Source organism: Saccostrea cucullata, unplaced genomic scaffold (assembly GCF_032062105.1).
Source record: "Saccostrea cucullata isolate Sc308-1 unplaced genomic scaffold, CSIRO_AGI_Scuc_v1 ctg159, whole genome shotgun sequence".
In the NCBI taxonomy this organism is placed as follows: domain Eukaryota; kingdom Metazoa; phylum Mollusca; class Bivalvia; order Ostreida; family Ostreidae; genus Saccostrea; species Saccostrea cuccullata.
This window is the reverse complement of record NW_026936852.1, coordinates 196,803-257,750: the sequence shown is the minus strand read 5'-3', so window position 1 is coordinate 257,750 and position 60,948 is coordinate 196,803. Positions and strand designations below refer to the sequence as shown.

The 60,948-nt window shown below is 32.7% G+C and overlaps 1 protein-coding gene across 1 annotated transcript; it reads left to right on the top strand.

Moving 5' to 3' along the window:
- Window positions 1-1,577: 1,577 nt before the first annotated feature.
- LOC134246731 (cysteine-rich DPF motif domain-containing protein 1-like) lies at window positions 1,578-32,341 on the top strand. Its single transcript, XM_062729087.1, has 4 exons — window positions 1,578-1,754; window positions 24,491-24,599; window positions 24,793-24,876; window positions 31,768-32,341. The coding sequence occupies exons 1-4, from the start codon at window positions 1,627-1,629 to the stop codon at window positions 31,792-31,794; spliced, it is 348 nt and encodes a 115-aa protein (XP_062585071.1). The 5' UTR covers window positions 1,578-1,626; the 3' UTR covers window positions 31,795-32,341.
- Window positions 32,342-60,948: the final 28,607 nt, after the last annotated feature.

Here is a 60,948-nt window from a genome sequence, read left to right as displayed (position 1 = left end):
ATAAAATATTCATTAAACAGTATTTGTTCTAGAAGAATCAAGAAAAAAATCTGCAGGCAACTAAAGCATTTATATATGATAACTGATTTAAATCCATAATTTTCTGTCACTTTTGCTTCAAATTACCCCCCTTTGGTATAGCTCTCTAACATAGGAGGAATAAACGGTAGTTTGCTTACATTGTTTTCAATAACAAAGTACAGAAGACTAGCAGAAAATTACAAATTTGGAGCAGTCTGAGCCTCAGTTTTGGCGTTTTTATGGGTCTTTATTACGGTGAGTGAGTGAATTTTTTTCAATTTATCATTACAACAGTTACCGAAGAATGTATAGCATAAATTAACCATGCAGTAAAATATGTAACACTTGGCAAGTGTTTTTGCACATTTTAATTGAATTCTGACTGATTATATATGTTAGCTTTATTTTAGTATTTTATAACTAAAAAAAAAGATTACGCATGGCCTGAGGAACCAGCTGGAGGAGGGGGGTATCCCCCCCAATAATATTGCCCACATTAAACTATATAATATTAGCAAATGAAATTAAATCCCCCAACTTGTTTCTGAGGGCCTAACGTGTAAAAGTTGGTCATGATCGGTCACATAACTGTATCCCAAATTATCAAGTTTAATTTGAATTTAGTGTGATTTTAATTTGTTGTATTCACGGTATATGTATGTAACCAAAGTCACTCACCAGCTATAATGATTATAATTGATAGTATGGTAAATAAAAGTATAGTAGATATCTTTATTTACCATTTAAGATAATACCTGCTTTTTACATGAAAAATTATGAATTTATGAAAACCAACACTATTATGAAATATTTGTAAAATGGAATGACCTTTATTATGGCTTCCGTAAAAAATGAAAAAGGGGCAGGTAGTTAACTCTGTACTTAATATTTTTTAGTTTATGAAAGGGGATTACCTTAGAAGTATTGTGATACAGACAACTGTATTATGTAGTGGACTAGTGGTAACTGAATTTTATATATACCACAGTAAAATAATGAATTAAAAAAAAATTTGCTGATGTCATCCAGTGTTTACTAATAAAAGGAAATTCATATTCAGCTAACATTTTCTCCGGTACCACTGAACTAATTTAAGTCAGCTAGGTTCAAATAATAAGCATCATTAGATTTAAAGCACGTAAATTTATAAAATGAATATCTTTACTCCATTTTTTCTTGGGGGGGGGGGGTAATACCGGTAATAATTTAAATATTACAATGTCATGGTCATTTTCATAGTTAATTTACATTTACACAAAATACTGAACGCATTTAGGAGCATAACCTTTGCCTGAGAAATTGAATATCAGTACATGTTTAAAGATTTGGGTTGAAATTCAGTTTTGACATATCAAATTAACTAGAAGTTTAAATGAGAAAACAATGAGCATGGCGGAAGATGATGGAGAGAGATATGAAGATGGCGGAAGATTTGTTGAGAAAACACACTTGAGCCTAAGGAAGTCAATAAAACTGGCGAGTTGATCATCATTTTACATATCCCGATCAAAGATAAAATACCATGTGCAGCATTTATTTCAACATTTCGGGAAAAACAAAGCTATACGTGCGGATTCGTAGTTTATTGAGACTCATGCGGTTCCGATGGCATCAGCTGAAAAACATGGACATGGAGAAGAGAAGAGGAAAGAAGTTTTTGTCTGTCAGAATTGCAGATTCTCAGCTCATTATGATTACTTTGGAAGAAAACCACCATTTACCAAATCGTTTGTGTAAGTACATTTTTGTTCTGTCAGGAATTGTGAGTTGATAATCTTTCACGATGTGATCTGGTGATCGTTGGATTCAAGCAAAGGCCTCTGAATTTCTATCAATAAGCCGTATATGTGATATATACCCCTTCTCTATATAAACGGTATGCAACGACGTTTTAACCCCCTCGCCGATTTGGAGCCAAATTTTTCGGAAAACGAAAGTGTTTAACCTTTAGCGTGCAGAACTGTGCCAAAATTGATTTTCCTTAAATTCCATCGCTTCAAAAGTTTCAAATGCATCGAAATATAGACGCAATCAACCATTATTTTCCACTTTTCAATAATCTCTACCCCTGGCCACCGCCATGCGCTGACGTCACGTAAACAATGGATCTGCACACCAAATGAAAAGCAATTATTTTTCTACTGCAATAACATTTAGCAAGACAAGCCCAAATCAAACTAGTGCTAATTGTAACGGGGACCGTTACAGATGTTCCCCAAACGCTCCCCAACTCCTTTTTGGTGCCATATTCCCTGTAAGCTTCATTAAAGAAGACAAACTCTGTGCATTTTGACTTTAACAACGTTTTCTCAGAAGGATACCAATTATATTCAAATTTTAGCATTGCATCCGTGCGCATGTGAATACATGTGCGTTATGATCATATCATCTTGTCTACACTATCTACATATTTTAATATACAATATATTAAAGCATTCAGTCCAAAAGTATGAAAAATCACTCTTTCAAGTGTATTTTTCATTTCTCTCGTTCCAAATGCACGCACGTGCGTGCACGTGCATGATGACCATACCTTCTTGTAGGAGTCCCTTACATCTATCCATATTCTAAATCCCATCCTGTTTGGTTGAAAAACAAGGGAGTTATAGCCATTTCAAGTTTAAGCCAATCAGATTGCAGCACACGATCATGCGCGTGATTTCATGATTTTTTTTCTATATCATATTGTAGGATATCCTAATGCATGACAATGTTTTAAATTTCAAAGCATTTCGTCAAAAAACAAAGTAGATATTGCCATTTAAAATTTCAGCCAATCAGATTGCAGCACGCGGGCATGCGCATGCTTTCATGAAAATTCTTATATATCTTGCTGTAGATCTTCATAATGTAGGTCTATGTTCAAAATTTCAAAGGATTATGACAAGAAACAAGAAAGATATTGAGACTTTAGTTTCAGCCAATCAGAGAGAAGTGCACGTGCATGCGCGTGAGATCTTACTTTTTTGACCATGTCATTTTGTCTATGCTTCTAATATATACTTATAAAATGAGTTTCAAAGCATTTCATCAATAATTTTAATAGTTACGTCTGTATCAATTATATTGGACATTTCTCGTGATGCACGTGCGAGCTCTTGCAAGCACATGTGCATGCACATGCTTTCATGAAAAATCGTATATTACAGGCTGTAGATCTCCCTAATGTATGACTATGTTCAAAATTTCAAATGATTTTATCAAAAAACAAAAAAGATATCGAGACTTTAGTTTCAGCCAATCAGAGCGAAGCACACGTGCAATGCACGTGCGATCTTGCTATTTTGACCATGTCATCTTGTGCATACTTCTAATATATCCTTACATTATAAGTTTCAAAACATTTCGTCACAAAATAGAGAAGTTACGGTTATATCCATTATATATTGGTCAATTTAAGTTTTGCACGTGCGCGCTCTTGCAAGCACGTGCGCGCAAAATGACCTTGATTCCGCAAATCTACATAACATGCCTACTTACCCTAAAAAGGTTTCACCTAAGTCGGATGTGTAGTTTACAAGATCACTCGCGGACAAAATTTTCCCAGGAAGAAAAATAATAATAAGAACTAGAAACTCTTGTTGCTATAGCAACAAAGAAGGTCTTCCGTTCTCCTCTATTTATGTGTATGAATGAGCTTTTATCTCTGTTAAAAAGGCATATAATATTTTAAATGCTTCCAGGAAAACAAACGACGGGAGGTGTAACTTACCAAGATTCTCGACGTTACTTTTTACAATTATAGTCTTAATAACATTTACAAAAATCATTTTCAATTTTTTTTTCATCACTTTCTGTGACGACCGGAAGTAACGGGGGACGCATTTTACCCTATATCTGTTGCCCAATCTTCATGGTTTATTATTCATATTAGTTTAGTGTCTTGATCTGTTACAGTTAACATGTGAGAGATCTCGTAATATTATCTTCTCTTTTTGAGGAGGAGAAATCACATGATCGTAAGAACATTTTTGAAAAGATATTTGAGGTTATTCTAGACATGTCAATCTGAACAACACGTCCAAAAATCATTTTAAATGCTATTTTTATAAAAAATATTTATGGGATAGTATGATACTAAATTTATGCAGTTTTTCTCTCACAAGCGGAAGTTGTCGTTTCTGTTTCCAGTGGGACTGACATATTTCAACTCTATGAAAAAAGATGCTATAATGTGTTACTTAGAAAGATTCCATAAAGAAAAGCTGAAATTTTCGATTTATTTGATAACTTCCTGTGACAACCGGAAGTGACGGCGGACGATCTTAAACCCAAAGGATATGTCTACTCATCAAGGTCTACAATCCCTATTAATTTGGTGTCTTAATCTCTTACCGTTAACGAGATCTTGCTATGATAACTTCTGATTTTGAAGACAGGAAGTCACGCGACCGGAAGTGAATTTAACTGAGATATTAGACTTTACTGTAGACATTTGCAGTCTGAATAACATTTCAAAAATCATAACAAATACTTTAACTATAAAAGAAGTTTTAAGGGAAAGAAAGATACTCAAATTATGTAGTTTTTTCTCTTTTAACCGGAAGTTGTCATTTTTGGTTCAGTTGGGACTAATACATTTCGAAACTTCAAATAAGATGCTATAATGTGATGCAAAACAAGTTTCAAAAAAGAAAAGTTGATTTTTTCGATCTCTTTGATCACTTCCTATGACGACCGGAAGTGACGGCAGACAATCTTACCCCAAATGGTTTTGCCTACTAATTAAGATCTATTACTCATATAAGTTTGGTGTCTTAACCTTTTACTGTTTACGAGATCTAGCTATGATAACTTCTGATTTTGAGGACAGGAAATCATGCGACCAGAAGTGAATTTTACCGAGATATTATACATTACTGTAGACGTTTGCAGTCTGCATAACATATCCAAAAATCATTACAAATACTTTATATATAAAAAGTATTTATGGGAAAGAAAAATACTCAAATTATGTAGTTTTTCTCTTATAACCGGAAGTTGTCGTTGTTATTACTGGTAAGACTAATATATTTTGAAACTACAAATGCTATAACGTGAAGCTAAAAAAGTTTCATTACAGAAAAGTTGAAATATTCGATTTCTTAGATCACTTCCTGTGACGACCGGAAGTAACTGCTGACGGTCTTATCCCAATTGAATTTGCTTACTTATCAAGATCTACCACTTATTTAAGTTTGGTGTCTTAATCTCTTACCGTTTACGAGATCTAGCTATGATAACTTCTCATTTTGAGGACAAGAAATCACACGACCGGAAGTGAATTTTACAAAGATATTTGACGTTAATGTTGTCATGTGGAGTCTGAATAACATATCCAAAAATCATTACAAATACTTTATAAAAAATATTTATGGGAAAGAAAAATACTGAAAATATGCAGTTTTTCTCTTATAACCGGAAGTTGTCATTTTTTGTTTCCGGTGGGACTGACATATTTCGAAACTACAAATAAGATACTATTTTGTGCTGCAAAACAAGTTTCAAAAAAGAAAAGTTGAAATTTTCGATTTCTTTGATCACTTCCTGTGACAACCGGAAGTGACGGCAAACTGTGTTAACCCAAATGCTTTTGCCTACTTATCAAGATCTATTACTCATTAAAGTTTTGCGTCTCCATCTCTTACCGTTTGCGAGATCTCTTTGTGATAACTTCTCCTATTGATGACAGGAAATCATGCGACCGGAAGTGAATTTTACAAAGATATTTGACGTTACTGTAGACATAAACAGTCTATTTAACATATCTAAAAATCACTACAAATACTCTATGTATAAAAATATTCATGGGAAGGAAAAATACTCAAATTATGTAGTTTTTCCCTTATAACCGGAAGTTGTCGTTTTAGTTTCCAGTGGGACTGATATACTTCAAAAATACAAATAAGATGTTATAATGTGATGCCAAAAATGTTTCATGAAAGAAAAGTTAAAAATTTTAATTTTTTGGATCACTTCCTGTGACGACCGGAAGTGACAGCGGACGATCTTATCCCGACTGATTTTGCTTACTTGTAACGATCTACCATTTATGTAAGTTTGGTGTCTTAATCTCTTACCGTTTATGAGATCTAGCTATGATAACTTTTCATTTTGAGGACAGAAAATCACGCGACCGGAAGTGAATTTTACAAAGATATTTGACGTAACTGTAGTCATTCGTATTCTGAATAACATGTCCAAAAATCATTACAAATACTTTATCTATAAAAAATATTTATGGGAAAGAAAAATACTGAAAATATGCAGTTTTTCTCTCATAACCGGAAGTTGTTTTTGTTTCCGGTGGGACTGATATATTTCAAAACTACAAATAAGATGCTATAATGTGATGCAAAAAAAGTTTCATAAAAGAAAAGTTGAAATTTTTCATTTCTTTGATCACTTCCTGTGACGACCGGAAGTGACGACGGACGATCTTAACCCGATTGGTTTTGCTTACTTATCAAGATCTATTACTCATATAAGTTTGGTGTCTTAATCACTTACCGTTTCTGAGATATGACTCGGACAAAACTTTTTTCGAAAAAACCGGAAATCGGACATATCTGACGACCGGAAGTGAATTTTGAAAAACTGAAAACTGCATTTGAAAGATATTTTAACTGTCTATCATCTCTGAAAATTTCACCTGAATCCGTCCAGTCATCTCTGAGAAATCGTCAAAAACAAAAGGGGAAAAAAAAATAATAATAATAATAACTAGAAACTCTTGTTGCTACAGCAACAAAGAAGGTCTTCCGTTCTCCTCTATTAATCTGCATGGATGAGCTTTTATCTATGTTAAAAAAAGGCACCTAATATTTTAAATGATTTCAGGAAAACAAACGACCGGAGGTGTTACTTACCAAGATTCTCGACCTTACTTTAGACAATTATAGTCTTAATAACATTTACAAAAATCATTTTCAATTTTTTTATCACTTTCTGTGACGACCGGAAGTAACGGCGGACGCATTTTACCCTTTATCTGTTGCACAATCTTCATGGTTTATTATTCATATAAGTTTAGTGTTTTGCTCTGTTACAGTTTAAGAGATCTCGTAATGTTATCTTCTCATTTTGAGGACAAAAAAATCACATGATCGTAAGTAAATTTTTGAAAAGATATTTGAGGTTACTCTAGACATTTCAGTCTGAATAACATGTCCTTAAATTATTTCAAATGCTCTTTTTATAAGAAAAAAAAATTATGGGATAGTATGATAATAAATTTTTGCAGCTTTTCTCTCATAACTGGAAGTTGTCGTTTTTGTTTCCAGTGGGACTGACATATTTCAAAACTACAAATAAGATGCTTTAAAGTATCACTAAGAAAGATTCCATAAGAAAAGTTGAATTTTTTTTTATTTATTTGTTCACTTCCTGTGACAAGCGGAAGTGACGGCGGACAATGTTAACCCAGTGGAATTGTCTACTAATCAAGACATATCACTCCTATAAGTTTGGTTTCTTAATCTCTAACCGTTTACGAGATCTAGCTATGATAACTTCTTATTTTGAGGACAGGAAATCACGCAACCGGAAGTGAAATTTACAAAGATATTTGACGTTACTGCAAACAGTTGCAGTCTGAATAATACATCCAAAAATCATTACAAATACTTTATCTATAAAAAATATTAATGTGAAAGAAAAATACTCAAATTTAGTTTTTCTCTTATAACCGGAAGTTGTCGGTTTGGTTTCCGGTGATACTGACATATTTCAAAACTACAAATAAGATGCTATAATGTGATGCAAAAAACATTTCCATGAAGAAAAGTTGAATTTTTCAATTTCTTTGTCCACTTCCTGTGTCGACCGGAAGTGACGGCGGACGATCTTATCCCATATATATTTGCCTACCCTTCAAGATCTACCACTCCTATAAGTTTGGTGTCTTCTTCTCTTACCGTTTACGAGATCTAGCTATGATAACTTCTCATTTTGAGGACAGAAAATCACGCGACCGGAAGTGAATTTTACAAAGATGTTTGACGTTACTTTAGACTTTTGCAGTCTTAATAACATATCCAAACATCTTTACAAATACTTTATATAAAAAAAAATATTTATGGGAAAGAAAAATACTCAAATTATGCAGTTTTTCTCTTATAACCGGAAGTTGTCGTTTTCATTTCCGGTGGGACTGACATATTTCGAAACTACATATAAGATGCTATTATGTAATGCATAAAAGTTTCAAAAAAGAAAAAGTTCAATTTTTTGATTTATTTGATCACTTCCTGTGACGACCGGAAGTGACGGCGGACAATGTTAACCCAATTGGTTTTGCCTACTTATCAAGATCTATTACTCATATAAGTTTGGTGTCTTAATCTCTTACCGTTTCTGAGATATGACTCGGACAAAACTTTTTTGAAAAAAGCGGAAATCGGACAAATCTGACGACCGGAAGTGAATTTTGAAAAACTGTTAACTGCATTTGAAAGATATTTTTATTCTCTATCATCTCTAAAAATTTCATGAGAATCCGTCCAGTCATCTCTGAGAAATCGTCAAAAAAAGAAAAGGGGGAAAGGGGAAAAAAAAATAATAAGAAACAGTAGAATCACTATAAGGTCTTCCGTCTGAAACGGAAGACCTTAATAATAATAAAAAGAAACAGTAGAATCACTGTAAGGTCTTCCGTCTGAAACGGAAGACCTTAATAATAACTAGAACAATACTCGTTGCGAGCAACGAGAGGTCTTCCGTCCGATTCTGAAATAAAAAACGAAAAATCTAGCAGAAAAAGTGATAAAAAACATCGGACATTCGAGAGAGCGAACCCGGGTCGCCCCTGTGACAAACCAACGCGCTAACCATTCGGCCATTGAAAACACCGCTTCAAATATTTAATTGCAAATATCTCGAGATTGTCTGTTTCGATTCTGAAAGAAATTACAATTTACGCATTTGCAAATGAGTCTCTATTTAATTTAAAAACATCAAAGAAAAATATCAAAAAACAAAAAAATTGAAAAATTGCATTTTTTAAATATGCTTCCGGCAAAAACCGGAAGTGCTGACGACGCACGAAAAGGCGATTCTGCAAACCACAAAGTCATGATCTATCATCTCCAATAAGTCTCCAGTTCATATCCTCAACCATTTTCCATAAAAGTGCGCGACAAAATTGCATTTTAAAATCAGGAAATTGGCCATAAATTGGCACCGGAAGCGAATTTTCAAAAAATCGGAATTTTATATAAAATTCATATAATGATCTTTTATTCCTGAAAATTTCAATGAAAACGGCTGAATAGTTCTCTAGAAATCGCCTGCACAAAATTTTGGTCAAAAGAAAGAATAATAATAAGAAACAGTAGAATCACTATAAGGTCTTCCGTGAAGACGGAAGACCTTAATAATAAGAAACAGAGTAAAAACAATATGTTCTCCAACTTCGTTTGGGGAACATAACTAGCTGTACTGTGGGCAATGAGCTCACTAAATGATACCCCCGCCTCCCATATGAATATAATGGCAGTGTGCATGTTTTGTTGTGGGAAAACAAAAATAAAGTAAAATAGGAGATGCACAATGGCAGTATGTAATAAAGATTCTCTGAAATTTTCATAAAATCCCATTCAGTGGTATGAGAGGAGTTGTGGATAAGAGATAAAAAAAAGTAAAATAGGAGATGCAGAATGGCAATATGTAATAAAGATTCTGTGAAATTTTCATAAAATTCAATTCAGTGGTATGAGAGGAGCTGCGGATAAGAGATGGGTACCCCACAGCTAGACCGACGGGCAGACGGACATACCAATTTCTATACCCTCCCGCTTTTCAAGTGGGGGGTATAATAAAATCAAAGTACTGAAAGTACTCATGGGAGTTGAACATTGTTTTCTGAAAGATCTCACGGGAAGTATATAGTCCATGTGAGCCAGGCAATGAATTTTTCGGTATCGGTACCATCCCGGGTGAATAATATTCATAGTTATTTTTTTAAGGACATGCATCTCTACCTTCAGAAAATGTATGATAGCATCCAATTATTTGTGGCTTTAATGATGTATCAACCATTTATATACACCCTCAAATATTGTTCGTTCTCTTAGCTGTGTCTATGAGAGGAGAAGGTGGTTTTTTTCAATACGCAATTTCTATCTTATTTCGAATGACATTTTCTAGAAAATTCTTTTATATGCAGACCATGCTATTACCTTTTTCAATAATTATTCAATATTGGCTCTTTAATGAGCCCTTTAAATTATATATGAATATAATTATACCCATGACATAAAAAGTGGAATATACAGTTTTGATATTTTAATCAGCTGAAAGAAATTACAATTGTGAAAATTTTCGCATCAAAAACATCTAAAGAATTTTATTCACTTATTAGCATTTAAAAACCTTATTTCAGTAACAAATTTATATCACTTGATTTCATATTAAATTTTATTCCTACCGTAAAAATAAAAATTAAAGAAAAATTCTCTTGATTTACTCTGAGCGCATATTCTTTACTTAAAATAGATATAACACTATTATAGCATTTTGATAAAAAAAAATAAATTTGGGTATTTATGAAAAAGGATGTGTGAAACAGACCCTTCACGTCAATATGGCATAAGATCAAGGCCATAAGGTCAAAAAGACATAACGTTTTCTAAACATTATCCTGATTATCTCCGTATCATTTTTGGTCTCCTTCGTGCGTCACGTAAAGGAAATTGGAACCTGCATCTCTACGCTGTACTGTATGCAATCTTATCCCCTGGTGTTTCGAATATGATAAACTTATGTGAATTAGAATCTGTCCCCATATTTTGCTCAGATGACAAATCTAAGGGAAAGTCATCATTGTGTGTATGAAGCCTTCCCAAGTGGACAATTTACAGTGCAAATTTCTGCTAGTAAACCTTTTAGACGAATTCCTGTGGATCAGACCACAGAGATCACCATAAGTAAAGACACACAGACACCTTGTGGAACAGCCAGCTCGCTTTGGTTTGAAAGCAGCAGCTGTTAAACACTACAATATAACTGCAGAGTATCGAAGTTCCTTTCTAGGACTTCGACGACACATGGATGGAGAAAAATTATCAGGTGTATCTCATACAGCATTGCAACCTCCAAGAATTCAGAGGGAGGACTAGGCTGTGTCAGCAATTGTCGATAAAGGAATGGGTCAACTTTTTAGCAGGGAAGAGGGATCTTGTTAGCATATCAACTGCCAGGGTTGTACTGAGAGAAATAACAACACACTTGTTGCATTGCTTATCAGATTGATGAAGAGTCTTATATGAACTTCAGAAATGAAAGACTGGGAGCAGATCCACCAGATATAAAGTTCCATGACCCGATTTAGACGCAAAGACTTAAACATTCAGCAATTGGAGTCAAAAGCAGGAGGTGGGATCAAGTGGATGCGTAGCAATCTTGAAAGCTGTCAGAAACTTGTTTGGTCGGATAATTGTGATGACACAAAGTCGTAACATACAAATGGAAGATATTATTTCGTACCCACTAGGACCGTTGTCGTAAGCTCTATCCACACCAGATTGGATGCTACGAAAGACAAGCAAAGCTGCATTTGCAGCAGCGTTTCAGAAGAATGTTTCTGAAGCTAAACAACTGTTACAAAATTCTGCGTCCTGATTGACGGGATGAGTTTAGTTCAGAAGGTGAAAGGTGATCAAATTATATTCGGGGATATTGCACACACGGTGTTTTCAAGGTGGTACTAAGGACCGGAGTGAACAGTGACAAGATAGAAGTTGTTCCTGACACGTACATAGAAAACTCATCAAGAACAGCGAGAGATGAGTTCGAAAGAGAGAAGATGGTCATCAACTTCAGAACATTACCTGCACTCAAGTCGTCAGTAGCAGAAGTAATAGTAGACTAGAGCAGTTTCTTGAGCACGATTAACAACAAAAATAGCATCATCAAGTTTTGTTTGTGAATGAATGCATATGGATGAAGCCAGGTTTTAAAGAAAGGCTGCATGGAAAGGTTCTCTATGCAAACTTGATAGAAAAATGTTATAGAATAACATATCAAGTCCACGAGAAGATAGCTGATCTCCAGAGCCTGCAAGAAGAGGTAGATGGACGCCTACTTCTTCATGCAGCAAGGCAGGGCTATAGTGTCATAAAAATCTTTCTTGAGAACTCTGATGTTTTCATCATGGCATTGGCATTCAGTGACAAGGTTGAAGTTCCGATGTTCATGAAATTTGGGAGTAAAACTCACACTAGACTGGTTGGCATAAACAAAGTTGCCACCAGCATCAGAACTGAAGCATGTCGGGCACTAGTGGGTTTGCACTCCTTCACTGGATGTGATACTGTAAATGCATTTTCTGGGAAAGGAAAAGCAAGTGCATTGAAACTGATGACTGGTAGATATACAAGAAATGTTCCAAGAGCTAGGGAAGGGATGGTACGTCTCTGAAGATTTGATGACCAAGTTAGAAGCATTTACTTCCATCTATATGCTCCAAAGGCATCAACCAGAACGGTGAATGAACTAAGATACTAATATTTTGTGCTAAAAAGGGGTAGATAGAGAGCCTCCAGCTTGGACCCTGCTTAGACTGTTTGAAGAACTGCCTGAGAGAAAATTACCAGGCATCAATATGGTGTCTTTGGCAGGATCCTGAAGTACCTTCTAGTCCAGTTGGAAGAGGATGGAAGATGGAAGATGGAAAAGGCAGGGGGTGTACATCATGTAGTAGTGTATATATTGGATGGACCTTCAGTCAGCTCCTGAGGCAGTATTTGATTTGTTAGCCTGTAACTGTATAAAAATGTGCATTGCCGAAATGTGAGTGTATATGATAAATGGACTTACGCACGTATAACTGCACTGATATGTTTAATCTTGCTTAATGTGAAAATCGAGAATCACCTCACAAATCAGACCATGAACTGAAAGAGAATGAAAACAGAGGACATTGCTAATGAAAATGATTCGTAATGATGATAATGATATATTGTGAGTATGTCAGGTCTTAAGTAGAGCCTTTATGTAAAGTGTTTAATCTCAAGCTAAACCTGCATGGTGATAATGGACACTTGTATGCTCTCCTATAAGTAATGCTGTTAATTTGTTTAACATTTTTCACATCAAAACTTAAGCAACACATGTGCACAATCATTTGTCTTAATATATATGTGCTTTGGAACTTATCTTGTTCGTTATACAGAATTATGAGGTAATTGTTGAATAAAAGTTGCAAAAATATACAAGTTTTGTTAGAATCACGGCCAGTAACTCAGTTTATGCTCTTTTAACGTAGTCATCCTCATATCTCTGACTTATTGCACATTCTAGTAGAACTTTCTATCACGGTTGGTGACTGTGTGACAAATACTATGCAGGTTGCAAATATATTCAGCTCAAGATACAAAATTTGAACAAATTAAGGGCAATAATTCTGTCTCCAGCATTGAAGCCACAACGGATTTGATGCTATCATAGATTTTCTTACTAGTTAGGGGTATACCTTACCAAATATCACAATAAAGTTTATTCACCCAAAATGGTACCAACCACCCCCAGTGGCTCATGGACTAATAGGAACAGTTTCATGCTTTCAGATTCAAGTCAGCTAGAACTGATTTGTTAGAGATACAACATGAAACATTAAAAAAAATTCTATTGCATTTGAATAGCCAAGATCATGGGACTGCTCTTAAATTAGGTGCAGAACTGTAGCTGTCCGAAAAAAGATTTTGACAGACCGGAGAGCTACAGTGCCATCCATTGAAAAAACTGTATATTTATTGCGCACGAACAGTTAAGTTTTAAATTAGTTCTGGATTTATTCTTTCTAATTCTTACCTCAACAATTTGACCAAACCAAACAAACAACCCCCACCACCAAAAAAATTTTTTTCCAAACTCGAAAATACTATTTTGTGGGTAGGTTTCAAACTTCTTTCAGTACCATTTCTTACTCAAACTCAAACACAACCCTTATATTTCTGAAGCATTTGAATCAAACGCCCCTACTCTCTTTAGAATGTGTACAAGATATTTGGTCCCAAGAAACAAACAAACAAACAAACAAATGCTCTTTATTTATGATGTTACCATCACCATGCAGACACTAGATTGTCATTTTTCTTCCTCTGATTAAAATAAGTATTTGCTATTCTCTTTTGGTATGAATGATTCTTTTCGGACATAATAATTAATTTTTATAAAACTCCGTGCTTATATATTTTATCAAATGTATCTATCTTTATAACTTAATCATCAAGTTTTGTTATTCCATAATTTTAAATTTCATTTCAAGTAATTTCTATATAGAAGTAAGTATCTGAATACTTTACATTTTGTTTGTTTTGCGTTCGATAATTTTTCAATTATATTGAGAAACTACCACTTGTCGATGGAGCTAGCTACATGTAAGTCTACAAATTTTTACCCATACATGGCACTCAAAACCATTGAGTAGTGAGGGATCGTTTTATGCAAGCACATACTGCGACATAGGATTTCAGTTTATATGGTCTCATCAAAAGAGTTTATCTCCAAATATTTACATTTCCAATGTCTTTGTCCGAGATAAAATTACCAATTGTAAATGTAATTGATTTCCTCATGAATGTTTTGGCGCGGTTCCAAAAAAAAACCACGTGCAAGGCGGGACAACACCTAGAGAGAAACAGGCTTGGAGCCCGTGGATTGGCGGAATCAAAGCATGTAAATATAAGGAATAACTGTCAGATTTTTCGAATTCATGAAGATGATCAATGGATTGGCTTGTGTGATGATTTTATGCATAAACGCCTTCGGCGTTTATGCAAATTATCACACAAGCCAATCCATTGATCACTTCATGAATCTGAAAAATAAGACAGTTATTCCTTAAATGCATCCCACAGGATTCGAACCTACGACGTAAGGATCAATTAACACCTTACTTTGAATCTCTAGAGCAAACTCTTTTAACAACTGCGCCACGCGAGTGACACTTAAAGTTTGTGATTTTGATTTGATTCAAATGTAATTAAAAATCAGACATAGTTTAACGAGCTACTACAAGAAAAAAAACAGTTGTAATCATGAGGAACGATCTTTCTCACAGATCGATCATTGGGATTATTATACCATTGTGTCCGTGCATACGCATTTATTCATTAATTTTAACTGTTTTAATTATATAATAAAATCAAATGATACATTTTATAAGGTAATACTGCAATGCAAGTACATACACATTTTTCAAGTTCAGATTTGGTGTTGTACACGTGACCAATTGAATGCTGATAAACTCATGAAATAAAGGATGTAAATTTAATGTCTTTTGAAATTGTGAGATTCGAATATCAACAAACTTTAATGCTATTATTTTTTTCCCTTTACCCACGTAAAAAATGAGATGTATCTGGTCTGACAAACATTTTCCAGTCTAACAGATCATTTTACTTGTCAGAGCAAATAAATGTCTGACAGTGATATTTTCCATAGTATTTTTTTTTTTAAAAAGTAACGTTGTTCTGTCTCTTTATTGCTGAAACAAATTGAAAGAAGTTCGGTTAAACGTTCCTTTGACCTTACGTCTTTGTTTACATCTCTATATTTAGACAATCGCGTCATTGTCAAACCAGTTAGACCAGTTGTTGCTCCTTTGATGACCTCGCACTTTTTGTTATGCAGCGTACAGGAGTCAGCCGAGGATTGCCGAATGATAAATGACGGGACTTTTTTTTCATACGGAAATCAAAATTTACGAGTTATTTCTCAAGAGAGATGACAAAAATATGCTTTTCAAATTAAGTTAAATAAAATTCTTTTTCATTTACTTTCAAATCATTTATGAAAATTAGATTAATTCAGAAAAATGAGATGGACTATTTTTATTGCGGAAGCTTCTTCGAGTTTATATAGACTGGTGCGAGTTTGTATTGAATATCACAGGGGAGTAAATTGGGCGACACAGAAACAGCACGACAGCCGCGATATAATTCATTGTAAAATTACTGCGCTAGAAACTGCGTGACAGCCTAGGGAGTCTGAACATAGTTCAACTCCCAAAAATTCAAATGTCATAGTTTTGTTAAATATTATTGTGGTAGGAAAATGATTACTTTTAATTTACTGTGATTTTGTGATACTGAATGAAATATGCCAGGGGTCTAACAGCAACATGTTGACTCAGGACCCCTGACTTGCGAGATGGAGCTGACAGGCTATATAGAGATATCGATAATATCCATTGTATGTGACTCACTAGGATGATATTCATATGCCAGGATACTTTTGAAGAAATATCAAAACATCACCTAAAAAATTCCAACTTATGTTTTCTTTGTTTACTTAAAACTTTGGGTTTAATATACAAAATAAATACATGTATATGCTAAATATAAATTTGAAACCCTAAATAATTAAGGTTTCATGTGCAGAATAATTTTATTTTACAACAAACACACAATTTTGAATAAGTTATTCTTATTTGTGAAGATATGTTATGTTAATATCAATACAAAAAAAGATTTAATTATCTGTATCTGTATCTGTATTGTTACATCACAGTAACCCCGTTGGGCTTTGATGTGACGGCAGAGTTTCCGAAAACTATCGGTCCTACCGGCAAAACCGATAGAAAATCGAAATGTCCGATGAAATTCACTATAGTATCGGTCCGTGTGACCGATTGTCAGATTGTGGTGAGGGCTTGTCCTGATTAATTTATTGTACTCTGATCTATTGCAATGCCTTCATAAATGAAAATTTTCAATGCAGCAAGCTCCTAATCTTTGTAAATATCCATAATCTTATCCATTTTGCAGTTCTACTTGACTTATTTACTTCCAAAAACGATCGTTTTTTTCCTAATCCGAATTTCCTCCATTCCTCTGTTTATGGTAAACACATGCAGTATATAGGTCATGAAGTGCAGTGCCCACTGAGAAAACGTAAAGATAATTTTAAATTTATTTCTATTTTGAATTTCTATCACAACTGCTATTTATATATAATTCAATTTTACAAGTGAGAATTGAACTTTAAATTTTAAAAAGAATTCTAGAAAGTAGAAACCTTAATAAAATTTTCTTTTTCAAGAATTAACTTTTTTAAAAATAATTAGTTGTTTCTTTTCCCCAACATTTACTTGGGGCTGATAAGCTGCCACAAACCTGGTGTGGGCTGGTGCCATGCTTGAATTATAAAAATTTATAAGTTGCATAACCTTGGTATCCCAATCAGTGTTGGTGAGCCATGGAAATTTTTACATATTCAATGCCAATTTTTAAAAATTACATGTGATAATTAAGAAATTTACACTGTATATTCTAAAACTTATTCGGACTGATAGAATATGCTTCGGACCGGTAGAACGCATTAAGTCATCAGTCCGAATGACTGATAGAAATATTTGGTTTTCGGAAACTCTGGACGGATAGAGGGCGCTTTAGTCGCGAAGATGTTCTATCGCCGACTTAAAGCTTTCTAGCTTTGGGGCGTGGACCGCTTTCTCTTCCAGGTGGTTCCAGTCTACAGCTGTGCGTACAAAGAGTGAATTCTTCAGTTGGTCTGTCTTTGTATCAAGTATCTCAACTGCACGGCTGTTATTCCTGATCCTATTACTTATAATATTTGTCACTTGATAGTCCTCGTACACTTTCGGTCTGATGTTTCTTTTCGGTTTTTGGAATTTTATATATTGGTCTGATTTAATAGCTGGTATCTGCCCCTCAACCACTTTGTAAAAAAAGATTAGACGTTGTTGTTGGCGTCTGGTTTGTAATAAGGGAAGGTCGAGATCTTTAAGCATCTTTGTCATTGTACCCTCTTCCCTTGATTTATAGTCTTTGGTTATGAATCTTGCGCCTCTTCTTTGGATGGATTCTAATTTTTGTCCCCCGCTTGAAAAGTGGGGGATATTAATTTGGGTTTGTCCGTCCGTCCGTCCGTCTTTTTGTCTGTGTGTAACGCTTTCGTTTCCACACGATATCTCGAGAACCCTTTGAGCTTTTGCAATGAAATTTAGCATAGCAACTCCCTGTGGACTAAAGAAGACCCCTATTGATTTTGAGGTCAAAAGGTCAAAGGTCAAGGTCATAAATAAGCAAATTCTGTCTGTTAAAACACTTTCGTTTCCACACGATATCTCTAGAACCATTTGAGCTATTGCAATGAAATTTTACATAACAACTCCCTGTGGCCTAATGAAGACCCCTATTGATTTTGAGGTCAAAAGGTCAAAGTTCAAGGTCGTAAATTTATACATTCTGTCTGTGTGTAATACTATTATTTCCGGGCGATATTTCAAGAAGATTTTGAGCTTATGCAATGTAATTTTATATCAGAACTCCCTAAGACGTCTCTTGCCCCTCTCAAAGTGCCCCGCCCCGTTTGTTTTATTAGTATTTATAGTTTTACATATCGCTATTTTTAGCGCAGGGGCATGAAGGAGAGTTATTGCGTATAAAACAGGTTCTCGGCGGACTTTATGTTCTTATTACATCTATTAGAACTGTTTAATAAAGGCTAAATAAATCAAACACCATGGATTGTGTAAAATTTTGAGAATACCGAACATGAAAACATGAATATATACATGTATGTGACTTCACTTCTGCATATACTTCCCTGAATATACAGCGATTCCGTGGTCTAGTGGTTATGTCTCTCGCTTCAAGTGTGAGAGGTCCCGGGATCGAATCACGGTCGAACCTTTCCTTTTTTTTTTAAATACTTTTTTTTCTGTTTTTTTTACTAAATGATAGTATTCAGCATGTGAAATGAAAAATTTATGAGGTTATAAAATCATCATTACAGTGTGATAAAAATTCCATTTAAAAAAATCTTCTATACACATAATGAAAAATAAGCAATCAAATCTTTATATGCATATTGACATACATGTATTTTATTTGCTTCAGTATACATGTATACATTTAATAATTCTACAAATTCAGTCAGGGGGAGCCGACTTTTTCCCTAAGCGGGGGACACGAATTCTCTGAATTAGCTTGTGTTGATTCTTGTTTGGTGTATGGATCCCAGATGACAGCTCCATACTCCATTATGGATCTCACTAGTGCTATATATGCAATCTTTCTACATTCCCTTGGACAGTGTTGTAAGTTCCTTCTTAGGAAGCCTAGGGTGGAGTTGGCTTTATTTGAGATGTTGTTTATATGTTCTTTCCATTTCAGGTCTTCTTGTATTTGTAGTCCTAAGTAGGGATTTGATGCCACTTGTTCCAAGGTGTGGTTCTCAAGGGTGTATTGGCTGTTTATTTTTCTACGTATGCTTAGTATATAGCATTTTTTTGCGTTAAATCTCATACCCCAGTCAGATGCCCACTGTTCCAGTTTTTGGAGGTTGTTTTGTAGTAGGTTTTGATCTTTGGGTGATTTAATTTCCCTGTACAAAAGGCAGTCGTCGGCAAAAAGCCTAACTGAAGATTTTACTGCGTCAGGGAGATCATTTATATGGCAGAGAAAAAGTATGGGTCCAAGTACTGTTCCCTGTGGTACCCCGGATTCCACGCTAGTGTCGTCCGAGTATTCTCCATCTAACTGGACTCTCATTGTCCTTTTTGTTAGGAAGTTTGTTAACCAGTCATGGATTTCTCCTCTTATTCCGTATTGATTGAGTTTGTGTAGGAGTCTATCATGGGGAACAGTGTCGAATGCTTTCGAGAAATCCAGGATTGCTACGTCTACTTGATGACCCTTGTCGTAGGATAGTAACATGTCGTGTATGGTTACAGCGAGTTGGGTTTCGCAGGAATATCCGGACCTGAAGCCGTGGTTCAAGGATGTTAATATTTTGTTGCATTCCAAATGTTTCATCATTTGTCGACATATGATATGCTCTAGTAGCTTGCAGGGTACTGATGTTAAGGAGACTGGTCTGTAGTTTTCAGCTGCGTGTCTATCCCCTTTTTTGAAGATACACGATATGTTTGCGCTGAGCCAGTCTTTTGGTAATTCCCCTGTATCTAGTGATTTTTGGTATATAATCGACAATATTGGTGCTATTTGGTCTGCACATTGTTTCAGGACTCTATTTGGGATGTTATCGGGTCCGGCTGCTTTTGATGGATTGATGTTTTTAAGCAGTTTTGCCACACCTTCTTCTCTGATGATGATTCTTTTTATTCCTGTTTTTAGGTTGATGTTTGTCAAGGGCATTGTTTTTACTTTCCCCTTTGTGAAGACTGATGAAAATTGTCTTAGAAGGATCTTTGCTTTTTCTTTGCTGTCATTGATTAAATGCCCTTTATCTTTTAGGGGTGCTACTCCGATGTTATCTTGTTTGCGAGATTTAACATATTTCCAGAATGGTTTCGAGTTGTTCTTATCCATGCCTTCCAGGATTGCTGTATTTATGTAGTTCCATTCTGCTTTCCTGATTTGTCTTTTGCATTCTTTTTGGTGGTGTTTATAGTTTGTCCATGACCCTGTTCTTTTTGCTTGGTTGTACAGGTTTTGTTTCTTCTTGATCATCTTTTTGATTTTGTGGTTGATCCATGGGAGCCTATTGTTGGATTTTATCATTTTTGTTGGTACGTTATATTTTAGGCTGTTGAATGGGATGGTTTTGAATGTTTGCCACATATTCTCGACGTCTTTGTTGTTCGTATCCAGATCAATCAGTAGGTCTTTTGTTTCTCCAAGGTCTTTGTTTAGTCCTTTTATTAGGCCATAATAAAAATATTCCTAGATTCTCATCCCCGCCCGCCCCGATTTTATACCCCCGCCTCGATTTTTTTTATTTCTGTTTTTCTTTATCTTAATTCTGATCGGGATCGGTATTCATCTACCATTCTACTTTCGTTTTAAATCCCGCGAAAGTTGACATGATTTTGACAGCTGAAAAGATGTTAATTGCTGTAATACATGCGAAATTATTTTAAACAAGGGTCATTGGTTGAAAAAGATTGGTGATGATGTGAAGTAAGAGATAATTGAAACTTTACTATGACTTTTATTCGGGTATTGTAGATAAAATTACACCGATTGACCAGGTCAATAAAAAATCTGCAAAATTGAAAAAATATAAAATATAAAATAAAAGCCGCCCGCCCGCCTCGATTTTTAAAAAAAATCGGATGAGAATCTAGCAGTTTATTTATTATGGCCTTACCAGTATAATATATCTTGATACATATTTTTTCTTTGCTCAAATATTTTGATACATTTAAGAAGTGAAGCTTTTTAGCTCACCTGAGCCGAAGGCTCAAGTGAGCTTTTCTGATCACATTTTGTCCGTCGTCCGTCCGTCTGTCTGTCTGTCCGTCCGTCTGTCTGTCCGTCTGTAAACTTTTCACATTTTCGACTTCTTCTCAAGAACCACTGGGCCAATTTTGACCAAACTTGGTACAAAGCATTCTTGGGTGAAGGGGAATTTAAATTGTTAAAATGAAGGGACATATCCCCTCGCAAGGGGAGATAATCAAGAAAAGACAAAAATAGGGTTCGGTCATTAAAAAATCTTCTTCTCAAGAACCACTGGGCCATTAAAGCTGAAACTTATGTGGAAGCATCCTGGGGTAGTGTAGATTCTAAATTGTACAAATCATGAACCCCGGGGGAAGGGTGGGGCCACAATGGGGAATCAAAGTTTTATATAGAAATATATAGGAAAAATCTTTGAAAATCTTCTTCTCAAGAACCACTGGGCCAGAAAAGCTGAAACTTATGTGGAAGCATCCTGGTATAGTGCAGATTCTAAATTGTTCACATCATGACCCCCGGGGGAAGGGGGGGGGCACAATGGGGAATCAAAGTTTTACATAGAAATATATAGGAAAAACCTTTTAAAATCTTCTTCTCACGAACCACTGGGCCAGAAAAGCTGAAACTTATGTGGAAGCATCCTGGTATAGTGTAGATTCTAAATTGTTCACATCATGACCCCCGGGGGAAGGGTGGGGCCACAATGGGGAATCAAAGTTTTATATAGAAATATATAGGAAAAATCTTTGAAAATCTTCTTCTCAGGAACCATTGGGCAAAAAAAGCTATGTGCCCATGGAAGGATCATGGGGTAGTGTAGATTTCAAAATGTCTAAATTATGATCAGTGGGGTAGGGTGGGGATGCATTATGTATGACGAGGGGGAAATCTGGTAAAGAACAGAATGGTCAAAGCTTCTCAGGTGAGCGATGTGGCCCATGGGCCTCTTGTTTAGGTCACCTGAGCAAATTAACATGACCTATTTCTATATGTTTTCATCTGTCATCGTCTGTCGCACGTCGTTTGTTGTCAGTCGGTCGTAAACTTTTGAACATTTTCAGCTTCTTCTCTGGAACAATTGCATATAGCATCTATAGGTGAAAGGGAACAAAAATTGTGAAATTCATGGCCCCTGCCCCCCTGGGGCCTGAGGGTTGTGGCCAAAACCACTAAAATTAATGCAATCTGTAAAAATCTTCTTCTTTACTCCTGGACATCAAGCAGTCAAACTGTTGGCATTATTGTGATCAGTATTGAGTCCTCTACCAAAATTGTGAAATTCATGGCCCCAGGGTCAGGGGTTCTAGTGCTAGGGCGGGGCTATATAGATTATATATTGAAAATGCATTATTTCTTTGAAAATCCTCTGCTCATGGATATTAAACAAACTAACTGAGTACAAAGTTATGATAACCAAGAGTGCCTCCTCCAAAATTGTGAATTTTATGGCCCCAGGTTCAGGGGTTGTGGTGTTAGGATGAGGCTCTATTGATTATAAAGTGAAAATGCATAAATTCTTTGAAAATCTTCTTCTCTGCTTCTGGGTATTAAATAAAGTAACCAAGTACAAAGTTATGATGAACAAGAATTTCTCTTTAAAAATTGTGAATATCCTGGCCCCTGGGTTGGGGGTTCTTGTGTTAGGGTGGGGCTCTATTGATAATATAGTGAAAATACATTTATTCTTTAAAAATCTTCTTCTCTGCTCCTGGGTATTAAATAAACTTACTAAGTACATGATTATTTTGAACCAAGAGTGTCTCTTTAAAAATTGTGAATTTTATGGAACCTGGGGTTTTGGTGTTAGGGCCAGACTGTATTGATTATGTATTGAAAATACATAAATTCTTTAAAAATCTTCTCTGCTCCTGGGTATTAAAACAATGAACTATGTACATAGTTATGATGAGGAAGGATGCTTCTTCCCAATTTGTGAATTTCAGGGCCCCTGGATCAGGGGTTCTGGTGTTAAGGCAGGGCTCTTATGTCAGTGAAAATGCATGAACAGGTGAAAATCTTTTCCTTTGCTCCTTGGTATTTATGCCAATGATCTTAGTACATATTTATGATGAAGGAACATGCCTCTTCCAAAATAATTAATTTCAGAGCCCATGGGTCAGGGGTACCAGGGGGAGGGGGGTACTTAGTCTAAAAATAATTTAATGCTTTGAAATCTGCTCTTTGGTTTTAATCAACCTTTTATGATGAAATAAAATTTATGATAAAATTTCCAAAATTTTGAAGTATATGGCCCAGGGTCGGTGGTTCCTGTGGGAACTGGTGGTTATTACATGATACTCAGGTGACCTATAAGGCCTGTGGGCTTCTTGTTTAACCTATGTTATATGTTATAATATAAATTGGTGTAGTTTACTTTTATTAATTGCAAAACGGTTTATAAAAAAGTGTAAACTGAAAAAAAAATTATGTTGTATTGTGGATTGACAGGAAAAGAATTTGTGATATATATTTTAGATATAGATTAATTGATAGAGAACATATTTGTGATAAACATTTTATATAAATATTGACACAGAACACATTTGTGATATACATTTTATATATAGATTGATAAAGATGACTTTTGTGATATACATTTTATACATAGATTGATAGAGAAACATTTGTGATATACATTTTATATAGAGATTAATAGAGGAATCATTTGTGATATACATTTTATTTATAGATTGATAGAGATGACTTTTGTGATATACATTTTATATATAGATTGATAGAGATGACTTTTGTGATATACATTTTATATATTATACTAAGATTGATAGAGAACACATTTGTGATATTTAATTTTTATACAAAGATTGACAGAGAAACATTTGTGATATACATTTTATACAGAGATTGATAGAGGAAAAAGTTAGTGATATACATTTTATACAGAGATTGATATAGAAATATTTGTGATATACATTTTATACATACATTGATAGAGTAAACATTTGTGATAAACATTTTATACAAATATTGATAGAGAACAAAATTTGTGATAAACATTTTATATATAGATTGATAGAGGGAACATTTGTCATATACATAGTCATTTTATATATAGATTGATATAAATATTTGTGATACTGTAAAATCACATATTTTCGTGGGGTCAAATTTTCGTTGTTTGAGGAAAAACTCTTGGTTCGTTAGGATTTGAATTCGTGGATTAAAAAAGGTTGACTACATAACATGCAAAATTTTACATTTCGTGGTGGACATGAATTCGTGGGTCTTTTCATACCTCGAAAACAAAACTATATCCCCCACGAAAATTAGTGATTTCACAGTATACATTTTATACATAGATTGATGGAGGAAGCATTTGTTGTTAAGGATCCTTTCAGTGCAGATGGAGGAATGATTACATTGGGGTCTAGCTGTTGTATTTGTGGAGCCAGAGTATGTCTGTCACAGGTACTCGTAGATATAATTAATAATAATATCTTACATGTCAAATTAAAAATATCAAACCTGTAAGTTTAAAAAGAGCGATATCACTAAATGGCCACATTTCACCGAAAAAAAGATCAATTTAGCAGTTGGAAATAAATCAAACTACAATGTACAGAAAATTCCCTGAGTGCATGTTACTTGTTTTGTTTTTCAGGGTTGCAGTTTATTTTACACTAAACGCTTTTGCCTAACTTGTGTAAAAAGAAACATGAAAGAATTCCCAAAGGAGATAATTGAGGTGAGATTTAACTTTTTTGTGTAATCGTCTTTCAGTTGAATATTTTTTTTCTTTTTATTTTCTAGAATTGTAAAAAAATCTCTTCAACATGTATTTTCAATAAGGGTTATCTATCTTTCCACAGTGTATGTAAAGGCAATATCAAGCTGAAGAGAATTTGAAATGAATATAATGTAATGAAATTTTAATGTAAGAAGGATAAGAAACATTGCCGATTTTTTTTCCAAGAATTTTTTCTCCCGACTTAGATAATAGATAATATACGCAATTTTCATCCACTATACATGTTTATATTTGCATTAAACAATTTTGAAGACCCATTTTTATTCCAAGGGGTAACAGTTATTTCATGTCATGTCAAAAGATAACCATCTCTTTGTTTCTAATAAATTTCTGTAGTAATATTGACTGTCAAAAAATTTGCATTTTTGAAGGAAAAGATATTAAGATTACCTGTTACAAAAGCCTTTTAAATATTTTAACTCCTGCCTGAAAATGACCCATTACTAGTAAAATATAATCTTTCTCAGCCAATATACTGATCATCAGTGTTATCTTTAATTAAAAATAAGCATTATTGTGGCAACGGACTTTGAAAAAATTACACACTTTGGAAAAAAATTTCAAAGTGCGTTAAAATTGGGACTAAATCAAGGCACTTTGAAAAACAATTTCAAAATATGTTGATTTTGGGACTAAACCAACGCTCTTAGGAAAAAAAAATCAAAGTGCGTTAAGAGTGTACATCAATTATTAAATCATTGAGACACTGAACGCACTTCGAAAAAAAAAATTGTATAAAATTCAAAAAATGGACTGAGATTTTAGTAATACATGTAGACTGTATTATTTTGTTTTGTTTTTTTTAAATATTTCTTTCGAAAAGGTGGTGAATTGGTTTACCCCCATCGAGAACAAGATGAAGACAGGTTGAAGACCCCAACTCTTTATCTTTCCTACTCAAATATATGTATTTACAAAACTGGTATGACATTAGGTAACTATAAAAGATTAAATATTGAGATAGTATTTCCTGGAAAAAATGCACCCTTGATATTACGGAAAATAGACCAAGGGACCGTATCACTGATTTAAGCAACAATTGCCAACTAACAATATGTTGGCCAAAGTACCTTTATAAAATCAAGTACAATACAAAACAAAATTGTATAAGGTGCATAAATAATTATTTTTTCATACTTCTTAATACAAATCAATAATGATAAGAAAGACCAATCGTAATTTTCAGAAATATTTTTCATGTCAATAAAATAACTATAAAAGATCATCATTTTATCAAGGAAAATTATTTTTTTATGAGCGTACAAACTGTGACCCCATTTTGTCGCATTTCTCGTACATGTAGCTTAAAATTGATATTAAAAAACCCCGTAAAATTCTAAATGCAGTAAAAAGTGTAATGAAGTCCTTAGTGCATTGAATTTTGGTTCTTTGAAAATTGAAAATCCATTTATGTTCAATGCCATCACCATCAGACCTACATAATTCGTCGGAGACGGGGATGGGGTGGCGTGGTGCTAGGGTGTTTAGCCCCCAAACTTTCTTTTGTAAAGACGAACATCATATATTTGCTGGAATATTGACCAATTCATCACATTTTTTTCAAAATGCGTTAATATGGTCAATATTAATGCACTTTGAAAAGAAATATTTTTTTTAAAAGTGCGTTACCTATGTCCCAAATTTAACACACTTTGAAAATTGTTTCGAAGTGCGTTGTAACAAGGGCTTGTGTATTTAGACGTTAACTCGGCATTTTGGGCCACTGAACAATGAAGACTTGTGTGCCACTGTTTTTAAAGTCTCGCCCGAAAGATGTGACACTTTTCACTTCAAAGTGCTAATGAACCGTTGCTAGCTATTTTTTTTTATTTTTTTTTATATATTTTATGAAGACACGATTGAGCTTCAAACCCACCATCCCCCGATCACGCAGCGAACTAAACCGAAGCATATTTGATAATCAAAGTCAATCGATGTTTAGATTTATAGCATTTTTTTGTCTTTCAAATTCTAATTCCTAAAATGTAAGCAGTAGTTATATAGGAATGCCATTTCTATAATTAGAGTGATAAATGAGATTTTCTTGGTATAAATCGCAGTATTAACTATCCCGGTGGCATTCAGGAACTTTTTTGACAATTAAATACAAATTTGGAAATATACAAGGTCAGAAAAAATGCTTTATTACATTAATGAATATCACATGTTTTGTGGTTTATAGTTAAGAATGATAATGATTTTATATATTAAAATTAAATATTTTCAAGATGCTCATGAAAGAAACTTTTAATCTCCATGCTTAATATTTATGTTCAATAGTTGTGAAGTCATTAAAAAAGAAAAGGGTTAAGATAACGTACAACGATCAATTCCATTAAAAAATAAATAGGAGATATTTGAGTCAGGACAATAATATTTTACTCATTAACAAATTAATAATAATAAAAATAAAACTGAATTATAAAACTAATAATAAAAAAAAAAGTTCGAGTTATCTCGCTTTGCTCAATAACATTTTTGAAGTAATAAATTAAACAACTGATGATTTTTAAGAAACTTGGTCTGACGTATGAATCATTGACAGATGTCAGCAAATTGTCAGAGTCCTGTCACGTGGTCTTCTGTGATAAATGACTCTCAAGCATGATGCAGAGCCCGGCTTATCGCGGACCGTAATGAAAGCGCAAGCGTTTTTAAGTAGTTAAATATAACTAACCTTGGTCGCAAATAAAAAATAGTTTTTCATTGACTTGCTTTGTGAATCTTGCAAGGAAAAGACATTTAAACATATCACTGATTTTTTGACGTGACACATTACACGTTAAACCGTTTGCGAATGAATGTTGAAATACATCCTTTGTTTATTCTGTTAAAAAGCAAATTAAGTAAACTATTTAAATTATTATTAAAAATGGAATAGTTAAATATGTTAGCTTTGATTATTGTAAGTTAAATATTGTACTTCTAACCCTTATGATAAATCTGGAATGCCTCTAAGTAAGTACAATAAATTTGCTATGAGGAAACAGTGAGATAGAAGTCAAATCAAAGATCAACAACCAATTGCATTTAAGATATAAGTAAGACTGTAATGTCATCAAGCATTGATACAATTAGTACATATCAGCAGAATGCATTAAAATTAACGCTTGATTGCATTTATAGTTTTCATACCCTCTATGAATGAAAACTTGCACATTTCATTTTGATCTCATCAGTACTAATATACACATTTGCATTTATATTTACAGAAAAAATGAAACACCTTTTAAAGAAGGGCTTTTATAAATTAAATTTTAGAACTTTAAAGTAAATCAAAACACAAGCATGCTCTCTGGTTTAAGTCATTTTTTACGAAGGATCTTTTGTTTAGCTTGCTGCATCATTCCAACCTTCTGTAAAGCAAAACGGAAAATAAAGTTTAATTGCCATAATTATGTTGATTAATGTTAGAACATAAGGGCGTATAAAACAAGAAAATGCTTTATATAATTAAAACAAAATTCCAATCACCGTGACTTGCAAACCATATAAAAGTACAGAAATCTTTTAAAATCATGATATAGGAGGAATCACAGAATTTCAATTTTTGATAACTTTGGGAATCCTGGGAGTTTTCATTAAGGTTCCAATGCTTCTATTGTTTGCACATTTATTTAACATTTTCCCAATTTGGAATCAATTAAATCACGCACCCACCTCAACAAACCACGAAAACCAAAATTTATTCAGATCTGTATCACAAATCTACTTTTGATAGCTGATCAATGAACTTCTGTATGTAATATTTGCAAAGAAAAATGGTAACTTCACCAAGGTCTACTTTCAATTATGTTTTGCAGATTGATGGATTATATTTTAATGTTTTTCAGACTGAAATTTTTGACGAAGTGTTCTTTAAAAGCCTTAATGTGGGCGATATTGGTTGTTAGAATCAAGTTTGACGGGCTTATAGAAGTTTTTTTTCTTTTTTCATTTACATACTTGAAGGAAACACGTTCTACAGGTGTAGAAGGTGTTTTATTCATAGATGGTTGGAAAACATAAACGATGACACGGAAAACTATCTTCCCCCTCAAAAAATAACACAATTTGACCTAAAAATGATTTTTTTCCAATGATCTATCTTGCTTGTAAAACCCCTTTTGTGCATTTTGGTAATTTTGAAGTTCTAAAACATAAACACTATAGAAAAGAAAAGAATAAAAAGATAGAAAGAAACGTGTAAGAAGTGCAGTTTGAATTATGTATTCATATGTTCTCTAACAATGAGAGATCTACGTTTGGCTTTTTATATCATGGTATTTTTTCTGTCATTTTCATAAATATGGTTGCTGGAATCTGCTAGAATCGATGTTCTTATTATCTATCATTAAATGTTGCATTTGGATTATTCTTCACTTTCCTTTCTAGATATCATCTATTTTGCTGACAGGTTGGGTGTTCACAGTCCTTCTTCAGTTTTCTACATGTAATAGTTCATATTCATATTTAAGGATAATACGACACAGTTATGCAATGAGTGATTTTTTTTCTCATTCTAAAGAATGATATTTCCGTTACCAATTTTCATAGGGGTAACTCTCGTTAGGCCATGTGGATATTACTAGTAGAATGTGTTGTGAATTAATATTTATCTGTTTTATTTATTTGTTTGGTCAATAAATGTTGGATTTTCTTTTCAGTGTAAAAAAAAAGTAAATGAATTTTGCATAATACTTTTGTATTTAAACAACAGTGATTTGTTTGTAGACGTTTTGTATACAAAATATTTATATCTTTTTTTTCTTCATTTTTTAAAAATCGACTAAAACGAGGAAAGAGTCATTGCAAAGACATAACGAACTTTTTGTTAAATTGTTATGATTTGTTGGTTAAAAAAAATCAATTTATATTTTTTTACAAAATAAAATAAAAGTGAATTCACTTTTATGATTTTATATATTTTTAAAATATTCTTTATTTTTGTTAAATAATGTGGGCATATGAATTACAAGATTTAAAACTGAAAAATAAAAGAAAAAAATGAAAGGTTGTATTTTCCATATTATTTACTGTTACTCAAGAGAGAAACCTAAAGTCCTGGGAATTTTATTTAAGGCATTTAGCCCGTTAGCTTGATTATTATAGTAATCTTTTATACTTTACATCTATATATCTTTTATTGATTTGATATCTCTTTTATTTGATTTAATTATTACGAATGATAATACAAAATGTATAAATAACTGGATTTTAGTGTCTTAACATTGCCTTTTGATAATGTGTTTTTAGATTCTGCAATATCCGTGTGTCGATGTCCTTTTTTCTTGTTTGTTTTCTCATATATAAAAGTCAACTTTCAATTCTCAGCTAATAAAACTTTCATTAAGATGTATTTATTGTTTTGGTAACGTGGAATGAAGGGTTGTGAAATGAACTATCAAAATAAAATGAAATTTTTACATAACGTTCCGTATAATGGAAGAGGTGTCTGTGTGACAGGCTTTTATAGCATTTGTTCTTTGTTAACGACTTGCGATCATAACAAATAAATATTAAATCTTTATATATTTTGAATATGCAATATCAAAGAGAAGTTGATCGTTTATTACAACATCGACCTATTTTATGCAAATGTAATTTTTAAAAATGCATTTAAAAAAAACAACAACAAATAAACATGAAAAAACTGGTTTTCCATTGTCAAGTTTGCATTTTTACCTCAATGAGATATTTAAAAACAAATCGAAGATACATTGTATTTTACTGATTGGATCGCAGAAAATGCTAATGTAGAGAGTAAAAGAATAATTGATTAAACATTTTATAACTTGTCAAAATTAAAAAAAATAACAAAATTGACTGATTTGCGGTGTTGAAAGTTGCTTGGTTTCTCACAATCAGAATTCACATGGCAAACACCTTTCAAAAAAGCCATCAAGGCTTTTTGTCCTGCGACGTGGTTGCTTTTTCATTTTTCTTGCCAAATTAGAGGTTGATCTTACTTTGATCTGAGATTAAAAGCCCAAAGTTTAATTTGGATTCCAAAAAATACATACACGGCCTGATTATCCCCCCTTTTCATCTACAGTCGCTTATTACTGTATTGTCAATAATCCCTACTCGTCTAACGGGTTTGGCGATTCCTTGGCGCGGCTTTTATGAAAGGATATTGACTTTGGTTTTCTGACGATTTGTATCGCTGATGGAATTCTGATTTTGTCAATCAAAATTAAAATGTAAGACTGAAATCATTTTCGATTTCTTCTTTTCATTTGACCTTGATTGACAGTTGACTGGCGACGATCTTTTTAAATATTTTTATTTAGTGAGATAATAGCCTTTGAAATGAGAAATCATTAGTAATTAGGGGGTTTGAACGATTTCTGTTCGTCATCTTCTCAAGTTTCTTGTGGAAATAGAATCGTCACAATGATATAGGTGTCATTATCAAAATTTCTCAAATTCCTTTGATTTTCATTTGTAACAAATTGCAGCGGGAGTTTTCCAATTGTAAATAATTCTCAGTATGTACAAAGCTCATCAGTGGCTTATGTAATTATTAACTAACATTACTCAACGTTTAACTTTTTAGAAAATCTTTTCTTTATCAAATTGGAGAGAAATCTGAGATTTTAACTATATATTTGCAGAGATTAAGACTTGCGGTGGTATGTTTACTTTTGATTTTTCTCTATCAGTTTAATCATTTAGACCTTTTTTGGAACACGGCGAGAGACATAATGATTCGGTTTGATAAGTAGACTAAGGACCTATACTAACGGATAAATGTTCAAAAGCCACTCTTCAGCATATTTATTGCAGGATTTCCCCTCAATTTTTTCTTAAAAGAATATTTTTAATTTCTTTGTTTTTTTTAAATAGGAACTTGCAAAGAAGAGAAAGGAGTGATTTGTAAAGCAGATATTGAATAGTGTCCTGTTGGTATAATATTTCTACATCTACATCGCACCCAATTGTAGCTGAGACACGTACCGTAAACGGAATAGAATCAATGGAATGCGGTTTTCATGCAATAACATTGACATTCACCGTAAAACAAATTAAAAAGTACAGATTGCAAACTTTGACCGTGTCTGGAATTTTATCTCTGATGTTTTTGTCATGTAAGACCTTGATTGGATATTATCCGCAGATGATTCAATTATGGAGTTTTACTGGCTTTAACATCTGATGCATATTCTGATATCTTGCAAGATCAAGCTGATATCATAAAAAAAGACAATGATAAAATTCTTTTATCAGACCTGTTGATGTTGGAACATAATTGTGTGTCTATAGGGCTTTACAGGAAGAAAGAAGAAAAAGCTTTATCAAACTTTATTCCGCATTTATTATATTTTTTTCTCAGTGAAGTTCACATTTAGTATGTTACATGCACCCAAAAATAAGCATGTAGGGCTCTGCAAACATTAAAAGTTCTGTTTCAGAAACATAATTTCGACCATGTTCTTTTGTTGATCTTAAACACATTTATACTTATTTTTATATGTAAAACGTTTTGAATTAACAATGAATACTTCTTTCAAATTATGAACTAATATTCTATATGAGCAGATAATTGAACCTGTATTTAAACTGGGTAAATATTTTCATAAATTAGATGTCTTCGAATATATTATCTATTAAAAGTTGTCACTTGAACATTGAGAAATTATTTCGAAGAAGGGAGGGCATATTGCTTTGCTGCTGTCTGTCGGTCTGTCGGTCCACTTAGTTTTCCGTTCACTTTCTTCGCAACCGTTGCACATACTGAAATGAAATTTGGTATACAGGTATATCACAGAATATCTAGGTCAAGTTCTGTTTTGGGTACGATCGCACCATATTTGACAGAGTTATGCCCCGTGGACTTAGAAAAAATTCAATTATTCGCAGTTTCCGTTCATTTTCTTTGCAACCGTTGCACATACTGAAATGAATTTTAGCGTACAGATTTATCAGAGGAATATCTAGGTCAAGATCTGTTTTGGGTACGATCGCACCATTTCTGACAGAGTTATGTCCCTTGGACTTAGAAAAATTCCAATTATTAGCAGTTTCCGTTCATTTTCTTTGCAGAGGTTGCACGTAATGAGATGAAATTTGGTATACAGATTTATCAGATAAATATCTTGATCAAGTTCTGTTTTGGGCACAATCGCGCCATTTTTGACAGAGTTATGCCCTTTTGGACCTAGAAAATTCCAATTTAGGGGGAGGGGGCATAAGTGTTTTACAAACATCTCTTGTTTACTTAAGGAGTATTGAATGAAAATACTTGTATAGTGTATTTTGTCATTTTATACCCTTAAAAATACTGAAAGTCCTTGTACAATGAACTAAGAGTTGTGTTATTGGCGAGAAAATCGAAATAAATAAGACGATTGATCAGATCCAGAAGGCATATTACAAAAGGAGATAACTGATGTATTCCAAAACTTAAGAGATCCAAACAACTTGACATGAACTAGCGAAAAATGAAAGAGATTGAATGCCTACTTGTAGTATTAGTCGAATAATTATTATTTATGCCGAGTAAAAATAGCAGAAGAACGTTATAATACGAGCACTCGAGATGGATTCATAGGAAGGTCGGCTTTGATCATAGGTCGACTCGTTGGGCTATCTTTCTATATCCCTACTCTCGGGGGATTTGTTATTGACACTACAAAGTTTATCGACATATCAATTGATAAATCTTATGGAGAAGAGGTATCTTTTACTAATTAATAACAAAAATATCTATACATTAATTGTTGTAAACTTATCGAGGCACGCCCGGAAGAGGTTAGAAATTGAAAATAGGAAATGTTTTAATGGTGAAATTGTTGCCGATATATGTTTATTATATTCGTAATGGAATTGCTACAAGAGTATAATTAACGAATCAGGACATTATTGTTCATGTTAAGCAGAACGTGAAATGCCAAATTATAGCTGCAGAATTATGCAAACAAATTGCAGAACATTCGGCCTTTATAATTATTGTTCTTATAGTATTCCATTCAAAATGCTGTATAAAGGTAATTTATAACCCTTTCAATGTTTCTGAATGTATTCTAAATCTTTGAGAAAGAGTAGAAATGGAAAGGTAAAAAGTGTCTTCATTTGATATTAAAGCGGATAGTTTTATGCTCTCCCCTGAAGAAGGAAGGTCATATTGCTTAGTGCTGTCGGTCTGTCTGTCGGTCCTTCAACAGTTTCCGTTCTTCGCAGGGGTTGCACATACTGAAGAAGAAATTTGGTATATATATTTATCATAAGAATACTAAGGTAATGTTTTGTTTTGGGATCGAGCAATTTTTGACACAGTTATTCCCCTTGGACTTAAAAAGATCCAATTATTTGCAGTTTCCATTCATTTTTTTTCCTGTATGTATGTTTAGGGGCGGGGAATAAGTGTTTCATAAACATTTCTTGTTTTCTTAGTAATGCTTTGTAAGAAACCGTATATCATTAATCCACAGATCACTCTAAGAATCAAATAAATGAAAGTTATGAAATTCAGTAAGGTAGAGAAGGGAAGGGCGTCTTCCATATATCTTAAGCCAGTGAATTCAAAGGATTTATAACCATGCAAAGAAGAGATTTAATGTAACGTCTTCAATATCAGAACCTCGAAAAGAATCCGTAACAGTAAGGGGCTTATAGAATACATTTCCTAGTTACATATGGTAATGATTAAATGTAAGGAAAGATGGGCCTGCTTAATATATTGGTTGATTATTCCATAGATGATAGTAAATTAAATGTTATGAAAACTGAAACGCAGATAGTTGATAAAAAAATAAGAGCGGTCGTTTAAAGTGTATCCGCAGCACGTCCTGAAGATTTAAGGATTAATTACCGGAGTTAGAATACCTGGAAATGGTTCACCGTTACCAAGTGATCTCTAAGGGTTGAGGCAAAGGTATCAGAAAGTAAGGGGTAAAAAAACGCCCATGGTACACTATTGATTTGATTTGAAAATTTTCTATCCAATCAGATACGTATATTTTCTTATCAGATACATGCTATGCTCGTCATTCTACGCCTGAGGTCTTGAGTGTGATCTATAACTCACAAGGAAACCTCCCATAAAACATCTCCTAGTGCTGCTGTACTCTTCAGTTTTGTTTTCCTGTTTGTAAATCAGTTCAAAATGGTTTGATTGAAAATCAATATATAGGGCTTCTACAACAGCCAATGAGACAATCTAAAGAGAATAGGAATTGGGATCAAAATTATTTTCTTTGTACGAAATCGGAAAAAAAGATATTATATTACGTCCTTTGTAAAATAGACTGCACAATTATTAAAAAAAATATAGATATACATTAATTTAAATTGTTCGTCTGGGCTTCACAAAGGAGTAAGTAATAGGAGCAACCAATGAGGAATTTGCACATAAATTTTTTTGTGTGTTTTAAAATACAGCATTTTCTTAGAAGTTCAAGGCGAATATAAATATAAGGAAATAAACTAGTTTAGGCCTAAATATATACTGTAAATTGTCAAGGAACTAAAATCATTCAATGAATTTGCGTATCGTAAATTTTACTATATAATTTTGCAGACATTAAAACTTATTGTATATAAATAAGCTATTTTTCTATATTTTATAACAATGCCATGTGTTTCCATACTACTTTTGTAATCTTAAATATAAATCAATTTAGTGAAAGAGGAGACATTAAATGTACCATTACCAAAACGAATTCTAACCTTAGGGAGAGTTCAGTGTGAAAAAATAATTTTTCTTGTAAAAGATGGCCCTGCTTAAAGTATATAATAACAATATACCAAAAGTGCAGAAAAGGTGCGACTATAAAAGTGCATTTTGAAAGTGTTCTTCGGATCCTCGACTACGTTGATGAATGACCCATTGGTTTATATATGGAATAGAAATTTAAGTTTCTGTCTGTCCAAATACTTTCTATCGAGGGATGATATACGGCATGGTGTAAAGAAAAGGTCCGTCTTTTTTGTTGTCGACATATGGCCTTCAAAATCGTGTTCGTTTCCTTGTATATGTCATTTAATGGGACCATCCTGCATTTGAATGTACGTGTTTCTGACCTAAATTATTTTTTTGGCTAGAAAAAAAGCACATTTATCAAAATTTGGCACTTTGCAGCGTTGGCGAGGTTTAGTTATTTTAATTTTGGCATACAGTTTTATAGAACAATAGGACGGAGAGGCAAAACGCATCTTTTTTTATGAATTTTATAAATGGATATTTCATTGCAAGGAAAAACCTTGGCGACTCTTTGTAATAAATAAAATACAATTAGTAAGCAATATGCAAATAAGGATATAAATTATATGTTGTTATGTCTGTAATTGCTACTTTATGAAATGCTAATAAGACACATGTTAGATACGAAACAGTTTAATGCTGTTAAAACCTGGCGCTCTTTATTTCCAATAAATTGCTATAATTCCATTCCATATATGGATTTCCCTAGGGCATTCCAGTAATTCTGGTTTACCAGCAAAATACTCCAAAAAAATTCCCAAGTTTAAAAATATAACGTTCTGTCTCGTGCAACTGACATTGCTACATCAGTTTTGAGAAATGTTTCCTGTGTTTTAACTGTTAGACTTCTATGAAATATGATGGGCAATTAATGACTAAGATTTTCCATGCATAATTTGGCATTGAAAGTGTAGCTCTCCTCCTTAAAAGTACGTACCAGTCGCCGTCTTTTATACTGGTACATAACGAACACGTTGTCTGTATTAAACGTTTAAATGCTTTCCAACGTGGCCAAGTTGTATGTGTATGGGTAACTGGACATTTTGTATAAGTAATTTGACGAGATTTATTCGACGAAAATGCTTTAAAAATTAGAATTAATCGTCTAATGTAATCTATCATAAATAGGGCAGCTCAGGGTACATTCCCGAATACTTGAACCTTGCAGACATTGCAAAGAAAAACGTTGGCCACGAACTCAGTGAAAAAGAAAAGCGAACTATTTCTACTATCAGTAACATGTTGGCAGTGGTTCTAAAGTTCAAAATCATTTCACCTTCCATGCTGTTGTGAATAAAATAAATGCACATTTCTGAAAGAAGTAACTATATTGCTGCTAAACTGAGACCAAGGAAATATTTTATTTGTAGTACTGAGGTCCTCTAAGCTGGAATGTTAGCATGGTATTTGACAGGCTATGCGTTAAGTTTTCAGAGAACAATTACGGAATTTAAGAAACATTCTCGCTTGATTGCCTTCCATATTTTTATTCTGGATTATTTTGAGCTAGGATCGACCTTCTTCATCCGACCATGCATATTTCACGTAGATTAAAATTAAGACTGTTTCTCATCAACTTTGCATTGTGAATGAAACTTTCTATAAAGTCTTCTGCATTATTGGACTAGGCATAGTGTTGTAAAAATATTGTGAAAAATTCTTAGTAAACAAATATGGAAGTAATTTAAAAACCTTCTTTTGTTGAAAAGTGTAGAAAACGATCAGAATCGACATCATTTATATAGTTCCTTAGAACGCTTAGAAACGGCTTTGGTATTCATTTCCAATATGAATAATAATGATTGTATAAGATGCCTTCGACAAAATGAACATTAAACGTTGAATAAAGATATTCAAAACGGGCATGTCAAATACTAAAAGCACTCTAGCAGAATGGCTAAATTCCTAAAATTTACGATGCTTACTTCTGTATTGTATCTGATCCCACCTCTGATGTTTTAGGAGTCAATCTTTGCTCTGCTCTTGATGAGTATGGTTTAAATGGACTTCTGAACATGATCACCTTTCGTTATTTTCATATTTCATTTTTTTTTTTAAATGACAAAAATACTCTTCCCATAATAAAGTTGCATTGATTGTGATTTTTGCTCAAATGGTTGGCAACTAAGTACTACAGAGTAAATTACGAAAGAGGAATGTAAAAACACAATAAATGTCACACTCGTCATATCTTTTGATTGTGGTTCATTTTGAAGAATTACACTTTTTTCTGAGAATTGTGCATCCAATCTGTTCACAAAAGCATATTATGATAAAAAAAGTGATTAGCTGTTTATGCATAAACACTAAAAAGAACATGCATATGAATATTAAGTACATCATTATCTATTTAGTTTTGCGATATTATCTAGTGAAGTTTATACGGTTGATATTGATTGAGTAACCGACTAGTTTGATAAAACATTGATGTATCCTTTTCTGTGTTTTGTGACCTACTTATAACAACATTATACGACGTTTTTCTACCTATGGCCAGTCGGGCAACGTTGTGGTAAAAGTTCGATGACATTTTGGATAACATCAACCATGAAGGAGAGCGACCCTGACCGAAAGCTTCAGGGTGATCTGCTCAGCCCTGCTGATATACAACACTATTCCCGCGTACTCAGATATACCAAGTAGCTTCCTGATTTTCATCAAGGAGGGTACATTCAGTTAAATCTGATAGGAAGGCGGAGAACCGCTTAGATAAAACGCCTTGGGTCCAGGAATTATTTTCCAGAGTACCTATCCGGTGGCCTCGCCCAGCCTGATTTCCGGTTACACGTGTTTTCACCGTGTTAATTATACAATTACATGAGAACCAAGGACAAGGCTGCCTCTGGCTTTGCTTCCTCTATAAGTCTACAGAATATTTCCTTCATGAAAGTAAACAAAGTTTGATATATGTGTGTCTTGGCTATTAAACAACATATTTCTTCTTTTACTCATATTTGTACTACAACATATCAACGTAATGTAGTGGAAGGGTGCATGAGATAAGTGTTTAAGTTTGGCAATCAAAGCCTATGAAAATCATTCGGGCTTTCTGCATAAAAATGGTATTCAATGGTACTCAAAATTATCTTTTCCTGTTTTCAAGTTGCAATTGTTCTAAAAGGAACATCGACATGCAAAATAAGAAACCATAAGAAAGTAAACCCCCATAGGTTTTATTGATGGTGGTCTAAGCACAGAGATAATTTCAAAAAAGTATTCTATTTCTACAACACATTCATTACAACAGAAACTAAAATTTTGGTCTTTTTAAGATTTACTAGGTAAATTTCTGAAATACATTTTCGGAATCATTTTTAATGAATCAAAAAATATATCGTCAATTTAAAGTATGTATATTTTTTAAGTTAACAGGAAACGAAACTAAGTGCCATTTTCAGTTCCTTTTTTTCTTTTTTTTTTTTTTTTTTTTTTTTTTTTTTTTTTATATACAAATAAACTATAAATCCTGACTTTTCCCACCTTTTTAAATAGCAGTGTTGATACTTTGTAGAATATGAAATCTTTCGATTTTATGGCTATTATTAAATGTAAGGATGTAAGGCCATCAAAAGTTTGACATTCGAGATATAAAGCCTCGTAAAGAAATAGTTTTGTTTGTCGGCTAATAGCATGCAAGAGAATCAGTAATCAACTAAACAACGTTAATCAGTGCCTTTAGGTAAATAAAATCGATGATCAAGTTTTTTTGAATATATTGCACTGTTTGATAACATCTATTTTAAACATTATGGGAAGTATATCAATGTTCTAGCTATTTATTTTCATTGCATTTGATTTGTTGTAGAAGAGGTTTACTGATTTTATAGAAATGATTATTTCTATGCAGAATTGGTAGTGAGCTACCTGTGTATTTGTAATTCCACATGCGTTTATACTAAAGATGAGCCCTTGGAAAGTAGTGACGTCTCAATTTGAGTAAAAAATTCTCGAAGGAAGTTCATTCAATAATCAATAAAACAAAACAAAGGAACGAGCAATTTCTTAATTGAAACAAGCTCTGAACAAACAAGTTGATAAAACAAGGATGTTAACAGTTTGTTTAAGGTCTCCTGTTACAAATTTTATGGATGAAACAATGATCCTGTCAGACAATTCAATCTATTATAAATCAACTGATTTTTTCTTCGTAGGGCCATTGTTTACACACTGAATTTTCTTAGATTTTTCCCGTTTGACTGATCTTGACAAGGAGCAGTTGGCGGGTATGACCGGTTGACAGGGGCTGTGTACTCCGCCACGGCTTTTTATCACAATTCTGATGTTGTAGAGCTCCAATTTTGCTTTTGGTATTGTTTGGGATTTTTAAAAAAAAAAAAAATTTAAGAAGTTTTTAAATTTCAACTTTCACATGTATATCAAATAAGTATACAAAGTATATTCACACATATATTTTCACTTAAGTACCTTTTATAAATATCATATACAGGTATCAAACCTGCATAAAGACACACACATAAACATATACACATTTAAACACATGTGAATTTTTTTTATCTTGATTACTGTTCGGTATCTCCATATTTCATTCAACATTTAATTCGTTAAGTTGATTTAATAGGATGACTTAATTTACTTAAACATTATGTAATGAGGGTAATCGTACATTATCATGTAACAAACAATTCCATTAAATACCCTCTAAATTCTTAAGGTGTTCTCATTTCCTAATACTTGATAGTATTTTAATGTAATAGGATGACATTAGGATAATACACAATAACATTTCTCAATCATATATCTTATGTGACTTAAATGAATTGATTGAGACGTTTAGTCTTCTAACATAAGGTACTTTGATTATAACCAGTCATTTGCTCAATATCCCAAAAGGCGTTGTAATTATCTAACGACATGTGTCAAGATAATAAAATAATAATTGCAACAGACATCTCAAACTAGGTGATTTATTGTCATATAATGCAATACAATAGTAAACTATAGTATATATTTTGATCCTTTGATTTACTATGAAACGTTGCCTTAGAAAATATTTGAAGATTAAGAGCCTTTTTTAATATACAATACCAAAGATGTAATTTTGTAAAAATTACGTAAATATACAATATATATATTGTAGAAATTAAAAATATATACATACATATATATCATCTGAAATTCAAAGTATAAAATACTTTCAATTACTAATAAACATTTTGCACTTTTAGTAAACTATAGTCTAGTCAACTTTAGTACTCTTTTTTAGGGTAGAAACATCACTTGTACATTCAAAACGGGGCGAATTCAAAGAATACGTATAATTTCTAAAAAAAAACTTTGACTGGGCGAATTTAAATAGGGGCAAAATTGTTTGCAAGTGTGAAAGAGTGAAAGTAACACTGGGGCGAAAATAACCCTGTAAATAGAAGTCAATTTAAACAATAGTAATTAGGAGTAGATCAAACATTTAGATTCTTGACGTACAGTTCTGCAATATACATATATTCAACACATATGTTTTCCGCCAAATTGACATCATTTGAATGGGAATCAATACTTTAAAGATGTTTAATGTGCAAACTCAGATGTTCAGTAAAAATATGTTGTACAATGGCACCTGATCAAACCTCTGAAGTTTTGGAGTCCATGTCTTCTTTCCCCCAAATTTGTATTGCTTTGTTGGACTTTTGAGACTGAATAATGTCTGTTAAGTCTATATTTCATTTCTAAAAGAGACATTTTCAACAAACAGTACGATCACGTATACTATTACATTCATACAGTTCATAAAGATTATTGTTTTAATTTACAGAATGAGAATGTACTTATTTTGATAATTTTGAAAATAATTCAAGTATATTTTTTTTATAATGTAAGAAAATGAAAGTCAGCTTTACCACTACAAAGTTAATTTCCTGAGGTAATATGAGAATTTTAACATTTATTTCTCTTCCGTAGCACTCGAGATTCCTTTCTTTAGCTTGAGACCTAAAGTCTAATACCGGATGGAGGTCGATCATCGAAAAATTGAAAAACAGATTATATGATACCATGGCATAAATAAAGGTGACATAATTAGTTTAAAAATATATTTGTTAAGATATTAAATATTACCAACGAACCGGATTTCTTAAGGGAAAGTCAATTCAGGTTAGTTTATTTCATGACAATAAACACCGGACAGCCTGAGACAGACGACTTACTCGGTTGATAATATATATATTAAAGTTATTTCGGTGTGAATTATAGCAATATTTAACACACTTTATAATTCAAGGTTAGAACTGTCCTCAATGATTTATACCAAGAAATCCACGCATAAACCTTTCCCTTTGTCTTTGGTTGTCAATATAGCCTTTTGAAATTCTGACGAACTTGAATTGACGAAGATGATAAGCGTACCAAAAAGTAAGCAGTACCTTTGTACCTTTGTAATAAATCAACTTTGCTCCACTAAAGAGTTATTTCAGTTTTGACAGGTAAAACATCACTTGATTCTGCATCTTGACTGGATGAAATAATATCAACAGGTAAATATAAGGTGATCAGCTGGTGTCTTGTTCTTCTTTTAAAATGGCGGACTGGTCATGTTAATGGTCATCCTTTTAGTTCATTTATATACGGACATAAGATTAAAATTGTTAAAATCTAGATGATTGCATTTTAATATTATTGCTGGAACCCATAAATTTTTCCTTAATTAAAAAATAAGGTCTGAAATAAACCCAATTGTATACTTTTGGGTCTCTCAGTTTGGTAATTTATTGACACTGCATTCTCTTAGAACATAAGGAAAATGGTTTATATAGACTTGTACATGTTGTTCGATTTCTAGTAATTCTTAAGATGAAAATTTATGAAAAATGAAAGTTTTGTACCTATTTTCTATGCACATCTTTATTTTCCCCGCTTGGAAAATTAAAAAGAAAATATTCGTTTTGAGATTTATCAAAATATTTTTGAAGATAATAATATTCTTAATGGATTAATCATTTATTTAAAAGACGCGTATTTGTATATTAATTTTGATAATCACATACCATCTCTTGAATTTTCCTCATCATTTGACCTATAGATTTAAAATCAAATGTAGTTATTCTCAAAAATGGTATCTGATTCAAACCTTTATATTTTTTAAATTGAAATTTACACGGGAAATCACAAAAAAGAGAAATGTTTTTATTTTTTCCTATTTTGATATGTTAACCTGAATAAATAAAGTATTGAAAGAACTGGAAGCCAGGCTTTAATTGCTCGAGTATATTGTCTGATCCGAAATTAGTACCTATTTAATTTTTTTCCTTTTGGCCATTGAGTTTTAACAGGTAGAGTTTGTATGATTATGATTTAAAACAATATTCCATATATCAGTAATCAAAATTAACAGTACAGACCCCAAGATATGTTACGATTTTAAAATTTAATAAATCATATTTCCAAGAAATTCTTCAACAATTTCAACATTTTGAAAAGCCCGCGCTATTGAAAATAGTTCGTTTAGAATTCAGCAGCATATGTGCACAATTGTTATATCACGATTATCCTATAAAGCAAATATCTAATTTCTTTTTAGTTAAATTCTCAAGCAAAAATATCGATCAATACCTTTTCCAACGAGTGGGATGTTAAAAATATTTGTTTGAATATCGTCTCGCAATGGGACTATTTTGTTTATTGGAAGCGTCTGCTTTGACGCTGTTTGGCTTTTTGTTTACTGTGCTATTTATAGTAAGACAGTCGATCATGATGCCTATAGCAAGGACTTTGCTTTCAGCAAAGCCCGGCTAAAAATAGAATGCAGTTGTTTTAGAATACAACATTAAAAAATTAATAAATGTTTTATTAGCTCACCTGAGCTGAAAGCTCAAGTGAGCTTTTCTGATCACCCGGTGTCCGTCGTCCGTCCGTCTGTCTGTCTGTCCGTCCGTCCGTCCGTCTGTAAACTTTTCACATTTTCAACTTCTTCTCAAGAACCACTGGGCCAATTTTAACCAAAGTTGGTACAAAGCATCCTTGGGTAAAGGGGAATTTAAATTGTTAAAATCAAGGGCCAAGACCCCTTCCAAGGGGAGATAATCAAGAAAATACGAAAATAGGGTGGGGTCATTAAAAAATCTTCTTCTCAAGAACCACTGGGCCAGAAAAGCTGAAATTTATGTGGTAGCATCCTGGGGTAGGGTAGATATTAAATTGTTAAAATCATGACCCCCGGGGGTAGGGCGGGGCCACAATAGGGAATCCAAGTTTTACATAGAAATATATAGAACAAATCTAAAAAAATCTTCTTTTCAAGAACCACTGGACCAGAAAAGCTGATACTTATGTGGAAGCATCCTTGAGTAGTGTAGATATTAAATTGTAAAAACCATGACCCCCGGGGATAGGGCGGGGCCACAATAGGGAATCCAAGTTTTACATAGAAATATATAGAACAAATCGTTAAAAAATTTCTTCTCAAGAACCACTGGGCCAGGAAAGCTGAAACTTATGTGGGAGCATCCTTGGGTAGTGTAGATATTAAATTGTTAAAATCATGACCCCCGGGGGTAGGGCGGGGCCACAATAGGGAATTCAAGTTTTACATAGAAATATATAGAACGAATCTTTAAAAATCTTCTTCTCAAGAACCACTGGGCCAGGAGAGCTGAAACATATGTGGGAGCATCCTTTGGTAGTGTAGATATTGAATTGTTAAAATCATGACCCCCGGGGGTAGGGCGGGGCAATAGGGAATCCAAGTTTTACATAGAAATATATAGAACAAATCTTTAAAAATCTTCTTCTCAAGAACCACTGGGCCAGGAAAGCTGAAATTTATGTGGAAGCATCCTTGGGTAGTGTAGATATTAAACTGTAAAAATTATGACCCCCGAGGGTAGGGCGGGGCCACAATAGGGAATCCAAATTTTACATAGAAATATATAGAACATCTTTTAAAATCTTCTTTTCAAGAACCACTGGGCCAGGAAAGCTGAAACTTATGTGGAAGCATCCTTAAGTAGTGTAAATATTAAATTGTAAAGATCATGACCCCCGGGGGTAGGGCGGGGCCACAATAGGGAATCCAAGTTTTACATAGAAATATATAGAACAAATCTTTGAAAATCTTCTTCTCAAGAACCACTGGGCCAGGAAAGCTGAAACTAATGTGGGAGCATCCTTGGGTAGTGTAGATATTAAATTGTTAAAATCATGACCCTCGGGCGTAACAATGGGGAATCCAAGTTTTACATAGAAATATATATATAGAACAAATCTTTTAAAAAGATCTGCATCACCCAAGTTACTCAGGTGAGCGATGTGGCCCATGGGCCTCTTGTAAATTCTAAGATTAACTCTTACTTCAAACAGTGAATATGCCACCTAATCAGCGAATCTACATATTAAAGCGTATAACAATGAATGTTGATGAATTGTATGGAGATAACAAACAGTTTTCAAGCTCAAAAGTACATTAAACACGGACCTCTAAAACATCACAGGTGGAATCGGGTGTCATTGACGAGAGAGAGCATTCCCTGCCGACCGGTCACACCCGCCGTGTGCTCCTTGTCATGATCCAGAAATAATCCGTCGACAATTCAATGTGTAAATGTGTAAATAATGTCTTAACAGTTAGTATGAAACGTCAGTCAGCATTTGACTCAATGATAAATTGCATTTGCTGGCAAGGTCATTGTAATGACCTCCATGACAACTTTAAAGGAGACCGCTGATATTCTTGTTTCTTTCATTTGTTTTTCAATAACTTACTTCGATTTAAAAAAATTGTTAATACGTAAAGCATCCTCGTGCGTATTGATTAAACTGCGAGATATTAACCCCGTATGCATATGATAAAAGTATTTTGCTGCATAAGTGAGGGATGTTGACGATTGAAAAGTAAAGGTTATCACGGTTATCATTATTTAGCTTGATTGTTAAATTTCCATCTTAGATTATTTACTTTTCTAGTAAAATATCCAAATATGAAAAATATGAAACAGATTGTCAGGCTCATCGGAATATATCATTTCGACATCCGAGTATGACAATGCGTCGTGGATATATCTAAATGTCAAGTTGAAGGCCACAACTAGTGTTTTTTTCTTCTTTTCGGGTATAAGATTTTGAACAAATTCTGATTCTGATTCATATGAATACAAAAATTGGTCTGCTTTTAACGGGGCGCAAGCATTTTAGAATACCTGTGTGTGTACAATCAAATGTTGTTTTTTTTTAAAATATGCAAATGACCTATGACAAGGTGATTAAATTTACGAGTTCCAGCAGCTGCCAATGATATAAGCCTGGACTTTAATTTTTTGTAGGGATGAACCTTCTCATAACAAATCCACTAGTTATGAAATAAAGTTTTAAGGGAGCATACTGTTTTTTTAAATAGAAATAAAAGGAAATAATTTTATTTTTTTCATGAGGCATAGGAATATGTATTTTTAACGATGACTGATATTACATTTTCAACACTCTATAAAACATTTTTCATGATGCACCATTTTCTCATAAATTTGTTATTTTTGACAATGTATGACCAATTTTTTCAATCTGTTCCAAGGCCGAATTAAACTGACTAACAAAATTCCATTCCAGGGCGATATCATCTGGTTGTTTATGACGAGGTCCAAATTTCGTCTGTTGGGTATATTTCAAAAGCTTTATTTTTGGAAAATAATAATCATTTTCGATAGAGAAAATATAAATCACTTATGTAAATTATAAGCCACACACATTTAGTGAGTAGAAAATTGCGACCATAAAGAAATGTCATTTTTAATTAAAGAATGTGCACGTATTAATCTTTTTTTATAATCTGATCTACTTTTGGGCACTTCAATTTTTAAAAGTAAAGGGTCATGGGCATATTAGGTTGTTCACTTATTAGTAAATTGTTGAAATACTTAATTCTAAAAAAATATATTTTTTGCATTTAATATTTCTTTGTTGTGTAAGATAATTGAACAGTAATTACCCGATAATGTGGCTATTTCAATTAATGGGGAAAAACAAAGCGATCCTGTGTTTATCTTTTATTATTATGAATAAATATGTGAAAACATATGGATAAGATTTGGTTATCACCAGAATGCCTTGCTCATAAATCTGCATTGTAAGCTTTGAAATAAAGATCTGTAATTACAGAGATATTACAGTGGATATTTGGAAATGATACATTGGATTTAATTCTGGTTATTATACGTTTCAATAATTTGACCCAAAAATAAGTACAGATAACTGCAAATTGTTATTGTAGTTAGAATAAAAAAAAGAAAGAAAGAATCAGGAGTAAGTTTTGAATGAAACGATAAAATAATGAAAAGTAAGTTTCCATTTTTTCTGCTTTTTCATCAAATTATTTGAATACAAGGAGGAGCATTCCTTCGCTAAGAAAACAATGATCCCAATGTTAATTATTGCTTTTGAAATAATTCACTTACCCCCCCCCCCCAAAAAAAATAAATATAAAACCATACTTTCATGCGAGGTAATAAAATTTTTGCGGATACTTAATATGAGACTGATTACTTTGCCTCAAAGTATCCCATAAATAATCAAGAGTAAGTGGTTCCGCATCTTCAGAAATATATCAAATCGTAAAGATTAAATTGTAATGTTGGTTATGCATATACAAACTTTTGAATAAATCCACGTGTATTGTCCCTGACAATTTAACACTTTATGTGCCATATCAATTATTAACACAGGTGTGGCAGAAACTTTAACCTCTCAGGTCATGTTTTGTCATTTCAGACAATCCTGCTACAAGTCATTCGAAATAACAATGACATATCTGTATCTAAATATAGCGTGACCTTGGAAAGATTGGCGGAGTGGTCTACATCAAGGTCTTTATTTCATTATTGTAGATATAGCATTATTCACCTGCAATGAAACATTGATTAAAAGCTTTTTTGTCGGTAATAACATTAATTAAAAGATATGAAAAAAGCGTTGAAAAAAGCAAATTATATTCATTTACAGGGTGTTTCCTAATATATAATTTATTTGAAAGACTCAGTATCTTTCTTATCTCTAACTATACCTTTAATATATAAGTCATGCATCGAATCCCAAAATTTTTATTTCTATGCGAAGAAGTTATAATTTGTCAAAAAATAGCTTCAAACAATAGAACTGTTTTATCAATGCCAAACCCTAAAATCTATTCAGAAGTTGATGAAGGAAAAAATTCTATTGAAAGAAAGCTTTCTAGGATGCTTATCAGCAGGCTAAATTACAATGTTTGAAAAGACATTGTTTCAGCAATGTCGTAATCCAGGAAGACATGCAAGGGGTCCCTAAAAACCGATTTCAGATTTCCTTGTGAAGAAGTGGATCTAAATAATTTAGCAAACTCCTTAGTAAAGTATCAGAAAAATGTTTTAAGAAATTCATGCTTGCAACATCAGAATTTCCAACTTATATTGAACTTTGAATGATGTTAAGAAGTTAACATTTAAATTGTCAATATGTTACAAAAGATGTAACCCTTACATTTGCCGATGATATATATGGAGATGACAAAAAGTACTCAAGTTAAACAGTCCATTCTAAACAAATCATAACAGAAGCAGAGCAAACACTGACCTTTAAAACATCAGAAGTGGGATAATACGTATAAGTTATGTTCTTCGTCACAAAAGGGTCCAGTTTTGTATTCCACCATACATCTACAATTATATATTTACTGTTGCTTTCAAACTTTTCAATTACAAGAAAACCTTACAGGTACTGGATATCGATTATCTGAAACATAATCCTCCATCGTTTTCATGTTCTTTTTCATCCTATAACTATAGTCCTGCTTGACACGTCATTACTGGTGATGTAAATATAGTTAATAATGAGGACATTAGATCACTAACTTTAAAAATTCTAAATATACATTGTAAGGACCCCCCTCCCGATCCTTCAGCTGGTGTCGGGATTTCATAAATTTCATGGATTCTGTAGAAGATTACGCCAGGTGATGGGCCAGACATGAAAAAGAAGACCTTGACACTTTGTCACAATGCATTAAATGTATCAGATGTATGTTAAAAGTGCTCATTAAAACATTGAGGGGTAATATGAAAACCATCTTTCTTCTGTATTCAATAATCCAGAAGAGAAAAAAAAATTATGTAGATTACATGATCAGTACGTACGAACTGGTCCCTACTGAAAAAAGAGGTAACATCATTGTCTTTGTAAGGCTTATTATATAAAATATTGTATTTCAGAGGAACTTAGATTTACTTTTATAAGTGATAATCCAACTTATACTCATAGTTCCCTTTCTAAGGAAAGAATTCTTCAAAGTCATATGTCTGACAGTTTTGAATATTTTTAATATTCCAAATAATCAAAATTAATTTGATTTACCATATTTGAATTGAATTCCGAAACTTCATAAAAATTCTTACAAAGATACACGTAAATGTTCAACCAATTTTAAGCTTCTTTATCCTCACTAAAATATTAACAGAGGTGAATGAGAAACTTCAAGAGTAGCGTGCAACACTATATTTGAGAAGCGATGTAAATTAGGTGTGGATATTTAAAAATTTCAAGGAACTTTCAAAAATCTGAAATCACAAGACTTTACCAAAATCAACAACTTAAAAACATACGACTTTTCAACTTTATATACAACCATTCCCCACAATAAATTAAAGTCCAGGCTTTTTGATTTCACTGACATGACAGCTGCTTTTCAATAAAAATGGACCTAGTAAATTTACTTACCTTGTCTTTGATCACTTGCCATATCATTTTGTTAAAAACATTCTGATTGTACACACACTCTGAAGTTGACATTAAAAAGATGCTTGAGATTCTGACCGAAAATATCTATGTTGCTTTTGGAGACCAGACCTTTCAACAAACTATTGGAATCCCCATGGGTATCAAATGCGCCCCGTTATCAACAGACCTATTTTTGTATTCACATGAAGCAGAATTTGTCCAAAATCTTATACTTAAAAAGAAGAAAACACGTGCTGTGGCCTTAAACTGGACATTTAGATATATCGATGACGTATTGTCAATTAACAATGGTTAACTCCATTCTAATGTCGAAACGATATACTGAGTATACCGGTGAGCTTGAGATAAATATACCACAGAAGTTGACACATCTCTTTCATATCTGGATATTTTACTTGAAAAAGACGTTTACGGTAAGTTAACAATTAAGCTTTATGATAAACGTGATGACACTAACTTTTCAATCGTCAATTTCTCTTACTTATGCAGTAATATACCTTCATCACCTGCATACGGGGTTTATACATGTATAAGTTGATTCGATACGCAAGAGCATGCTCTTCGTATGTATAATTTGTAAAAAGAGTTAAATTATTGACAAAAAGTTAAGGAAACAAGGATATCAGCAGTCTCGTTTAAAGTCATTATTTCGCAATTAAGTTCAATGCTCTATACAATGACCTTGTCAGCAAATACAATTTTAATGGAGTCAAATGGTGACTGACGTTTTCCATACTATTCATTAGACCATTATTTACACACTGAATTGTCGACGAATATTCCCGTTACTTCCTGATCATGACAAGGTGCACACGGCGGATGAGACCAGTTGACAGGGGATACTCACCACTCCATAGCACTTGACTCCATTTGTGATGTTTTTCAGATCCGTTTTGCTTTGCTCCTATTTTGTATTGGTTTTTGGACTTACAAGCTTGAATACTGTTCGTTTTCTCCAAATATTTTCATCAGGTGCCATTGAGTGAGCATCCCATGCCGACCGTAAACACCCGCAGCAATTTCATATTTTTTACCTTAATTTTGCGGGGGTTCCTTAAATACAGGGTCTGCAGTATCAGATTAAAGATTATAAATGAATTAAAAAGTGACAGTTTTTTCAGCAAATTTACACATTCTTATGTAGTTAAATTAATTAGAAATCATTGGAACGTGGTGTGAGCTTTTGACGTCGTAAAATTGAAGCAGTTTAGAGATTTTTCAAATTTTCATTTATGCTTGATATTTCGCCCAGTAATTAATATTTTTGTTGATATTTGTTTTTAATTAAATCAATGGAAAACATTACATTAAAAATGTAACATACATCGTGAAACACAATACATTATATCTAACATGACACTGTGTTATAAAACATGGTCTTGAGGTACCACGATACTTAAACTAATTTAACTTAACATTTTATTTTGTATCTAAAAGCAATATACGAGGGTTGATCCAAAAGTTCGTGGAATTTCTTTCTAAAATATAACCGTGATTTGACGAAAGCCAACAGCAGGCATATTTATAATATAGAGTCATAATGAAACAATATTGCAAAATTTCGCCACTTTCCAATCACCAATAATGTCACACCAGCTTTCTGAAAATGGATTGTTATGAAACCCGGGGGAGACTTTGACGTTACGTCAAGTTTGATATGTCACGCCACGTTATAAAAGCATCTCACCCTAATGTTCCATTCGAAAACGCAATTCTGCAAAATACTGCCCTTTTTCTCCATTTTTTTTCTCAAGAAAAGCCTGGGTGTCCTCTTGCACCAATTTATCTTCATTTTTAACTCATATTTCAAAATACTCCTAATCTTTCCACATGATTTTCCAATTTCAGTAGCAAATGTCAAAAGCAGTACGTTAGCCGACAACGTCCATTAACGTTTTTAATTTGTCTAGGGGGATAAACACTTAAAACAGAGCCTCCAAAAGGCCGCCACACCTTTAATCAATGTCCTAGGACGTTCTATTTTTCTTAAATTTCTTATGCTGCTGGAAAACTAGTAACTATATACATTTTTCCCCAGCCTATGTCAATAATATATGCGTTCAAGATAAGGTGATCCCGGTATTTTCACAAATATTATGATTTGCCTGAAATTTGGCGTTTTCTAACAACTTAAAGATGAACAATAAGTCATCAACTATTAAATTAAATATCCAATAAAATCAGTAAAACCCTCACACAAACGTTTATAAAAGATCAAGCAATTGTAATAATGACATAATTTTCGTTTTATATACCACATAGGGCTGTTTTATTCTAATATCACGTATTAAGAATTCAAATGAAAATAAACGCGTTAATGTCTCCCCCGCATTTCCAAACAACCGTTTCTATGGCAACTGCCATAGAGCTGCTTTCATAAATATTTAAAATGTTTTTTAATTTAAAATATTCAACAATTGTCTATATTCTCATTTGTAATTTTCAAACAATTTCACTTAAAAATGAATAAAATATAAAGAAATTCCACGAACTTTTGGATCAACCCTCGTATATACATATAAAAGATAAATTTAAGATATCAGAAACGCATGTCAACTGAGGCAGATATTCCCTCCTATCCCTCTATTAAAACGAATCCCGAATATCCTGTTTGATGAATTTGGACGCGGAATGAACACACAGGGAAAGCAATTAAAATATGTATTTAATTAGCTCCAAGGAACTCAAATTTTAAATATCAGCTACAAAGAAGACTCTACTTTTCATGCCTTTAAATTTTTTTTTTCCAGTAAATTATCAATTTACAAGACTGAACCAGTAAAAACGATACATTAATGTAACAGAGGGAAACTAAAGTTGTCGATTTCTTTGTATTTGATATAATGTATATCCGTAAAATTATGCACCAGTGAGTAGAAATGAAATTAAAAGTTTTTCAAGACAACGTCAGTGTGAATTGTTTTACTTACCCAAAATATATTTATCATTAAAATTCATAAACCATCTTTATTAACAATTTAAAAGTAATTTAAGATTTCTTTGTAATTCGCATCTATTTAAACTTGTTAAGTTTTACCTCTTTACACTGGAAAAATCTACGAAAAGAAATGCATAAAATATATAATTCAGAATAAAGCAAAGACATGATGATCATCAAGAAATGATACATAACATTTGTATATATAGGGTGAATTCACCATGCATCGGACACATACCTTGCTTCGGACAACTTTAGACAATAAATATATATATTTGTTTTTGTCTAGAAGCTGAAGATTTAAACTTTTTAATGATACCGATTGTTATTATCATGTTGTGATAAAAATATCCCGAGAATGGCCTTGAAGTTACGTCATATTTTACATCATCAAAGGGGAATAACCAGAAATTTTTGATTTTTCGATTTTTAGAGTTATCGTTCTTAAAATTCGACTTCAGCGGAACGAGTCAGAATTTGGTAAATAAAGTCAAAGATTGGTAATTTTACATAAGTTTTAAAGAAATTTCACTTCAATGATCGTATAATTCTTTATAGAACTGGTTTTCATTAGTATGTTCATTTCTCCGTACATTACACAAATTAACCATGCACACACTTTTGCAATGGTAAGTACTACCATTTTCATACAGAACCCATCTGATAGCTGTTTTTTGCGGAGAAAATAAAAACTCTATATTTTCAGTCAAAATACAAGTTATCGATATATGACGTCTGGAATTTGACTCAATTTATTTCTACAAACCAGAGTATGATAAACCATGAAAAAATGGCGCGAATTACCGCATTATAAGCATTTTAAAGCATTTCTAAAGCAGACTAAAGAATCGTTCAACATTTGTGCAAATATAAGGTATTTCTAATAAAAGATAAAAATATATCCATATCAAGCATTTTAAGGCACTTTGATAAAGGTATGATATTTTTCTGGTCAAAATACCGTCTGTCCGATGCATGGTAAACAATGTCCGATCCATGGTGAATTTTGAGTTATCACTAAAAACTCGATTTTTGAGGATATAATCTCAATAAAGGGCATTTAATTGTGTCCCAAATTGGTATTTTAATCACAAACTAAATGTTAAACTACATTTTGATAATTTTCCGTCGGTAGCAATATCGCTAGAACTTGCAGAAGTACAAGGGTATCCGATGCATGGTGAATTCACCCTATATGTATAACATCGTATTTATATAATGTAATATATTTGCCTAGGCCTGGGTGTATGTTTAGTAGTGTAAATTATGACATTTTAGTTAATAGTTATCTGGTGCATGTGTAATGGATAAAGAAATCACGTGTAAGATCTCTAATAGCTATAATAACTTAAGAACAATATATGAATTATATTTTACAAATTACAATACTTAGCAAATAAAATAAGATATACTAAAATGTAGTTCAAATAAGTTTGTCATGCAGTATTGTATAAATTTTGTATTTTATAGTTTATATTGAACAAACTTATTCGATATTGAAAATTTATTTAAAACTATTTCAATCAGAATATAGAGTCAAGATCCTTTAACCAGAATAGATAAGAAAACAGATTAAAAAAAAAACTTATTCGTCCTTTTACCATATTTTACTTTTCATATTACCTTACTAGGTTTAATTTTACTCGACGTACATCTCAAAAAAAGTTTCTTGAAAGATAAAGAAATCAATGAAGAAATATATATCTTCATTTTCTTTGGGTGAAAAGATCATATATCCATATATACATGGTATAAAAGAAGAGAAAAAGTCTTAAACATCAAATCAGCTTGGAAAAATGAATATCATTCTTTCAAGTTTTAAGTCCACATAAATCGTCAAATATTTAGTCGATACAGTTTCCTTAACTTGTCCGCAAATACAACGTATCATTGATTCGAATGCTAAACGACGTAACGTGTATTATACAATTGTTTATACGTTTTATACAAATCGGTAAACCGTTATTTACACACTGATTTATCTACTTTTTTGTTTGCCCGATTCCGACAAGGAGCAATAGCGTGTTTGAAAGGGGATGTTTCCTTTTCCATGGCACCTAATTCCATATTTTATGTTTGTCAAGGTCCGTGTTTGCTCTGCTCCAAAGTGATATTATATCAATGGACTTTTGAGGTCTAATGTCATCTGTTTGCTTAAATGGTATATCATAAGGAAGTTATCGAGGGTCATTTTGTAATTTCATTCAAATAGGTCTTACATCAATATTGTTTACATTTGTTGTGATTTTCTGTGAAGTCATCTGTGAAATTGATTTCAAATTTTCATTCGAATGACGTGGGACATTAAACTCTAATTCGGGGTATTTTCCAAAAAAGGGTCACTATTTATTGACATTTTACGTTTTTCTACTTGATTTTACTTGGTCTGGTCAGACGTGCACGTGACTATTGAAAACCGTGGCGAGGAGCATCGAATCAATGCCTTGAACCCGAAACCAAACATTTTTTTCTTATCACCATAAAACTTCGTAAGCACACGAGGAATTTAGAAGACAGATTGGTTCATCAATTTTTTTTCCTTGGTTCACATCTGCAAAATTGTTCATGTAAAATCATTATCGGCAACGCAGAACTTCATTTAATGAGTTAAAAGAAAACTCCATTGGTCGTGACTTTCGAATCACGTGTACATACTTTAGCAAGGTTCCTGAAAAAAATATTGACGATATGATTCCTTAACCTAATTGCTGTGCTTAAATGATTTCTTGAACTGCCAAAATTGACATAACCTACCAGAAGGAAAATTGCTTTAGAACGTAACTTGTATAAGGAATTGATATGCCTTTTAACTTATTGCAATGTTTAACCTTGCAGATGGCAGCATTTTAATGTAACTTTTGAACCTTTGTCATAAATATCAAAGGTGTTTGATAGATGCATTCCTTATACCACCTGCCATGCTTGACAGATCAGCATACTATGCATGCATATAATAGCTTTATAGTAGACACATTCAGCTTTGATTTTTAAAATAAATTTCTAAGAAGATTCATGAAGATGATAATTTGTATGAATTAATAATGAGGTCATAACAGGTTTTGAAATCTTTGATCATTTTGACCGAGTTCTTAAATATATTAACTAAAAATTATTTAATTAAAAAATTGGTGTAATTTCGAAAATTGTGATGTCTCTTATACTTTTCGAAAGCAAGGATTTTATACATTTAGAGCTTACATATTTATATAATTTTTTTAATTGAAGTTTAATTATTGATAATTATATCTACTTGAAGTTTAGATTCAGAATCTACATTTTTTAGCCATAGACAGAAGTCTTAATTATGCTACATAATCTGATCACAATAGTAATGTTTTTGGAGTCAGCAAAAGTTTATAATTGACATTATACAGGTGATCAAAGAAGAAATACAAGGTAAACAATGATTTATTGAACAGTTGTGAAAGAGCTCAATGAATAACACATAAGCCAGTCTTTAACCATTTCTTTTTAAGATTTTTATGAATTCAAGGGTTAGCGATAGCTGTCATCTGCAGCTAATAAGAGTTTAACATGACGCATAGTGTATATTTAGTTGTCAATTTTATAATGACCTAATGACTTTTACTGATTATTTTGTGTATGACTACTTGGAAAGTGACATATAATTCAAACCAGGTTTTCTGTAGAGTGATCTGCACTTCACAATTGCGCAATCACTCAATATAAGCATATTTATTGGCGTATCTTTGACTTAATCAGTCATTTTAATTCAGCTTAAATTAAAAATGTGTTGCCTGAAATGAAACACTTAAAAAAAACCAAATGACAGCTAGATTGTATATATATATATATATATATATATATATATATATATATATATATATATATATATATATATATATATATATATATATATATATATATATATATATATATATATATATATATATATATATATATATATATATATATATATATATATATATATATATATATATATATATATATATATATAATATATAGCCCTTTGATGAGGTCGATCTATAGATATATCGGCTTCACAGAAATGCATATCGCCGAGCACGGAGTGCGAGGTATATGCATTTTTGTGAAGTCGATATATCTATGGATTGACCGAATAACTAGAGGTGAAACAAAATCTGTTTAATGTTATGTGTATTATTCTTTGTACCGATGGAGTAATTTAGGGGATTTCCTTTTTTAAACTTGAGGCTAACTTGTTTAATTAAGTTTTGTATAGATTTTTGAAAAACATATCTATTATGTTCTAACATAAAGTAGATTCTTCTTCAAGGCATCGTATGTCTTACTAATTAGTTATTACAGAACATCACAATTATAAATAAGAGTTGAAGTACAACTTTCTTTTTAGAATATCAAGTCATTCTTTGTCTTAGCTGTGAAGAATTCAGCACAAAAGTTGTTTTATATATATATATTGCATTTATATATATATATATATATATATATATATATATATATATATATATATATATATATATATATATATATATATATATATATATATATATAAATAGAAATAAAAATTCTTGCGTTTGGATGAATGCTGTATGTGAGATAATGTATACTTGAAGGTTAGTACCGTAAGAATCCTGTAGATAAATAATTAAACTGAATCTGTCATTGTGTTTTTGCTACAGGCTGCCCACAATTTTTTCTTTCATAATCACCAATTTCTAGTTCGGGAAAAAATTTCATGGCATGAAAACTTTGACTTTTGATACAAAAAAGGGAAATGTTTTGATAGAACGTCATTGCTTGAGATTGAAATTTTTTTGGGACATAATGAATTTACTTCCAAAATTTCAATGTTTAAAAATATATATAACAAAGCCCATGTCAATTAAACGCATTTTCACAAGATTTATCAAAATAATCCTTATTTCTATTCTCAAAGACATTGGTTTTTCATCCATCTTCAATGGCGTGAACTTTTGTTAGCACATTTGCATATTGAAAAATTGACAAAGAATGCATTCAATTAAATGTAAAAATGCATTATCTTGTCAAATTCTGCACGAAAAAAGGTAGTAAAAAATGTATGATTTAAATAAACTGCACTTGTCAATGGAGCATTTGCAAGGTGTATTTTCAATGGCGAATTGCATGTTGTATGATGATTAACAAATGACGAAATCTTTAAACTTGTAAAATCACATACACATCCTCTCTCACACACACACGCATAGACACCCTCTAACACACATACACACGCACCTTCACACTCATGTGTGCTGAGAGAGAACTAGAGAGTAGGAGAACGAGGTAAAGACAGAGATTTAGAGGGAATGAGAGTCAGAGAGCGCACATGTGATCTCCACGTTCCATGTGGAGACATGCGCAGGAAACCACGAGAAAGTTAAAAATAGGCACTGTCATTCTTAAAAACAGTAAATGACTGAAAAACACCATATACCTTTGATCTTGAGTACATGGACAGTAATTAACATGAATGTCTGAATGTGTAACTCTAATATGCTAGAAAAGTAAACAACACATTATTAATTCATAAATGTACACTTAAAAACATTTCCTGATGTCACTAAGTACCATTCCCAATTTGAATTCTTTTAATAGTTTAAAATCTATTTTGTTGTAAACACCATATTAAAAAGTAATGTAGACCACAATGGCAATGTTTTAAAATAGTTCTCTGTACAGATTAGTGGTTCGAATTCTGACAAAGAAATAAAAAAAATACGAGGGATGCCTCAGAAAAAAAACATTTTTAATATCATTTGTTTCAATAGTATAAAATATGAATGCATTAAAATCAACATTTTAAAAATGATTCATAGAAATTTAAGTACATCATAAATTTTCTATTAATAACATTTTTCTCCTAGGTAAACGAATCATTTAAAATAACTGCCAGCGCAACATTGATGACGTCAAGGATAACTCGCAGAGTTTTAAAAAATTTTCAGGAATCTTGTGTCTTTAAAAATTCGTTTGAAGCATAAATTCAAAACAAAACTTTTATTTTCATTTTGATACTGAGTTATCCATTCAACATGAACGACAGTTATAAAAAAAAAAATCAAGGAATAAATTCTTTAAATAGAGAATTTCCCAACCCCGATCATAAACCTGACTGCTTGAATACTTAAGATTCATAAACCCTCTGCTCACTCATATAAAATTTTGCTTGAACCTTAATGATTTTCCAAAAGAAATGTATTTTATAAGTAAAATACAAACAATTATAGCATAGCTTGCGGATCAAAATTCGACAAAAAAGACACTTCAACTTGGCAAATATATAAAAGAATAATAGACATTTATGTCATTATGAGTTATCTCTCTTATCAGAGTACCGAAGACCCTTAAAGATGGTCTCTATGTATAACGTCAAGCTCTAGCCTTTTCAGTTTGTCGCCATTTTTATTGGTCAACCAAACGCTTCTTCCCTCGGAAAATCAGTCCACTCCATTCATGTTTGAATCTCTTTTCCTATGTATACACCTGTGATCTTAACATGCAATATAGTTTCGTCGTTCTCCCGTTTCCAGCTTTTCTCCACATGAACAGAAGTAAAAGCCCACTCTCTACAATTTAGTGCGCCGCATTACCACTCTAAGTCACCAAATCTTTCAATATCTAATAAATAGTATGATGTCATAGCATTGATTTTTTTTATGCCCCGCCATGAATATGGCCGGGGCATATAGTGTTTGTCATGTCCGTCTTCCGTCCTCCCGTCTTTCCGTCCTTCTGTCCTTCTGTCCTTCCGTCACACTTTGCGTTCAGCTCTGTTTAAAACTCAGTTTCAAAGAAACTATCCAAGATATTTTCATCAAACTTTATATGCTGATAGATGTTGATGAGAGCTATGCAACTGCATCAACGTTTTTTGACCTTGACCTTTCCTTTGACCTTGACCACACTTTTCTTGAATTTGTGTTTAGCTCAGTTTAAAACATACCATTCATGATGGTGTTATCAAACTTCACATGATGATACATACTGATGAGAGCTATTCAACTGCATCATTTTTTACCTTGACCTTTTATTTGACCTTGACCTCACTTATCTTAAATAAGTGTCTAGCTCAATTTTAAAGATACCATTCTAGATATTTTTATCTAACTTCATATGTTGATACATATTGATGAGAGATATGCAACTGCATCAACAGTTTTGACCTTGACCTTTCCTTTAACCTTGACCTCACTTTTCCTAAATCAGTGTCAAACTTCAAATGCTGATACATACTGATATAAGCAATTCAACTGCATCAACATTTTTTACCTTGACCTTTTATTTGACCTTGACCTCGCTTTTAACAAATTGTGTTTAAGTCAGTTTTAATTAAAGAAATCATTATTTTTATCAAACTATATGTTGACAAATATTGAGGAGAGATATGCAACTGCATCAACATTTCGACCTTGACCTTTCTTTTGACCTTGACCTCACTTTTCTTAAATCTTTGTCAAACTTCATGTGCTGATACATACTGATATAATTCAACTGTATAAACATTTTTGACCTTGACCTTTCATTTGACCTTGACCTCACTTTTATCAAATTGTTTTAAAGTCAGTTTTAAAGAAACCATTTATAATATTTTTTTCATCGACATATGCTGAAACATAATCACGAGAGCTTTTTAACTGCATCAACAGTCTATGACTTTGGCATTTCCTCTGACCTTGACCTCCTTTTAAATGAAATTAGTGTCAAACTTCTTATGCTGATACACACTGATGTAAGCAATTAAACTGCATCACTACTCAAGATATTCTGATCAAATTTCATAACACTCATACAAATTTTCATGTTTCATCACTAATATATCCTCGAGGGGGGGGAGGATTTATGTCCTATACTTTACACACGGGTACTCTAGATCATAATAAAAAAAAATTGTCACATTGCATTTCCGTGTAGCTTAGTAATAAAGAAGACGTTACTGTCAACTAATTTTAAAAGTCAAGAAATTGCTGTGCGTCCACCTATATACTATTTATCAACCAATATACATGTATTTTGTTTATTTATGCAAATGGAATTGGAACTCTATTTTATCTAGCCACAATGACATCAATATCATTTCCAACCATTATGCCAAAAACAATAATTTTGCTCAGGTTGCTTTATCTAAAAAGTTCTCGTTTTTCTGGGACAACCATCGTACATGTATCTTTGCCTGAATTTTACTTTGAAATTACTTCTGCATGTACAAATTGCTTTTCTTGTTAACAACTCTTTTTTATATAGAAGTACAATAATTTAAAAAAATGCTACCACCCTCTTACAAAATGTTATACGTCACCTGAATTCAGATTGAAAATATTTTTTTCTGGAAATGAATGATTGTGGTTGCACGTTGCATGTATATACGTTTTGCCACAAATCAAAACCTTGAATGAAATTTCAAATGTGACAATTTATCATGCATCAATATAAATTGATCATAATCATGAAATTCGATTAACACTGCATTTATGTCAAATTTTGATGGATCTGCTTAAAAAGCATTCATAATACAATTTTTCATATTCTAAAGTGCCTTTTTGCCAAAAGACAGAAAAGAAAACCTTTAACTTGAATGCAGATATATGTCAAATTTTCCTGAAAAGAATTATGTACGTATATCAACGTTTATAACATTTATTTAAATGAAAAAAAATTGATGATAATGAACTGTTTACAATCTGATAGACTTTAAACA

Excerpts from the sequence above, each read along its gene's own strand:
- LOC134246731 (XM_062729087.1), top strand. The coding sequence starts at position 1,627 with ATGGCATCAGCTGAAAAACATGGACATGGAGAAGAGAAGAGGAAAGAA. Across the intron at positions 1,755-24,490 it reads CCATTTACCAAATCGTTTGT|ATTGATGGAGGAAGCATTTG; the intron begins GTAAGTACATTT and ends TTTTATACATAG. Across the intron at positions 24,877-31,767 it reads TCCCAAAGGAGATAATTGAG|GAACTTGCAAAGAAGAGAAA; the intron begins GTGAGATTTAAC and ends TTTTTTAAATAG.